We start from the raw sequence: 72,089 nt of genomic DNA, 5'->3' as shown, positions 1-72,089 counted from the left end.
CCATCAAAAGCAATACTTCTCACCCTCCTGAATATTGTCGTCTTTTGTGAAGGTTTAATATGAGAGAAATCCTTGACAATGGGAGCAGTGTAGATAGAAAGAACACCAGAATTCAGAGTTTGGAGCCCTTCATCTGTAAATGTGACCCTAATAAACCGGTCCGATATTTCTCTATAATTCCTAAGGACCCGGTTAGAGAGCTCGACCTGAGGAGGAAGACACTGAGCTCCAGTTGGGGTAATCATCAACCTCCTCACCTCTACACTCTCTTCGGGAATATGGGTTTCCTTCAGGAGCCTTGGATTCTTCAAGAGCCATTCATGGACAGTCTCCAACTTCCTATACGCATCAAAAACTGGGCGGCGACAAGAGTACATGTGCCTTAGGGCTGCAGTGTTAACTTCGGAAGATTGGCTCCTCAACAAGTCAAAAAATTCCTTGCACAACCTATGCTGATTTATAATGCCCTTGTGCACTAAGCAAGTAACCAAGTACACTATCTCGAAGCATAGTCCCTGCTGAATATTTACTGAAAAAAAATGATCACGCATCTGTTCCATGAATCCATGCTCAGTGGTAACTTTAGGAGGATAACCCAGAGATCCAAGGTCTTTTTGCAAAACTTCATGCTCCAAGATCCTACACTCCCTAAAGTAGTCCCTGGCCTTCTCCCTTATAAGTCCATGACGAGGAGAGAACGAGATTTTATAACAATGGCACCGACCCAACGCACCATTAACACTGAAATCAGTGGTCCTTATCCATGGGTCCTCATCATCCAACAAAGGGAAAGGAACAGTGACATGGGTGTCATCGTTATCTGTCCTGTAATAAATTAAAGGTGATGAACTCAACTGCATGAGCATCCCCAAAGAAGTTTGCTCTTCAAAAAAATGCACCCACTGAATATCTCGGACTGGGAACTCCAACTTCAAATCACATTTGATCACAGCTTTGTGGTTTGTGTCTTTGACCGAGAAAACGATGTCCCTAGGGAAACAAATCCCACAAGTTCCATCATACGGATCCACATGAAAGTTTACCCCTAAATCGGGCCCCTCCCAACCAACCAAAAACTCGGACTCACTAAACAAAGACCCAATTTGAACCTTGCAATTTTTGAATACATTAGGAGGAGTGGTCTTTCTCCTTGCCACGCGAAATGAGCTGTTCATCCCAACGTGAGCTTTCAAAGGGGATGAACCCAAAATTAGTGCACATTTACCTGACAAAGTTTGAGCCCTCTCTGCACACTTAGGTATTGCAAAATGCACGAATGCATGTGGAATGACCCTCGTAACCTCAATAGTTCTTCTGACTTGTGAAGCATCGATTTTATAATCGGGATAGGAATTGGGTGGTGTCAACGACCGCTTCAGTTTGCATCTAATTATTGACCCGACTGCGCCTTCTAAATACTCTACAAGCTGTTGTGCTGAAGTTCCCTCATCGAAACCCGCTATACTGATTTGTGTGATCACCAGCTTCTTCTTGTCATCTTTACTTCCATATATCACCATTTTCTCACTAAGATTTCTCAGTTCAAAACACGAAGCACTGGATACTTTTCGAATTCCAAGTCAAGTGTAACTGCACAAGAAGAGATACAAGATGAGTCCTCGGTAACATGCTTGTATTTATTGATGAATATATAAAAACTCATATACAATCAATTTTACATTTGATTTTTTCAATTGGAGCTTGAGTTTCTTAAAGATTCAGATATGAAACAAATTAAAAAGGGAACAATGCAGGATCATCCATTCTCCCATTTCTAACATAAATTCCGTCAAAATTCAAGTAGTCCACCCAGTAGTCCACCCAATACTCAATAAAAGTAGTCCACCCAGTAGTCCACCCTATACTCAATAAGTAGTCCACCCAGTAGTCCACCCTATACTCAATAAGTAGTCCACCCAGTAGTCCACCCTATACTCAATAAGTAGTCCACCCAGTAGTCCACCCTATACTCAATAAGTCGATGATGCCTATGCAAGAAGATAAGTAGGATGACCATGTAACTACCGAAGAAATTACAATGACAATTACAAAATGAACCTAGTGTTTCAAGTCTCATCAAACCAGAAAATGAAAAGTACTGCATAAAGAAAAGAAATCACAACCACGGTTCTATCTGCCCAGTCTTGATTCACTTCGCATCGAGATTTATGCATATCCTTAGAAAGACTGGAAGTAAAAAGCTTAACCAGTTCTTCAGAGCTCAAACAAGGAGGAACTAAAACTGTTTATACTCCAAAAGAAATCACCCATTCTCCAAATAAGTTTCAGTCCAAAATACGAGGCATTGGATGGTTATTCCGCAAGGTGCAAAACCAAACAGTAGTGTAAGCTCCTTATTACACCTATACTTTTTTTTTTTGAGAGAGCTTATTACACCTATATTTACCAATAAAACGATAATAACCCCCCAAAGATCAGTTTGGCCTCAGCATGCACATGAAACCAGAAATGTAACACACTAATAAAGAAGGGATCTACAGGGATCTACAATATCAGGCATCCTCTCATTTCAATAATCCATTGCTAAATCATTCCCATCAATATTCAAGCATATCGCCCAGTGTAACTAAAACACTTGCAATTTCCAATTAAAAAGGTGCTTTAGTCGAATTTCAACAATCAAAATGGAATTAAAAATACATCAATAAAAAAAAAACTTGTAATTTCCAATTAAAAAGGTACTTTGGTCAAATTTCAACAATCAAAATGGAATAAAAAATACATCAACCAAAATGGAACACAATAATAAGAGAGAAAAATCACAGAATCATCCATTCTAACGATCAACTCCTAACATAAATTCATAAAATTCAATTATATCTGCTAGGACTTCTCACTTGGGTAGGTGTCTTTTTGCTTAAATTTTTCATTAACAATTAATGAAACAAACAAATAAAGAGGGGAGGGGAGACCACAGTACCATCATTCTCCTATACTGTTCAACAATAAATGTAACAGACTAATAAAGAACGGAAACTACAGCCCCCCCCCCCCCACAACACACACACACACAAAAAAAAAAAAAAAAAAAATAAAGTAAAAAAGACCAGAAGTACGACTACTAGCAGCATAACTTCTATGATTACAATCAGTCAATTGGATAGACTTCTTGCTTGAATTTTCATCAATTAAAAGGTTCTCATTATAATGAAAAGGAAAAGGTTTATATAAGGTTGCAATCTTAAAATGTAGAATTAAAGGTGCAAAATCCATCATAAAAGGCTGTTTGGATGGTGGAAAACCCTCTAATCAATCATCTTGATATGGAGATGTATGAATATGGAAAAAAAAGTTTTTAGAGTCCGCGAAATAGTGTATCTTGTAACACATTATCCGGACAGTCCATTTCCAAGATTTTCATGTGTTCATAGATCTACTTGATTTGAACCATTTTTAGAGTTTAAAATTTTATAATTAGAGATGAAAATAGGTTCTCAAGCCAACCTACGAATTTTTTATATCAAAATTAAGTATATGATAAAATTTAGAGGTGAGCCTTAATAGGATTGTTTAAGGTTGCAACCATATGCAAACCACACCCAAATAAAAATAGAAAAAATCTAATAAAAAAAGAAAAATTCCAGTACCATCGTTTCCCCAATTCTAATTATCAAATCCTAACATAATTCCCATAAAAATTCAAGCACATACACTATCAAATAACCACAAGTTTCTACTTTTTTTCAATCTCATATTGTCCCCACAAATTTCAATCGATCAAAATTTTCTCTTATAGAATCAGAGCATCATCAATTCTGCTATACAGAGGATGAATTCCTAAAATATAGTTGCCATTAAAATTCAAGCATGTCATTCAGAAATGCAGGCACGAAAAAGCTTACCAACGCACAATAGCTCCAAGAAACAAAGCGCCAAAAGGATTCCTCAATCTTTCTCTATGTTCAGAGATTTACTCTGAAATCACCTAAAAACAACATCAAAAGACCATGTTTGATTGCTCTGATTCATGATTTTCTCTAAACTTTTCTCTAGCAAGATCGAAGGGAAAAGCCTTCACTTTCAGCGAACTTTCTGTCTCTTGCTTCTTTCCCGTTCAAAACTATCATACAAAGTCAAAACCACCAACCCCCTCTCACACTCTGTCATTTCTCAACAAAATCAAATGAATTTGGAGCTTTCTCGCTCTTGTCCCTAGCTCTTATCCCTGATTTCAGACAGAGTGTGGGAGAGAGATAAGAGAGAGGAAGAGAGAGAAATCAGGAATCAGTTTAAGGAGGGGGAGACAAATTCGCAGAGAAAGAGACAATTGCTCAGCCAGAGATAAAGAGAGACTCCTAGAAAGAGAAAGAGGCAGCAAAACCCGGATTTAACTTAAGAGAGAAAAAGTCGAGACCAAAACCAAAATAGTAATCTTTTAGCCGAAAGAGAGAGTCACAGAGAAAGAGATGATTACAGAGTTATTAGAGACCGAAATACGAATTTTTAGCTCAGAAAGAGAGAGTCAATTGCTAAGGCAGAGATACAAAGATTAGTAGACAGAGAAAGCAAGAGAGAACAAATTTAGGATCTTTAGCTTAGAGAGAGAAAAGTTGCGGAGAAAGGGAAAGGGATAAAGAAATAGTTAGCCAGAGACAGAGTGATTAGTAAATAGAGAAAGAGAGCTATCAAACTGGGATCTTTAGCTTATAGAGAGAGTTGCAGAGACAGGGGAAGAGAAAATTGCCCAGCCAGAAATACAGAGATTATTAGACGGGGAAAAGAGAGAGAGCAATAGGATATTCTCGGCTCGGCTCGGAGAGAGAGAGAGTTGCAGAGAAACGGAAAGAGATTACTGCTGAGCCAGAGATATCAGAGATTATTAGACAGAGGGAGGGAGAGAGCAAAATAGGATCTTTAGCTTAGAGAGAGAAAGTTGCAGAGAAAGGGAAAGATATTCTTACTCAGCCAGAAATACAGAGAAGAGATAGAGAGAGAGAGAGAGAGAGAGACTTAGCTTAGAGAGAGAAAGCAACACTTGATGAGGCAGACCTAGCTCAAAGTGAGTGAGAGAGATGAAGTTACAGTCGATCAGCCAAGCCACATTTAGCTTCTAGAGAGAGAGAGAGAGAGAGAGAGAGAGAGAGAGAGGAAGTAATACTTGCAAGGCAGAAATGTAGAGAGAGAGTTTGCATGCTCTTCCGAGAGTGTGGTGCGCACCTTTGCTGAGGAGGAGGCGTATTTATAGGTTTCTAAAAATGCGCGACTCTCTTCGGGCCTAAGTTTTCATTGCGTGACTGGCAAGGTAAGCGAAGGAGACACTTCTCGAAGGGAATCTCACATATTTCTAAACGCTGGAGACATTACAAATGTATCTTTCTCTCTACATGAGAGACGCCGCATTTGTATTTTTGCACCACGGGACCTCTTTTTTTTTTTTTTTTTTTTTTTTTTTTTTTTTTTTTTTTTTTTTTTTTTTTTTTTTTTAGCAACTTGATACTTAAATTTTCGAACGAAACATTGTCTTTGACAAGCCTATCTGCTTACATATTTGTTTGTCGACGATATACATGAACAAACCTAACACAGAAATCACAACATTCCACTCTCACTTCTCTCACCAATCCCATTTAATAACATTAAGTGAATCTCTTTCGATAATCATAGGTTTGCCAAATTGCTTATCTAATTTAACACCTTGAAGCAATAACTTCATCTCCGCTTTATTTATCGTTATGTTTCCTGCAATCCCAAAAAAAAAAAAAAATTAGACAGGACATTTCCAAAACCATCACGAATGATACCCCTAATCCCTGCGGGTCCAAAATTACTCGTAGAACTACCATCAAAATTCGTTTTTATCTATCCTTCATCTGGTTTCTTCGGAATACCTACTCTAAATCTCTTTGGAACACGTCTCTCACTTGCATTCTCACATAACCTTCCAAACTTTTTGATTTAAGGGGAGGTTTTTCATTTTTTTCCCTACTTTTTGAACTAAGCATCTAAAAAACCTGAGGTATTTTAAGTTTTAAATAAGGTATTGGATTATTTAATTAGGATTTATATAATATTAAGGATATAGAGCTTTAGGTTTTGTAAAAAGAAAAGCCTCAAGTCAAAATTTTGTTTGGAAAACATTTCACGCATAGAAAATCTTTTTGATGGCTTTAAAATCAAATTTTGCCACTGATTATGAATTTTTAGCTCAAAAAATGGTACAAATCATGTAGATATGTGAACACTTGAAAATGGACCGTCTAGATAATTTGTTCTAATATACATTAATTGTAGAGCTTAAATTTATATATTTTTCTTTACAAGCATAATAATAAATGTCTAGATGATTCATTTGACTGTTTTTAAACACCATAATTATAATATTTTGTGGGTTTTGAGGTGAAGCTCTATTTTTTACAAAGCGCTAGCCTTATTCGAACCTTTTCCATGTTTTAGTTGGAATTAAGATTTCTTATTTCTAAGATTGACCTTTCATTACAAATAATGGTGGTAAGTATGGTTTTGTATAGATTTTAGTTACTATTTAGAACTATTATTTTCTTGAATTATTGTGAATTCTACGTAACCATTGACGCAAGGCTTGTTAGCTTATTTTTAATTTCAAATCAATTTTATCAATTATTTAAAATATTTTATATATATTTTTTTTTCTTGTAGGAATCTATGCTAGTATAATAATTTGATAGCTTTTCAACGAAGTTTAGAACTTTAGGTACTATTTCTTAAAGAAAGGAGATTCATGAATACGCACCTAAAGAAAGTAAAAAATAAACAAGCCCTTCAAGGTATTTTCCAAAAGAAATAAATTTGTAGGGCCCACATGAGGCTAAACCCCCTTAACATAGAGAATGAGGAAGAAAGAGTGAATTTCCTTTGTGGGATAAACATATGGGGAAAAAAGTTTTGCACCAAAAATTAATGGAGATAACTCCCAATTTAAATTGTTATAATTATCATTAAAAATGAAGTGAAGTGAATATTGTTTAATCATACTTTGACATCTCGTCCATAAGAAAGAAGGAAAAAGTTTTATATAAGGGCGAGGAGGTTTGTTTCAATAGGCAAAAATTCTCAAATTAATCATCTCAACCTCAAGATATACGGACATAAAAAAAAAAGGATTTAAGTCTTGAAAAGAATGCATCTTGTAATGCATTTTTGGACCGTGAACTTTTAATATTTTCATGTGTTCATAGATTTCCTTAATCTACACTACGTTTTAAGCTTTAAGTTTTATAATTAGATATGAAAATAAAATTTCAGGCCATCACAACGATTTTCATTATTGAAACAACGTCTTTCGACACTATTTGAAGGTGCGCCTTACTTTGATGATTTAGTTCCTCGGCGTTGTACAAACCACACCCTACGAAGAATAGTATAACAAATTCTCATAGACTAAGCATAGGAAATTAGAACTATGGAAGTTTCACAAAATCCCTAGCATATTTTCTCAAAATATATATACACGGTTGAAGCCTGAAATCATCTATCTAGTTTTCCAAAGTCATGAGATGAGGCATGGTTAAAATGGAAAATGGCATGGGCATGGTGATTCAACTGAGATATTAGATAAGAATGGCTTTTAAATTTTTAATTACAAAAACAATGTTATCATTTTAATTAATTACATTTGAAATCATTCAAAATTAGTTTTAAAGCTATTTAATTTTCTAATATTTTTCTCTATCTTTTTTTTTTTTTTTTTTTTTGACTTTTCAAGTTTCTACTTTTCTAGTTTTCTAGTTCTCTCACTTTTTTTTTTTTGAATGGAAAAATAACATTGCTAAAATTCGAACCAACAACTAGTTTTCTAGTTCTCTCTCTATCCATCAGTCTATGATTTCCAAACACACGTACTCACCACAATTTGTAATATAAATAATATAGATATTTTTCTTGTAAAATTTTATAAATAGATAATCAGATCAAAATTGGTTTTAATTTAGACCATTGGGGTTCATTCCGCGAATTTTGAGTTAGCATTTAAGCAAGTACCTCATTGAAAGATCCAACCCCATGTATCATACATGGATTTTACTTTTAATAAGCCAAGTTAGCATATCATCATTCTAAGAAAGTGAAAATATCATTGTAATTAGATTTTTTATGTGAGCTTTTAATTAGTAAAATCTTTCATAGAAATTATAGTAGCTATGATTTTTAAATGTTTAGCTGCATGCTTTGGGTTAACCTATCCATGCATATTTGGAAATTATTTTTGAATATTTTTATTAGGTGCACTTATATTTCAAGAGTATAGACTCAAACTTTCAAGTAATTTGGATTTGTAATAAAAATAAAAAACTCAAATTAAAAAACAACACAATCTGATCGGCCCATATTGAATATGAGACATTGGGTGTATAGTATTGCATTAACCGTTAGACAGACAAAATCTTTTTCCTATATATATATATATATATAGAGAGAGCCAAGTATCTCAAAAGAGTTTTAAAAGCATATTAAAACTCTAGGTTTATTCATGTCTTTTTTTTAAAAAGATTTGTGCTTTTATTAAATCGAACAAATTCGTGTTATGCGAACTATTAGATAAACCGGTTTAATATGTTATGTTTCTAATAACATTAGTAATTTCTACTATTTTCAAAATCAACACCTTCAATGAGATATTCAATTCTTGTCAAATTGTATCTTCTCCCTCTTTCTTATCTACATCCAAACTAATATTTCCAAAATTGATTGTGAATTGGTTTTAAATGCATTCATTCATCATAAAAAAACAATGGAAATATAGAAAAAACAAAAAATAAAAATACATGCATACTTCACCGTAAAGTACTAGAGAAAGAATAAGTCAGAAAACCAAGAGAAAAACAACAATCTACATACTTGAATCAATTTAGCGAAGAGATGAATTCAACTCGAATACTTAGGAATTGCAGAAAACCTTGACTGCTATAATAAATAGGGTAACGTGCCTCCTTTAGAAAACCCCATTGCGAATATATACCCCTTCCAATAAAACCCTAATCTATTATAAAATCTTGATCGTTCATCTCATCTAATGTTTTTGCAAATATTATTTAAGAAAATAGAAGTTGTCCCCTACTGAAAAGTAATGAACCTAGAACTCAGTAAGAGTAGTAAACTTATGACTTTGAAAAAAAAAATGGAAAAATACATAATGAGACCATTTACTTTTGGTATAAGGTTGTCACAATTAATCTTGTTATTGGATGTGAAATTAGGTTTGTGCATGTAATTGGATGTGAAATTAGGTTGTAGGTAAGTATGACCACTTTGTGCAAAAGGTAAATGGTCTCATTGTATGAAATCCCAAAAAAAGTACCCTTCCAAAATCCTTAATCCCCTAGGATTTTGAGCATTCATCTTATCTTATAGCAAATATTAGAAAGAAAATATTGAAATTATCTACACTACACATACTAAACTTTTTAATGTATGTATAATATTCATCACCAAGCCATAAGGATCTTCCATTTTGTTTGATTTAATTAGAACCTAAAATCTAATGTATTTTATTATTGCAAGATTTTCCACATATAAAAGTTTCTCATGCTCCTATTTCAATCCATCATCTTTTCCTACTACTTACAAAAACATCTAAAGTACTTAGATGCATTATTGAGAACTGGTATCATCCTAAAAGTTATAAATTTCTTCTTGACAAGATGATGGGCAAACATTTCCTTCATCAAAGACTGACCTCTCTCTCTTCACAATTACCTCACTTTGGTGGATGTTCTTCTAAATCATTTGTCTTATTCTGTGACAAACAGAGAAAAATTAGGAATATGAAATCCAAATTTCTTTTTTAGCACCTTTTTTTCCTCCTATTTGCCAAAACCTCTCTTTCCTAAAGAATATAATTCATTAGACATCTAATCACATGATAAAATCTGCCAAAAAAAAGACCATATATATCTCCCCTTCAAAATATCTTTAATTTATTATTCACTTCTATTTTTAAATAAAAAAGAACTAGAGAGAAGAAATAGATAGTAAGAGTTTGTAGATATGGTATTACATTTATTTAGAAAAATATAAACTCAAAAAATAGAAAATAGCTTTTATGCTCAAACAGTCAATAATTAAATCTACAAAGTCAAAATAGGAATCCCTACAAAATAAAGAACTCATATTAAATCATTAAGATGCTCATCTCAATAAACTAGTTAATACAATGTAAAAGAATTAGAAAATAATTTGAATGAAATAAATTGAATATAATAAATAATAATGGATAAAACAATAAATAGCTGTAAAAGTAATTATTAAAAATTAAATATTAGAAAGCTTTCATTTACTTTCTTAATTGGAGAATCGTGTAACATGCATGGGCCATTAATTTGTAATGCACAATACAAAATATCTCTAATTGGAATGTAGACTTACTACATTTATACAACTCTACATTTTGAATGAATGGATTCTTTTCCTCGTAAATTTGCTCAATTCAATTCATACCTATATTAGATAGTAAAAAGGCTCATTGTCTTCTAGAGTCTAGTGGAGTTAAAGCTTAGCAGAGTGATTACGTTGAGAGCTGGTGATGTTTAACTTATTAAATAATCAAAATATTTGTAACAAATAAAAATATAAGAAATAATGATGATTCTTAAAGAAAAATCAAAACATCTTGCCTGCCCTTGGGCATATACATTTGTATGCCCCTGCCATTTTGAGGGACTTAGGGTCATCTATTTTGTCCCAAAGTTGGCAAATACGTCTTTTGTCCCCGATGAGAAAGTCTATAAAATAAAAATAAAAATTATAAAGTACTAAGTGCATGCCATCTATTTCATGGGGTGGATAGATCTAGGCCTTGAAGAATTCAAAATTCTTTTTTTTTAAAAAAAAATAGTTGTTCAACTAGTCGTAATGGCAATAATGAGACAATATCCGAATTTTGGGGTTAAAAAAAATACCTCTAGGACCTTGATCCAATACCATTTTTTCTTTTCTAAATTAGATAGCTTATGTTCAATAAATTTTCTTTCTCACGAAAAAGTTGTTCGAGATTCTTTATGATATTTATTTCCCTATCTTTTTCATACAACTAAGAGTGTGGCAAATTTGGGGCACAACAAATATCATTAGATCGGGAAAAAGGCGGGGTCGTGGTGGTAAGACCCCACAACCTCGTCACCATGTTATGGTTTTCATTCCCATTGACATCACCGTATTAACACTTATGGAAAAACTAACTCTTAAATTATCCGAACTGTTATGGTTTCCACTCCCACTAATACCAACCTATTAACACCTACAGAAAAACTAACTCTTTAACTATCCGAAATAAGAATGAAGTAAAAAAGGAAATCATGGATTGTTTGGCATTGCTCCCTATGGATTACACCCGTATGTGCTTCATTTGGAGTACTCATGTACTCTCGCCCATTACATCCACAGTTCATTTAGAATCAATGGTGATGTTTTTTAGGTTTTTAATCTCTATTTTCAAAAATATTTGAATAGTTAGCCATATTCAACTTCAATATTTCTCTCCAAACCAGGGCTATGAGTTCATGTAGAATAGCCGATTTGGAAATCTAACATAAACGATAAGACCTTCACAGAATCCACCATCAATTCTAAATCAACGGTAGAGGTGAATGGGAGACTGTAGTCATCGAAAGTAAGGGATAGAGCTTTTCACACACACAACATACACATACACACACGCACGTGTACACACATGTACGATCACTTGCTTTTAAGCTTTCTAATGTTGTATGTTACTTGTTATTAATGCGCTTTCCTAAGTGGAATACATGGTTCAAACTAACTAATTCAGTTATAATTAAGAGAAAATTTGGCGCCACTCACATGTAAATTATATGTGAGACTTTTTCATAGCCATATGAATGGACTGCTAAGATGATTTTAATCATAATGTCATGAGTTAGCTCTTGAGTATCATATCTTAACCTAATGTCTCAAAATATTTTGTTTATTCTATTAATAATTTTGCAATAAATTTTGGGCGTGCACACATCTAACAAGGCGCACATGATAAAAATAATATAAAAATATTTCAAATAAAGACAATGATCAGAGTATCCTAAAACTTTTAGAGGTTTTTGATCATTTATCTATAGAAATGTTTTTTTGCTAGGTGCGACATAATAAGGTGAGGGGACACCCCAAATTTTGATAAAAAAAAAATCACATAGTATTTTGACATGACATCATGCCAAAAGCAATCCCAGCAGTCCATTTAAACTACACAATTGGGAAGTGGCGTCACATATTCTTTTTTGACAATATCAATTACTTTTATTGATAATGTGCTTAAACAACATGGGATTACATAGTGGGAATTATGGTGTCAGAAATAAATAAGGAAGGCAAAGGAATGCCACATTTAGCTAGGCAATCGGTTGCTCCATTGGCCTCACGATTGACATGAGAGAAAGAGACCAGAAGGATCGGAGTTGAGCAACGATCGAATATTTTCAGCTCAAAGATATGAAAAGACCTGAGAATCCTTTGCTCCTGCTTGCACCATTTAATGACATTTAGGGAGTCACCTTCAATTAAAAGTGGACCTGAAATACATTTGCTGACAATAACTTCTAGCCCTTGTAAAAGTGAAGAAATTTCAGTCTAGTTAGCCATGTTATTGCCACAGGGTCCTGCATAAGAAAAGATTACCGACCTTCATGATCTCTTGAGCAAACCACCAACTCCAACAGAACCCATATTTCTCATGGAGCTACCATCGAAGTTGAGTTTGAAAGAGCCCGTAGGAGGAAGCTTCCAAGCAGAGTGAAGATGGCAGTAGGAGTGAACGAGAATATTAAATTCTTAAGATTAACAATGATATCTACCCGAGTAACTCCATGTCCATCTAGAAGTGTCAACACAGTGTCTAAATGTCAACATGCATTGACATATGATACTTCAAAATATGAAGTGTTTTGATATCTCTTGTGTCAATATTTGCTGCAATATCAATATCTACATACGATTGCTCATGTGCATTAAGACATTGCATTCACGTAGGAAGACTAAAAACATTTCAACTTGTTAATCCAAACTCCTATACTCAAATCTTCATTATAATCTCTTCGACTTGGATTCTTTTTCGCACTTCTTAAGGCACTGCCTTCTTTTACTCAAACGGAATTGTAAATCATTAACAAGATCAAGGAGGTTGCTTGAATTCAATTGTTATCACAACATGTATTGATATATGGGTCTAGTTTTTATAACGTGTTAACGTTAAACAATCCAACTAAGGTCCACTTCCAAAGCTTGTAATTTTGGTGTCAAAAAGTTGTAAGATGATCTGAAAATCTACTTTACATCTAATTATGAAATATAAAACTCACAAACGGGCATAGATCAAGCAGATCTACAAACACTTTAAATTCTTAAGAGCGGACGGTCCAAATAATGTTATAGAAGATATACCATTTTTTTGGGCTTGAGAAATTTTTTTTTTCTATATTTGTATTTCTCAAGGATAAGATAATCGATTAGACGGTTTTTTTAGCATTGTAACAACCTTCTTTTTGAGATGGATTTTTGAGGCGTGCCTTATTTCTATAGTGTAAGGTTGACCCCTTACATAAACTTTTTCTATTATGAAATAATAGCAAGCATTTTGTTGATGATTATTGATTCTGATTATAGTTTGGTTTACTGTAAGCTCCAAATAGTAAATTTTGATTTGCTTCATTTTGTGTGTGGACCTTTGTATATACGGACATCTAGGAAGGAAAATATGAGAACTCAATGTTAAAAACTTGTAGAAATATCCCACAGGGAGAAGTTTTGGTTGTGATATAAAGTGATGAAGATGGATGTTATGTAAATCGAAAATAATTAAACTATTGCAATAATAGTTATTCATTAATATTTTTTGAAATAACAGGTCTACAACAAATACATTGTGCAATATTTTAACTTATTTACGGTATGAAATAATATATTTGTGCTTGTGGAAAATATTTTGTTGAGCTGCTTGACTTATAAAACAGTATAGACCGAACGACCCAAATTCGATACCTAGATTTGGGGACGAACTACAAAACACGGAAGTATAAAAATTGGACAAAACATGGAGGTATAGAAATTGGATAATCCATAGAAGATGAGATTGGAGATAAGAGAAAATAGAAGAGGCAATGCGAGAGAAGAGAGAAGAAAGCGGGAGTCAGAGAGAAAGTACTTGCTTGATAAAAATATGTGCATTGTTTTAGTTAGAAAATGTCCATCAAACTCAATTTTTGCGAGAGAAGATTCTTTTTATCAGTCATGCGCCAGAGTCCTGGTTGGAAAAAAACAACATTGGAAATATATTTAAGAAACAAAAAAAGCCTTTCATTGCTCTTGTACTTGAATTTCTTTTCTATTCTTCTGCATGTGATTCTTAGAGCGAGAGACTGCAAAGATTCATGCCATATTTGGTTTTAGAGAGAGAGATGAGATATTCAATACCAGTATATGCAGAGTGAGAGAAGAGAAGAAATGAGAGGAGGAAGTTTCACCTTTGATTTTCTTGACAGGTTTGCCGACAACACCTCGATCTCACATTGAGATTTGAGATTGATCCAACAGCCTTCGCTGACAACACCTCGATCTCGCATTAAGATTTGAGATTGATCCAACAGCTAGGGGTCCCATGCCATTATTGGCAGGATCTCACAAGATCATTTCCCATCAATCTTATAGCAGATAAGCCATGTTACGCCGTACTTTCTCATTACTCTCGAGGCAATAAGAATAACTTCTCCCATATCATATAATAGTATTAATGGCCCAAAATAATAGCCTCTCTTGTCCATGTCCAGGTGCCACCTTAGATGCTAGATTTATATTTGAGAATATTATTGGGTTATTATTATTTTTTTGAAAATCCACTGAAATAATGAAATAGCAATAAAGTTATACCTTATGTAGAACATCTCCCTTACCATCTCAAATATTGTCATACAAAATCCTGAAGATGCCTCAGCTTTGATTTAGGGTCATGACCAAAAAGGGTATTTTAGTATTTTTATTTTATTTAAACGGACGATATAAATATCGTTATTTATTCTAGCTTTTCAATTTGAAAAATAATTTTCCATAAAATATGTTGTTTTGAGCATGGAGCTTGGAATATGTGCTAGTATTTATATAATTTGGCTCCACTTGAGTGGCTGGAGCCAAAAGATAAAGTCCTTGTTCTAGTATGGAAATCCAAGACAAATGGGTGCCATTTTAAAAATTACCCTCACTTATGTTGCAGGTCAGATTACCGAAATACTTTTATTTGTTCATAACTCCAAATTCTAATTATGGGCACTTTGGGCACCGTTTTGAAACCCGGTGATTTTTAATATGGATGAAAATTGGTCGGGGCCGAATTAATTCTATGATGGTATGGGTCCATTCTCCCCTAAAACTGCCTTATATTTTTATTTTTGAGTGATTTACATACAGACCTTCAAATTTTAGATAAAATACAAAATGCTCTGCTTATAAGCGGAAATTACAAAGAAGGTTAGTCACCCCTACTGACGCAAAAGCTAAAAAAAATAATTCAAAATTTGGGTTGACCAAGGGCTAACTTTGAAAAAAAAAAAAAAAAGTGAGTTGACCAACATTCTTTGTAATTTTTTCTTATAATTGGAGCATTTCATATTTTACTTAGTATCTGTACATAAATCACAATTTTTTTTAAAAAAAAATTATCTAATACTTTCTTATGCTTCTTTAAATCCCACCCCATAAATAAGTAGTTCAATTTTTACTAGGTTTCATATGTTTTTAATATTTTTCTAGATAAGTAATTCAGACCAATCCAGACCTGATTTGGATCACGATCCAATGATCTAATATGCTATGTGGGTGAAAGATCCACCCGACTGATCCGAGGTTTTGAATCACTAATTTTGGGTGTATTCTTAAACAAAATGCTTCAGTACTACTCTAGTGAGATTAGTTTATTAAATTAACTACTTTATTAATAAATTGGCCGATTTCATCACCTTCATTATTTTTAAAAAATAATTTAGTCATTTGAATGATAATTTCCTTATATCCTTTGGTAATCCAAGGACCTCAGCCCACAGCTCTTTATCAGCGATACGCGGATAGAAGGGGACATAACTTTGGACATTATATGGTGAGGTTCAAAATTTTAGACCCATGCTCGAAAGTTGGGTTGAAAGTATTTGACCAGTTCGAGGTGATCAATTGTAAAGTATTTTCGACATCGAAATAATATTTTCGAAATCGAAATGATAAATAGTAAAAACAATAAAATAAAATAAACAACAAAACAGTTTTTTCACAATTTATTAATTACACCTTATAGTACTTTTAAGATTGACAACTGTATAACTTTATCCTGTTCCCCAATCTTAGGTATTTTCGTCCCACGTAAATTTATGGACCCATGTGATGGGAGGGCGTAATATTGGAGATGAATGAATGGTGCAGGTTGTCCACCAACTTTCAAATGTATATAAAGGAAAAGGTTCATATAGAGTCGAGGCTCTAAACAGTCAAATTTATTGTTTTGATGCCCAAATATCTTTAAATCGATCATCTCGACAGATGCATAGTCATGAGAAAAGAATGGATTTCAAGTTTTGGAAATAATACATCTTATAACACATTGTTTGACTGTCAATATTTTAAGTTTTCATAGATCTACTCGATCTACACTATTATTGAAGCTTTCATTTTTATAATTAAAGTTGAAATATATTTTAAGGCTGTTAGAAAGATTTTGAGTATTGAAACTACATTTTTCGATATTATTTGAAGGTGAGCTTTACTTTGATTGTTTAGAGCCTTCTCTCTTGCTCTCTCTTACTATTCACTGTTATTCATGAACATTTATAAAAATTCACATAAAAATTTTAAAAGTCATATATCATAAACTTAATTAATTTTAATGAGAATCAGATCTGTTAGATCTATAAATTTATTAATATATAGGAGCACTCCACCTTCAACTGCTAACCATAATCCATTTTTCTTTATCAAACTAACCCACTAATACTTTCAAAAAAACTAATTCCTAATTTACATGAAAAAACGGGTAGGGCTTGTATTCCCCATTGAATTACCTCGAGTATTTTGCTAATTGTATTTCATTTAAGTGGATGATATAAATACCCTTATTTATTCGAGGTTTAAATTTGGACAATAGAATTCCATAAAATATCTTGTTTTGGGCATCGAGCTCGGAATATGTGCCACTATTTATATAATTTGGCTCGACTTAAGTAGCCGGAGCTAGAAGATAAAATATTTCTGATTATTATGTTTTCTAAACTCCAAACATGGATATTTTTATGGAGTCCCCTGTTCTAGTATGGAAATCCAAAACAAGTTGGGGCTTTTTAAAAATTTGCTTCACTTATGTTGCAAGTCAAATTACCAAAATACTTTTATTTATTCATAATTTCAAATCCTAAATATGAGCACTTTGGGCAAATTACCAAAATACTTTTATTTATTCATAATTTCAAATCCTAAATATGAGCACTTTGGGCAGTGTTTTAAAACCCGGTGATTTTCATTGTGGATGAATATCGGTTGGGACCAAACCAATTTCAGAATAGTATGGGTCTGAGCTCCATTCTCCCTAAAACTGCCCTACTTCTTCTTTTCTTTTTTTTTAAAGCTTAACTAATATATTTTTAGATCCCCTCTAAATCCCATTCCATAAACAACTATTTTTATTTGGTTTCATACATTTTTAATAGTTTTTAGATAAACAATTGGGACCAATCCATACCTGATTCGGATGCGATCCAATGATTCGATATAGGTCTGTGGGTGAAGGATCCACCCGACTGATATGAGGTTTTGAATTGATTTTGGGTATTTTTAAACAAAATGCTTCAGTAGTACCCTGGTGATTTTCTTTATTAAATTAACAAATTTTATTAAATTAACAACTTTATTAATAAATTGGCAGACTTCATCACCTTCATTAATTTTTAAAATAATATAGTCATTTGAATGAGTAATCCGAGGACCTCAACCCGCACCTCTGAATCAGCAATACACGGATGGAAGGGGAAATTTATGTATAGAGTCACAAGTTCTAGTAGTTTGGACATTATATGATGAGGTTCAAAATTTTAGAGGTTCTTCTTTATTTTTACTCATTTTACTCTATTTTCGAAAGTTCAACACTCCAACCACCCGACACACAAAATAAATAATTGCAGTATTTGAGCGGCTTGAAAGTATTTGAGCAGTTTGAAATGATCAAGGGTAAAATCTCTCCAACATCGAAAAAATATTCTTGAGCTCTAAATGATCAAATCATAAAATCTTTTCAAAATGGAAACATTTTTTTCACGAAGTACGCCTTATTTATACATTGTAAGGTTGAAAAAGAGTAATTTACGTATGAACACAAAAAAAAATCATGGTTTGAGGTCCCCATCTTCATAGAGATAAGTTTTGGAGGGATCCGAGGTCCCCATCCTTATACAGTTCTTTTTCCCCCAAAAAAAAAGAAAAAAAAAGATTAGTATGGGGATGGGGACCTTAGACAGTCTCGACCCATTTCATTTTATTATTATTATTATTATTATTACTCTTTTATGTTCCTCGATAAATTACTCCAAACTGTATAAACTTTTTCATGTGCCCAAACTTTAGGTTTTTGGTCCCACATAAACTTACCGATTGACCGTGGGCGTGCATAACAAATGAATGGTGGAGAGGTATAACCTTCATGCCTTCTTCCTACCATGAAATGCACATAAATACCTGCTCCCAGATTGCCTTAACACCCCACCTTTGCCACCTCTCTCTTATTATGGCTTAGTCCTCGTCTCTCTTATTGTCTCTTCAAGAAGCTCTCTCTCCCTTATTTTTCGGTCTAATTTGTGAATAATCTCTTTCTTATAGTCTTATTCTTATCTGTGTGAAGAAGCTCTATTCTCTTATTATTCAGTCTCATCTATAAAGAAGCATTAGAAGAATCTCACTCTCTCTTGTCTTCCTTCTTATTTTGATCTGTGAAGAAGCTCTCTTCAGTCTTAACTGTGAAGAAGTACTTGTGACGAGGGCTCTCTCTCTCTCTCTCTCTATTCAGTCTTACTGTTAAAAAATATTTACTCTCTCATGGAAGCAAGACATGGAAATGCGACAGGAGACGTGAGCTGCGGCGAGCCAAAACGCATTGTGATGCTGCCATTCCTAGCCCGGGGTCACCTCATCCACTTCGTCGCTCTAGCTGAGCTTCTTGCTGCCCGCACTCCGTTTGCCATCACCCTGGTCAGCACCCCGAAGAACGCCCAAATGATGCGCTCCATTCTCGACACTGCCACTGCGGCTGCCATCACCGTAGTGGAGCTCCCCTTTTGCAGCACTGACCATGGCCTGCCCGACGGCGTCGAGAGCAGCGATGCGGTTCCTCCGGCCCTCACCCTCCATGTCTTCCACGCCTCTGAGTCCCTACAGCCTGCCTTCGAGCGCCTCATCTCCGAAGGCCCGTCCCCTGTCTGCGTCATCGGCGACATCTTTACTGGCTGGACCATAGGCGTGGCTGAGAAGCTCGGTGTGAAACATGTCACCTTCTTGAAGAGCAGCGCATTCGGGGATCTGGCGGCAGGGACAATGTGGCATCACTTGCCGCACCGGAAGACAGACTCCAACGAGTTCGAGCTGCCCGGCTTGCCTGGCCTGAAGCTCCAACGCTCCCAATTGACAGCCGCCTTGAAAGCGGCGGATGGTACCGATCCTTTCTCAGCATTCGTGAGAAAGAATGTACTAACTTCCCTTCGATCGAAGATCATGATCTGCGACACAGTAGAGGAGCTGGAGCCGAAGGGCATCCAGCAACTGCGGGACGCATCGGTCGGGTCGGTTGTTTTTGCAATGGGCCCAATTATGAGGCGTCCCTCCTTGGCCCACTGGGGCAGAGATTTTGGAATCACTCCAGAGCGTTGCAGCGAGTGGCTAGACCTCCATGAGCCACGAGCCGTGCTGTTCGTGTGCTTTAGCGCGCATAACAAGGTTTCTGCGTGGCAGATGAAGGAGCTGGCGCTGGGGCTCGAGGCCAGCGGTCACGTCTTCATATGGGCGGTGACGCCCTCACGAGAGAATGCCGGCGCTGTGGAATTCAGCTCAGAGTCGCTGCCAGAAGGGTTTGAGGCGCGCGTCTCGGGCCGCAAGCAGGGGCTCGTGGTGCGGGGGTGGGTGCCCCAGCACACCATCCTGTCGCACCCAGCGACAGGAGCGTTCCTGAACCACTGCGGGTGGCACTCGGTGCTCGAGAGCCTGCGCCAAGGGGTCCCAATCATCGGATGGCCCATGGGGGCCGATCAGTTTTACATCTCGAAGGAGCTGGAGGAGGAGCTGGGGGTGGGCCTGGAGCTTACCCGAGGGCAAGAGGCCGGAGTGGGGAGGGAGGTGGTGGCACGAGTGGTTGGAGAGGTGATGGGTGGGAAGAAGGGAGAGGAGCTGAGGAAGCGAGCGGCCACGGCGAGTGAGGCATTGAGAACGGCGGCGGAGGATGGTGGCTCTTCGCTTAGAGCGGTGGAGGAATTTGCCAAGACTCTGGTTGAAGGTATGGCCTGTTGAACGCTCTACTATTGAATGTAATAGTGTTTCAAAACACGAATGTGGACCGGGTCTCTTCTCTACAAATCTATGTAATGTAAGATCCGGTCGAAATCGAGTTTGGATCAGTGACCTAGAAAATATTTATAAAATAAATAAAACATTAAAATTAAAATGTGGGTTTATGGATGGGAGTGAAATCTAAAAAAATATTAGATAAATATTTCACGGGATCCAGTTAGGACCCATACCATTTCATGAGTCCCGATTGATTCCCACGATCCGAATTAGAAATTATCGGATTTTAAATCGCTGATTATCATAGAAGAAACCCTATTTGTCAAAGAATAAAAAAAAAAAAGGTACGCAAACAATTATTGTACCGATCACAAAACTATTGCCATGTACTTGCACAAGCCCGGTTCATTGAGGTACAACTAGTTCATCATTGCTCAACAAACTGCTGCTACATGCGTAAATGCCGCAAACTCCATGCTATGCATAAGAGGGTGCAAGCTAGTGTTATTGTCATCATCATCCGAATCTTATCCCAATTATTTGAGGTTGACACGTTACACGTTAGTATGAATATACTATTTGTTTTTTCACTTTAAGGTTGTAAACATTTTGGATCAACCCCTATCTTGCAAGATTCAAAGCAGAACCTGACCAGACAATTGTGTGGAGTTAATATTCATTTTTTAGTGTCATGGCAGAAGGAAAATTTATTATTGTTATTTTTTTAGACCCAATTAAGTTTTTGAGCGTTTTTGTGACAATTTCTAAATTAACCAGGTTTCCTTCAAAAGGATTTATCGTCTTTCTTTTCTTTTCTTTTTTTGAATGTTTCATGTAAGAAAAATTATCTTAATAAATTGCAAGACAAAAGGATTCAAGAAACTTTGATAGCCACTTTGGAGAAAAACAACATTACTGAAATTCTTAGCATCCACTTAATGAACACAGCATATTGTCACAAAGATAAATCACAAGAATAGATCTCAAAAGTCACAAACTCTCTTCCCTAAATATGACAATTCTTGCTTCCTGGCTGATCTAATCTAGTTCGCTGATTCTGAAAAGAAGCTCATTGGCATAAGAGATTGACCTCCAAGAGACCTCAGAAATCTTAAGCCAAAATCTTAATTAGATCCCCTGTAATTGTGTTATTATCCATAACATTAGACATCCTTTTTCTAGGATCCACAACATCAAAAGACAGTAGGGTGATTGTTGCAGGTTCTCTGCCCTTGACTCGACGAGCCGAATTCGCTTGTTTTGTACCCGTAGCAGAACTAGCCCTCGAACTCGTCATGAAACCTGAAAAACTGTGTCGTTGTTTCGAAAGAAGTACGATCGATATTAGGTTATACCATAGAATTGAATACAAAACTGATGCAACAATGAAGACATGAGGAAAGTAAAAAAGAGTGTAGGGGAACGAAAATATATTATAGGTTGATTAACTTTTGAAGGCATTCATCTGGGCACTGATTAAGCAAATAAAACCTTCCAAGCTTTTCTAATGAATGCAATTTCCAGTTCAAAAGCTAACTAACTTACCTTCAAAAGAGTGAAAAAAAAGAGTAAAGGTTAAACGGGTCAATATTTTTAAGAGATGAATCATTCAAAATTGGACGTGGTTAGCATGCGGGCCGCGTTAATAAATTTATTTTTGAAATAAAATTTGATCTTAATTTTTAAAAAACATATAGTCTTTAACATAGAGATGATTAATCTATAAAAATAAATAAAATTAAAAAATTAGAAATAATAATTTTATTAAAAAAACATTTGAACGGTTAGTTTCAATTGTTTTAGATGGACCACCTATCTGCATCCATCTTTAAGATCGATGCTTTATAAGTTGGGACTCCATAATGTAGAAATGCGGTATAACCTGCATGAAACAATTTTCTTTTAATATTTTACCCATTTACAACTATTCCATTATATTTACGGATCTTCAATATCAATAAAGGAAAAGCATCTCCAAACTGGTTTTCACTCCAACATCGAATACAAACTGTCCATTCTTTTTTTTTTGTGGTAAGTTAGTGCGGGAGAAGGCCCTACCCATTTGTCATTAACACTTTTAAAAAAAAAAAACAATACGGCTTATTTCTTTACAACCTTGGAATAGGGCACTTGCAACAAACCATGACGTAAAGCAAAGGAAATAAAGTTGAAAGCAAAGGAAATAAAGTTGAATGGACGAGAAAGCCAAACAATGGCTTGTAAACTAGATGTGGTCCATTTTGCAAGAATATCAGGCACAATGTTCAATCCATAAAAAATATAGTTGATGGATCACCTACGATTAAAAATGTATTGTTTATAATTTATTGCAATCGTATGTAACTTCTACAAAGACCGATAGCGTTCATGAATAACATTAACAATTAATGATGAATCACTTTCAATCTGAAGAGAAGAACATTGGGGTTGATCATTCAACAATATGTAAAATCCAATTTCTCATAAGTTCAAAATCATTCATTTTTCATTGAGATTTACCACAAGGTGAATCAAATATGATTCAAAAGATTTCAAGTCATAAAAATCTCCGTAATCAGGTGTTTTCCCGAGACCATGTCTACAATTTGGTCCCTGTAGGATCACCACATATTCCCTTCTTTAATACCATTCTTGTACTATTTTGTTTCACATTGCCGACAAAGTGGCAAGTGATTGGCGATAAAAGGCGGCAGAGATAAGTACTACACACAAAGTGACATAATACTAACATTATTTAATTCTCAACTAAATCTACTTTGTTAAAAAGCTAACAGCTACTAATAAAAAAGGCAAATGGCTTTATAAGGCTTACGCGAGATCAAAATAAGTAAATCCTCACCTCCCAACTCACTTAATATTGCAATTCAAGTATTGGAAAACCTTTATATTGATTATCTCAGCTTAAACATTATGGTTTTAGAACAACAATAGGATTTCAAATTCTAAAAATAGTATATATCGTAACAAAATATCTAGACCATCTATTTCGCCCTAAAAATAAGTGTTCAATGATTCGCAAGATCTGTATCATTTTTTTAGTTTCAAATTTTATTTTCGATGTCGAAAATCAATTTTAGAGCCATCATGGGGATTTTTATTGCCGTAAGTGTTCTTTGAACGAGGATTTGATGTGAGGCTTTATTTTGTTTTCATAAATCCTAAGCCTTATAGAAACTTCATCCATAAAAAAACTGCCAGAAATGGGCATCTTAGGGAAACAATAGAGGATATTCTCATGTAGTTGATCTATCTCTAGTAAAAAATCTTATTTTACTATTTTTTAAGTTTACCTATGCACTTAAAACAAGAGATATACGACCGTTTACTATTGGCACGAGAATGTCACAATTTCACTAAATATGAAATTGCGGGGTTGGAAGTGTGATGTTGATTGTGCGCAAATATATACATAACTAAAATATATTTATTAAAATATATTGTTATATTTGTATAAATATTAATTAAATATTATTAAAATATTAAACATTATTAGTATAATAATACTATTTGCGTTAGGTTCACATGGCCCTGGACCCGGATCCAACCTATGAGGTCCAATTCTTGGACCCATACCTGGACCTAGGTCGACTCCGAACGTTGGGTCCCAGGTCAAGTCAGGATCCATTACCACCCCTATTGCTTTTTGGAAAAGGTTTCTATAGAGCTGAGGCTCTAAATAATTAAATTAGAGCCCACATCAAAAGTTTCACTAGAAGAGATTGTTTTGATGTCCAAATATCCAATCATCTCGACATCAAGATGCATGGACATGATAAAAACAATAGATTTCAAGTTTTGGATCGTCGATTTTCAAGTTTTCATAGATATGCTCGATCTACACTGTTTTTTAAGCTTCAAATTTTTTAATTAAAGTTTAAAAGTATATTTTAAGACTATCACAAAGATTTTCAGTAATAAAACCATATTTCTCGACACTATTTGAAGGTGCGTTTTATTTTGATTGTTTAGAGCCTCAACTCTATACAAACCGGACCCTCTTATACCAAATATAAAGAGTCTTGGAACATACAATCCCTTCTAAAACAACATCCATATACGTCGAGTCCTCTCACATGTTTGCGGCACTTTTTATATCTAGATGGGAGAATGGACGGCCTAGATCTTCTTTAAGGGGATCTTATTCATTCCCAACCCTTCATGGAGGAAAAGGTCGAGGTAAACATGAGAAACTGCCCCACTGCACACCCTCTTCTATTCTGCCCTGACTTTGAATAGCCACAAAAGATGGAGAAATACCAATTAAATGCCACCAATAAGATTGCAATATTAATATGTAGAACTACAGTAAAAAAATCTATCGAAAATAGTTATTTTAATGTTAAAAAAAAACCTTCTAATTGATCATCTCGACATTGAGATGTACGAATATATATAATAAAAAAAAGATTGAGTACCAAAAATAATACATCTTGCAACACATTATCTAGACCGTCCATTTTTAAGGTTTTTATATGCTTATAAATCTACTTGATTTTAACCCTTTTTGGAGTTTAGAATGTTATAATTAGATATAAAATACTCTTTGAGATAATCCTAAGAATTTTGTACACCAAAATTACATGTTATATTAAATTTGGAGATGTGCCTTAATTGAATTGTTTAAAGTTGCAACCTTATAGAAACCACGCCCATTAAAAAATACTAATGCATCCCTCTCGCTTCTCATCCACCCGGTATATACCTTTTTCTCATGCTCTTGTCTGCAAATCCTAAGGTTTAAATAATAACAAAACAGAAGTCAAGTGATAGAATTAACAAAGAACATTAGGCTCTCTCTCTCTCTCTCTCTCTCTCTATTCTATAAGTTTAGAATTCTCATGATTTGGGAAAGGCATCGAAATGATTTTGTTATGTTCAACTCTATAAAACTATAATAGGATTTTTTATATTTTTTTATAATAATTAAAGGAAGCAGTTTATATAAGAGCGAGGTCCGAAACAATCAAGTTAAGGCGCGTCTCAAAAGTTCATTAAAAGAAGTTTCGGTACCCAAGATGTAGACATGAGAATAAATGGATTTCAAGTCTTCGAAATAATGCATCTTGTAATGTATTTTCGAACAGTCAATTTTCAAAATTTTCGAGTGTTCATAGGTCTACTCGATCTACACTATTTTTTAAGCTTTAAATTTTATAATCAGAGATGAAAATAATTTTCAAGTCATCAAAAAGGTTTCCGGCATTGAAACAACATCTTTCAACACTATTTGAATGTGCGTCTTACTTTGATTATTTAGGGTCTTGGCTTTATGCAAACCACACCCATGTTTAAATAAAATATAAAGCGTTTATTCGATTTTGACTTAGTGAGTTATTCCATAACCTTAGCCTCGACTCGACTAAGTGAATTTTTAACCTTATCTTAGCCTCTCCCAAAATTAAATAGGGAAAATTACAAACCCCCAAATATACTATCTGTACAACTTACCCCCAACGAACTTTTGCTCTTACTTTTTTCCCCACAACCATCTTTTCTCGTAGAAACCCCCCAAGGTAAAAAGTTGTTATTTTTTGGACGAAAATATCATTTCCGTACAAAAAAAAGAAGTCCATTGGCGGTCCCAAGTAGCGTATTGCCGGAGCGACCAATTCAACCGCCGGAGCGATGTGGACTCAGAAAGTGTACTGCCGGAGTGCATCTTTGTACTGCAGAAACACTTGTCTTTATTGCCGGAGCGACCTATTCAACCACCGGAGAGTTGTGGCTCCATAAGGTGTACTCCCGAAGCGAGTCCTTGCATTGCTGTAGCACGTATCCTCATTGTCGGAGCGACCTATGTAACAAGCGCTTTGGCTCCAGAAGGTGTACTGTCGGAGCGAGTCTTTGTATGGTCGGAGCGCATTGTCCTCATTGCCAGAGTATTTAAATGGATCGTCGGAGCATTTGAAACGCACGAGGAGAGAGTCATGGGTAAAAGCCATGAGGAGAGAGCGGGGGTAGTTTAGTCTCTTTTTCTTTTTTTTGGGATTGGGGGGAAGGGTATTTGCGAAGAAATGTAGTTGTGGAAAAAAAAATGAAAGAAAAAATTTGCTGGAGAATAAGTTGCATAAATAGTATATTTAGGAGGTTTTTGTAATTTTCCCAATTAAATATCTAGAGGCTCAAAGTAAGTTTAGGCGGAAACCCAATCCGGCAACAACCCGAAATTGTCCCTCCAACTCCCATACATTCAAACAAAAAAGCAATATATGAAGAGGGACTGTCGGGTCGATTGTTGAAACATAACTTCCATGACAAAGATATCCCATTCCAAAATCTAAAACCTTTTATGTTTGGATGAGGTTTCTATAAGGCCTAGGCCTTATGAAATCAAAATAAAGCCACCGCAAATCTTTATTCGAAAAGTACTTTCATCAATGGAAATCTCTATAATCGCTCTAAAATCAATTTTTAAAAAATTTGAAACTAAAAAAAAGTGTAGATCTTGCAGATCTATCAACACTTATTTTTAAAACAAAATGAACGGCTTAGATAATTTGTTACAATATATACTATTTTTAAAAGATGAAATCCTTTTTCTTTTCCCTAGCGATAATGTTCAAGTCGAGATAATCGATATAAAAGTTTTTCAATGCTTGACTTGTGATTTTCAATGAGTTATAAGATGAGTATTTTGCTTATTGTGATTGAGCTGCAGCCCTATCCAACTAATTTTTTAGTTGTTTTGTCTTAAAAACTCTTTTTTTTTAATGTATATTTTCATTGGATTAGAAAAAGCAACGGCATATTCTTGGTCTCTAGAATTATACCAACCGTGCTAAATGCGTGAAACAGAATAAAATTTGGAAAAAAAAAAAAAAGTTTGCCACGTGTCAATGGATAATTGATCAAGAGGTACAGAGAATAAAACCATGAGATATACCCTTTCCTCTCTCAGAATAATAAGATATTCTGTTTTCTCTGTCTAATCTTATCTTGCTTAAGCAATCTCCCTCTATAAACTTTCTCTCTCTAAAACTATGAGAGATTCCTTTTTCTCTCTCTAGGACTTTCTCTCTCTTAAACTATGAGATATTCCTTTTTCTCTCACTAGGACTTTCTCTCTCTAAAACTATGAGATATTCCTTTTTCTCTCTCTAGGACTTTCTCTCTCTCTCTCTATTTTATCTCGTTCGAGCCGCACACCTTTTCTCAACACTCTCTCTCTAGGCCCCTTAAATATGGATATTCTTTTTACCGTATTCGCATATTCCAACAGGTATAAAATTCCCCTTCATTTCTCTTCCTTCGATTTCATTGCTATCCCTTCGTTTTCGTTATCTTATTGCGTCAGATTCCGGCAAAATTTCACTTGCGTTCCGGCGGTAGACCAAAATCCCGGCGACTTTCAGGCACGTGGGGAGATTTCATCGACATTTGAGCGAATTTGCGCTGAATTACGGCGAATTTGTGTTGGACATTTTGGGGTTGCATTTTTTTTGTAGGATTTACAGGTACCAATTCTCAGGCGAGTTTCTGGCCATCATACGTCCGTTTCCGGCGATTTTCTGGCCATCATACGTTGGTTTCCGGCGAGTTTCCTTGGTTCCAGCTTTACTTGATTCCAATTTCCCTCGAATTTCTGGAGCGTAAGTTGTGTTCCGGCGAGTTTGTGCCAAAATTCTGGCCACTTTACAGCGAATTTGTGGTGAAGATTTCTTTGATTCCGGCGAGTTTTCTCGGATCCTAGGGCTAGTCTCTCTCTCAAATTCCTCCGAGAAGGGCTTTTCTCTCTCGCTCTTCAAATTCCTCAAGGGGCCGATCTCTCTCTCCCCACTCTCTCACTCTGAAGTTCTTCCTGAAAGGGCATAATTCTCCGTCTTGTACAAATCCTCCCTCTCTTGCAACGATGAAGTTTGGGAAGAGCTTGAGCAATCAGATCGAGGAGACTTTACCAGAATGGAGGGACAAGTTCCTCTCTTATAAGGAATTGAAGAAGAAGCTCAAATTGATCGAGCCAAAGGCCAACAGTAATGGAAATGGAGATGAAAACTGCAAAAATAAGCGTGTTAAATACAGTAGTAACGATGAGAAGGAGGGTGTCACTGCGTCTATGACCAAGGAAGAGGAGGACTTCATTCGATTATTGGAAGATGAGCTCGAGAAATTCAATGCCTTCTTTGTTGAGAAAGAGGAAGAATACATCATCAGGCAAAAGGTTCTCCCCCCTTTCCCTCTCTCTCTAGAATGCATCATCAGATGAACTCTCTCTCATACATCATCATGCAAATGCTCTCTCTCTCTCTAGAACACATCATCAGACAATTGCTCTGCTACTAAAACACATCATCAGACAATTTCTCTCTCTCTCTCTCTCTCTCTCTCTCTCTCTCTAAAACACATCATCAGAGATATTCTCTCGCTTTCTCTCTCCATTGACTCTTTCTTAGCATTTTTTTAATATTTATGTGTAGCTATTACTTCTTTTGGCAAGTTTCTGTTGAACTTTGCTTTATGAATAAATTTGATGTATCCTAATAGCATATGTTTAATTTTTTCTTGATGAATAGCTCCCTCTCTAGTCTTTTGTTTTGTATATTAGGAGTTGAGGCCTTTTGGGCTCTGTTTTCTTGTTCCCTTTGAAAGGTCAAAGGGAAGAAGATCTTTCGATGGGGCAAAAGCATTGGTGAGTTCCTCCCTCTACCTAGCTTTGGAAACAGAATTGGGGGTGTTTTTTGTGGTTGGGATTCACTTAACATGGAGTCATTGAGAATTTTCTTCTCTCTTTGGTTCAATTCACATAAATTTGGGAAATTTTGAAGAACCCAAATTTGATATCCTCAAGCTTAAGAAGTCAAACTTAAGAAGTCCTTAATCATCAAAAGACTTTGATTCTGGGAAATTTAGAAGAACCCCATTTTTATATCCTCAGAGGTAAAGGTCAAAGGACTTTGATTTTGGGGATCTTTGAGTCCTCACACTTTAGAAAGGATTAATCATCAAAAGACATGGTATATTCCATAGGAGTATTATGTTAAAAACTCACAAATCAAGTTTTTTATCAATTAACTGAACTAGGAGAATGGAAACTTAACATTTAATCAACCGAATGCTACAAGATACAAGATACGGAATCCGAGGTCCTTCTACTTAGGGGTCATTGGTCTTTCGCGGACTAAATGGAAAAGCTTGGTGAAATGGAGAGTCCATTGTACTTTTTAGGCACTAAATTGAAGTATGAATCATCATCATTGTCAAAACTCTTTCCCAACTATTTGGGGTCGCTTTTTCCCAACTAATTGGAGTCGGCTACATGAATCCTGATTCGCTCAATTAGGGGTCGTGCCTTTTATTCTTTATTGTACTATTGATTCATAAATTGGAGTATGAATCAATAGCATAATAAAAAATAAAAGGCATGGTTCCTATATGTCGTCATACCGATATAACTTGTGTCTGGGATTGGGACCAACCACTCTTGAATAAGATGGCTGCAAGTGAGATGAGAAAAATTCGTACATCGGTTACAACTTGACTAGAACACTTGACCACTAGTTTGTGAAAGTGTTATCTGCTCACTCCTAGCCGTCAAATCAGACTTTCAGTCATGAGACATATTTGAGATACATCTGTATGGAGACACATATGAAGGTTTCTTGTAAATTGGAGTTTGGAGCGCTACTAGCTTTCAACCCAAAGTAGTAAAAACCAGAACAAACTAGCAAGTATGGATCAGATTTGATAGAAAAATCGAGAGCCAGTTTCCAGTCCAATCGTCACTAAACCATGTTTCTTTTATTGCGAGGATTCAAACCTGCGAACTAATGTTCTCTTTTTTTTTTTGAGAAAGCTGTCAGATGGAAATCCATTTGGTTCTAGTTCGTCTATTTCTTTGTTTTGTTCCTAAACCTTTCTTTCCATTTGGTTCTAGTTCGTCTATTTCTTTGTTTTGTTCCTAAACCTTTCTTTCAACTCTTCGTTCTTTCTCCTTTATATGCATATGATTTGATTTATTTTATCTGATCTGTTTATTCATTCAATCCACAGTCATAGCAAGAGCTTATATTGGAATCTATTTAATTTGGTTTGGAGAAAGGTTAACTTTATATTAATAAAATGGAAAAAATGTACAAAGACCACAAGATGTGGTAAAAGGCAGCCCACAAGATGGGTGCTCAGAGAAAAAGAGAGGTAGGGAAGCAGAAAATCCAGAAACAAAACCAAAAACAGAGAGCTAAAACCCAAATTTACAACAGACAGGGGGAGGAAAGAGGTCTTCTAGTGAAGCATGCCCTCCGGGGTGAATAAGTACAGGGGGTGGAGTGAGAGAAGTGAACACAAAAGAGAGAAAGAGATAACAAAATGAAAAAGAGAGTCTATGAATCCTTGAACATAACAGTGTTGTGAAGAATGATGAGGAATCCTGAAAAGGCTGTGCCCAAGACGAAAAAAGGCAACATGGCCCTCTCTATCTATACGAGAGGTCGAAAATGTCATGCGTTGGATCCTCAGCCGAGGGTTTGCGATCTAATGTTGTAGCCCTCATGCCATGACCGCTAATAAAAAAGGCTGACCATGAATTTTGGGCTCTAAACTTGAGTTTTGAAAACCAGATCCGACTAGCCAGTAGGATCAGAGTCAACAAAATACTAGAGCCATATTTGGGTTTAAGTCCACAATAGCCAGCTTTCTCTTAGGGCTGGGATTCAACCCTTAGATTCTTAATCTTGGTGGCCCTTAAGCAATAACCACATAGCCAAGAGGGAGCCCCATGAATTCAGTTTATGTTTTGTAATCTATGGATAACAGAGACTGGATTATTGTTTTGTTCTTTTTGGGGGCTAAGTTTCTTTTGTAATGCTCATTTTGGTTGAAAGACCGGGAACCACTGTACTAATACTGAGACTAATACTGAGAAACATGTTAGATTCATTAGCACAAAAAACCATGGATTAAATTGAACTGAGCATTCTCTTCATTATATAAAATTATCTGTATAAGCAAATGTGGATGGAGCCTGGTGATAACTAATTTTGTGGTTGGACTAATGCAGGAGTTGCAGGATGCAATAGCAAGGGCCAAGGTCTTTCCTGAAGAGATGATAAGAATCAAGAAGGAAATTGTGAACTTTCATGGGGAAATGGTTCTTCTGGAAAATTACAGTGCTCTCAATTACACAGGTAGTCCACCATTCAGCTATGTTTTATCTTTTGTTAATGTTCCTCCTGTTATGCTTACTTTGAAACTTCACCACCATTCAGCTATGTTTTCTCTTTTGTTGACGTTCCTCCTGTTATGCTTTCTTTGACGCATCTTAAACAGAGATTGAATTATGAAGTAAAAGTGATGAGCTTTTGTTTATGTTTCCTCTTTTCTTATGCCTTCTTAAACAGTGCTTGAAATATAGAATAAGAATTTGGACTGATCATAACTTGCACTAAAAAGAAAAACACTGCCTCCTTTGTTTTAAATGAGTCTGGATCATCAAAGCAAGAACCAGGGTTTCAAGAAATTGCCCCCCATCTCTCTCTCCCTAATCTTAGTTGTGGGTTTGCAGGCCTTGTGAAGATACTGAAGAAATATGACAAAAGGACCGGTGCTTTGATCCGCCTACCCTTCATTCAAAAGGTTCTAAGGCAGCCATTCTTCACTACGGATCTCCTCTTCCAGCTCGTGAAGGAATGTGAGCTTATGCTCGATCGTCTTTTTCCAGCTGATGATCCGTCTATTTCAGGTGACCAAACTGAAAACACCGAACCCAACTCATCAAATTCTAATGTTTCATCGATGCCGAGAGCTTCACAAGATTTAGAAGACATAGAATACATGGAAAGCCTATACATGAAGAGTGCCATGGCTGCTCTTCGCGTCTTGAAAGAGATTAGGAGTGGGAGTTCAACTGTTAGTGTTTTCTCCTTGCCTCCCCTGCAAAACACTGGACTGGAGGAGCCTTGGAGTAAGATTCCCACTTTAGAACAGATTCAAGTAACAAAATAGTGAAAGTTACACAGAGAGAGAGAGAGAGAGAGAGAGAGAGAGAGAGGTATGTGTGGTGGCCTCCCTTCAGTGTCAGGCTTGAGGCCTTCTTATACTATGGATGTTTTTGTTCTTTGGGGCTTATAGATTCTAAACAGTCTTTTTTCTAACTATTTGGGGTTGGCAAAGCTTGTGGATTCTAAACACACTTTGTATAATTACAATCGAAAGTTTTACTATTGAGACTGTATTCACCTTGAGAAAACTTGCAGGTTCTTCGAAAATTTGGGAGCGTTTTTATCACATTCGTGTGTGTAAATAGAGGTGGATTGAGACTTTATTCACGAAGTGGATTGAGACTATATTGAGACTTACATTTGTGAAAGGAAATTATATATTGTCTACTAATGAGACCATATTGAGAGTTACATTTGTGAAAGAAAGTATATATTGTCTAGGCTAGGCTGATATGGAAGGTATATATTGTAGTCTTTCTATATGGAAAGGGTAGGTACAACACTTTTTATTTTATGGTAAGTCTGGGTTAGAGTATATGTGTTTATGATTTATTTCTATTTTTGTCATCTTGTATTTGTCTAGACAATCTCGTATGTTATGATTAATTGACACTGAGTCTCTTCAGAGAAACCTGAGACTCTTCATATGGTATCAGAGCCAGATTCATTTTCGTTATGTCTATTCTTCGTCCGTAAAGTATTGTCATCGATTTTCAATGGTATCAGAGCGAGATTCATCTTTGCTATGTTTATTCTTCGTCCGTGAAGTATTGTTGTGGATTTCAAGAAGAGTTTGTTGCTCACTCTGTCCATGCAACTACTGTCGAGCCGTGTTTCAACTCTTCGCAATTCGAACCGCTAGTCTGATATGTCCATGGTCGTGCTCCATGTCTTAGCATGGATGTCCTTCAATCCTGAGGTCCTCTCTCTCTAGATCCGTATACCCTGTCGATAAGAGTTGTGGGTTTTGTTTTTAGCTGAGCGTGAGACAGTGTTAGGGCTTGGCTTTTGTTTGGGTGAAGGCCCAACTATTTTTCTATTGAAGGCCCACTCCGTCTCATCCCATGATGGCATCTCCTTCTATTTTATCTCCCTTTGTAAGCTTTATACAAACAGGGATTATGTTGCAGGCCAAATTTTAAATCTTGCGGAAAAGGTGGAACAAGCAAAGAATCACCTTTCTCATTCACACATGGGTTCTTTCCTTGTGCCTGCACTACAAAAGAAAGAGGAAGATTCTCAAGTTGCAAAGATAACCCGTGAAAACTCGGAAATAACGGTCAAGCAGGTACATGGGCTCATGGCACAGGTTATGAAGGACACCCACTTCAATTTAGTTCATCAAGCTTCTAGGATACTACCAATCTTGACTGATCTGTTGCGTCCCGAGCCCATCGTTGAGACGATGAGAAATTAAGAGTTTATTATTATTATTATTTTTTGTGCCTTAAAAATTAAGATTTTATTATTATTATTATTTACTACTCCTGTTACTTGCTATACTATTACTATCTACTACTATTACTATTAGTATTATTATTATTATTTTGTTAACTGGTATTTTTTAATTTTTTTGTTTTTCTAAGACCTACGGCCTGATCTGATACCCGTCTCTAAACCCATCTCTAAAAGATGGCCCCCGAAAGTTTTTGTTTTTCTATGACCTACAGCTAGATCTGATATCAGCCTCTAAACCCACATTTGAAAGGGCCTCAGAAAACTGTCAATCTGCCCTCCCTAAGAAGGTATATATTATATTGAAGCCTTTATCTGAAGCCTTTGGACGCTATATATTGTAGTCAATCTATATGATTGTAGTCCTTCTATATGGGTAGGGTAGGTCAATATCTTGAAGGTACATATTGTAGTCAATCTATATGATTGTAGTCCTTTTATATGGGAAGAGTAAGAATAATATCTTGTATTTTATGGTAAGTTTGAGTAGGGTATGTGATTATGATTTATTTTTATTTTTGTCAAAGACAATCTCATTCACCCATATGATTTATGGACACTAAGTCTCTTCAGAGTAACTTGAAACTCGTCGCAACATTTATAGGAACCGATGAAGATATGTGCCTATGATTTGCAACCACTAGTAAAAATGCACATTATCATTATCATCGTTAGTCTTTTTCCATGTTAGAGCCCACCAGTCAAGATGCGTATTATCATCATCATTGTTAGAGCCATAATCGTCATTGGAGCTTTTTCCACATTAGAGCTTATTGGTACATATGCATACTGTTATCATCATCATCAGAGTTTTTCTCTACGTTAGAGCAAACTGTATTATCGTCATCATTATTGTTAGAGCATCATTCGTCATCATTATTGTTAGAGCATATTATCATTAGGAAAAAGTTTCTATACTTTCCCTATAGCATAGAAGATCTATGCTTCTCTTACCATCCAGCCATCCAATTTTGATCAAGAGAACTATTCACCGTTTGATCTTAGATCCGAGATCCGACATCTCAAAGTATTTTTTTTTTAGTTTTTTTTTAATACAAATTGTATAAATATGAAATTAGTATGCGCCATCTTCTCATTGGGGCACACCTATAAAAAAATATTAAAAATAATTTTTCAATAAAATATAATGACCAAAATACCTCTTGAAACTTTCAGAGGTATTTTGATAATTTTATTTTATTGGAAATATTTGTCGCTAGTGTGAGTTTAATAGAGGATTGGATATCTAAAATTTGGTATCAAAATAATTTATAAAAAATAAATTAAAAGATGTAAAGATATGACATTGTAATTGAGATAATCTTAATCGTCCATTAAAAATTCAGAATTGATGGTTGGATTAGGAGAAATATATAAATTTTATAGTGTCTGGAAAGCACATACAGCCTGCCTTTATCACTATTATCATCAAGTTTTTTCCACCTTAAAGCATCTGTCGTCAATGTTTCTTCCACGTTAAAGCGTACGGTATTATCGTTACAGTTATCCGTACCACGTTAAAGCGTACGGTTATTATCATCCGCATTGTTGTTAGAGTGTAACGGTATTATTACCATTGCCATTTTCTACATTAGAGCCTACAGACTCGTATCGTCATCGTCGGAGGAATGTGCATTATTATCAATAGAGATCATTGTTCACAAACTCGTCTGATCTCACCACTAACGGTCCAGTTAAATTACAAGCGGTCACTAGTTTCAAAATTCAGAAAAAATTAAAAAAATATATATAAATGCTAAAAAATTAAAAATTTGATTTGTAATGTATTTTTAAATATTTTTTACTTTACGGTAAAGATTAAAAATTGTTGTGATCATTAATAATATTTTCTCATCTTTTTTAAACAATTTAAAACATAGCCCTTAAAAATATAAAGTGGTTTAAAATCCATTTTTTTTAATTAATTTTCAACTTCATTTGAATACATTTTGTTTTAATCGTTCTTTATATGTTTTTCATATTTTAGTAGATTTTTTTTATTTTTTTCAACATTTTTTTTACCGTCCGGGTCTTGTCCAACTAGAGCGGTTCGATTGACCGATTTGCCGGTTAGGCCGGTTAAACCACTTCGAGATCCATGGCCAGTTAACTATTTTGATTCGATTTTATGAACACTAGATACATACTATCATCATTATGATAGAAATCAAAAGTCTTTTTCTTTCCAACTGCTTAGTGGAGATACGTATTATCATCATCATCGTCATCATTATTAGTTTCTTTTGCGATTAATTAGGAAGCAAAGACGAGCGTGTAAAGTAAATTAACGTAATTTATCATCATCATCGGTTTCTTTTGCAACTAATTAGGCAGCAGAGACGCGCGTGTAAGTAAATTAACGTAACTTAAATTTAAAATCATAACTTTTTTTCCATCTAATTAGGCAGCAGAGACGCGCGTGTAAGTAAATTAACGTAACTTAAATTTAAAATCATAACTTTTTTTTTATAACTTTACTTATACTTAAATTTAAAATCATAATTATAGCCTTTTTCTTCGTCAGAGGCTTCACGAATGTGTAAGTAAATTAATTCAAATTTAAGATGAAATACCTTAAACTTATCCCTAATTTTTCTCTCACAAATATAAAATAGTATAAACTAATTATATTTCGTATAATCCAAATCCCTAAAACTGGCTAAGATCACTATCCGGTTAGAAAGGATTTTCATTGCAAATGAAAGTCCTGTTCAATTAGCTTTGGAAAAAAAATCATAATTATTATTCATTCGTCTTAATTAATATATGTCTTGTTCTCTTGTTGGATGGCTAAAATGCAATTATTAAATGTAGAATTCCTAATTAAAAAACAGATGTCTCCCTTCCTATCTCTTTCTCTCACTCTCTTAATTTTTTTATGTGACCCAGTTGGGAATATTAGGACTTAAAGCCCCTTAAAAAGCCTCTTTGATGTTTTTTCCTCTTTATTTTTATTATCTAATTAAACCTTAAACTCCCTTACTGAGAGTAAAGTTCTTTTTCCTTTTTCCTCTCTTTCTTTTTGGTAAATATGCCAGATAATTATCTATCTTTATATCTTTTTTGACAAGTATTATCAGATTTTGTTGAGAGAGGGAAACTATCTTTATCTCTTGTACTGTAAATTTTGTATTAGTGGTAATTATCTCTTCATCTAAACTGAATCCCTATATAATAGAGTGAACCCTTGCATGCTTTTTTTTCTACCGTAAAAGTCCAAACTACCTCAACGATTCAACACCATGTGCTGTCAAGAATTTGGCCCTGGAAATGGTTTTAGAGAGAGAGAGCTTCATGTTTCTAGGCCTACTTATGGGACAGACACATTGTGTTTTAGAGAGAGAAAATTTCATGGTCCTACTAGCCCTACTTATGGGACAGATACAGATTGTTTTAGAGAGAGAGAACTTCATGGTCCTACTCCTGTCGCTCTAGAAAAACATGGTCCTAGTCCCGGCCGACCACGTCCCAAATGTCGCCCATCACCTCTCAAAACTAAGCAAAATTCTGATTCCATCCAGAAGTTTCCGGCAGTACCTCACCGGATTCCGGTCATCATTCATGTGCTCTCTCCGAAGGTGATCCATTGCACCGTCTCAGAATTCATGATACTAGTGCAAAAACTCACTGGATATTCTCCTGAATCTTTGAAGTCTCCTACTAAGCCAAGCCATCGGTTTTTTGCAGTATGGACAAGAAAGTCGCTTTCACGGCGATATCGAGTTTAAGTTTGGCATTACTGTTAGTTCGTAATCCTGGTTTGTTAATTCGTAATCCTAGGATTTATTATTAGTTCGTAATACGGGGTTGCGAGATTTATTGACTGTTTATGGGTTCTTTTTGGTTTGGTTTTTTTTTCAGTTAGTATCGTTTAATCAATTTCTCTTATTTCTCTTTTTTATTTCTCTCTCTGATTTCTTTTTCTCTTTTTTCTTCTCTTATTTCTCTTTCGCATGTAAAGAGAAAAAGCGAGATGACACAAATTATGGAGAGAAGAATGAGAAAAAGAGAGATAACACAAATAATGGAGAGAAGAATGGAGAGAAGAATGAGAAAAAGAGAGATAACACAATATTATGGAGAGAAGAATGAGAAAAAGAGAGATAACACAAGATTATGGAGAGAAGAGAAGAATGAGAAAAAAAGAGAATACAAGATTATAGAGAGAAGAAGAAGAGCACAATCACAATGAATCTCGGAGATATAGAAAAATAATATAAGTCTTATCACCATAAGCAACGTGACCCAACAATTTGAACACAATCATAATGACTCTCGGAGATACAGAAAAATAATGTAAGGCTTATCACCATAAGCAAAGTGACCCAACAATTTGACTTGGTTTATTTTCAACCCTGTCCCTTAAACTAAGTAATCTCAACTTACTCAAGTTGCATCATCACTCACTCTGTGGTGCACTCTTCAATCACAATGAATCTTGGAGATAGAAAAAAATAATATAAGGCTTATCACTAATAACCAACTTGACCAAACAAACTAAGTAATCTCAACTTACTCAATCACAATGAATCTTGGAGATAGAAAAAAATAATATAAGGCTTATCACTAATAACCAACTTGACCAAACAAACTAAGTAATCTCAACTTACTCAGTCACAATGAATCTTGGAGATAGAAAAAAATAATATAAGGCTTATCACTAATAATCAACTTAACCAAACAATTTGAATCTTGGTGCACTCTTCAATCACAATGAATATGAAAAAAATAATATAAGGCTTATCACCAATAACCAACTTGACCTAAGGCTTATCACCAATAACCAACTTGACCAAACAATTTGAATCTTGGAGATAGAAAAATCACAATGAATCTTGGAGATAGAAAAAAATAATATAACGCTTATCACTAATAAGCGACTTGACCAAACAATTTTAATCAATTTAACCAAACAATTTTAATCAACTTGACCAAACAATTTGAATCACAATTTTAATCAACTTGACCAAACAATTTAATCTTGAATCACAATTTTAATCAACTTGACCAAACAATTTGAATCTTGGAGATAGAAAAAAATAAATATAAGGCTTATCACCAATAACCAACTTGACTTGGTCTATTTTCAACATTCTTGACCAAACAATTTTAATCAACTTGACCAAACAATTTGAATCTTGGAGATAGAAACAAATAATATGAGGCTTATCACCAATAACCAACTTGACTAGGTCTATTTTCAACATTCTCTCTCAAACTCAAGTTGAGTTGCATCATGGAGGGGTATACTCAAGTTGCATCATAGAGTGGTGCACTCTGTATAGGACAATCACAATGAATCTTGAAGATAGAGAAAAATAATATAAAGCTTATCACCAATTACCATTTCGTATAGGACAATCACAATGAATCTTGAAGATAGAGAAAAATAATATAAAGCTTATCACCGATCACCATTTCGTATAGGACTAGAAAAAAATAAATATAAAGCTTATCACCAATAACCAACTTGATTTAGTCTATTTTCAACGTTCTTGACCAAACAATTTTAATCAACTTGACCAAACAATTTGAATCTTGGAGAGAGAAACAAATAATATAAGGCCTATCACTAATAACCAATTTGACTTGGTCTATTTTCAACATTCTCCCTCAAACTCAAGTTGCATCATGGAGTAGTGCACCTCTCAAACTCAAGTTGCATCATGGAGTCTCAAACTCAAGTTGCATCATGGAGTGGTGCAATGAATCTTGAAGATAGAGAAAAGTAATATAAAGCTTATCACCAATCACCATTTCGTATAGGACAATCACAATGAATCTTGGAGATAGAGAAAAATAATATAAAACTTATCACTAATCACCATTTCGTATATGACAATCACACTGAATCTTGGAGATAGAGAAAAATAATATAAAGCTTATCACCAATAACCAACTTGATCAAACAATTTGACTTGGTCTATTTTCAACACTCTCCCTCAAACTCACTTCACAGAGTGAAGTTGTATAGGATAATCACAATAAATATTGGACATAGAGAAAAATAATATAAAGCTTGTCACCAATAACCAACTTGATCAAACAATTTTACTTGGTCTATTTTCAACACTCTCCCACAAACTCACTTCACGGAGTGAAGTTGTATAGGACAATCACAATAAATCTTAGAGATAGAGAAAAATAATATAGGACAATCACAATAAATCTTGGAGATAGAGAAAAATAATATAAAGCTTATCACCCATAACCAACTTGATCAAACAATTTTACTTGGTCTATTTTCAACACTCTCTGTGAAGTGAAGTTGGTGCATGGAGTAAAGTGTTTTCAACACTCTCCCTAAAACAAGTGACAGAGTGAAGTTGGTGCTCTCTCCCTCAAACTCAAGTCACGGACTGAAGTTGGTGCACGGAGTAAAGTGTTTTCAACACTCTCCCTCAAACTCACTCAAGTCACGGACTGAAGTTGGTGCATGGAGTAAAGTGTTTTCAACACTCTCCCTCAAACTCAAGTCACGGAGTGAAGTGCAAGTGTTTTCAACACTCTCCCAACTCAAGTCACGGAGTGAAGTGCAATTGTTTTCAACACTCTCCCTCAAACTCAAGTCACGGAGTAGTCACGGATTGAAGTGCAAGTGTTTTCAACACTCTTCCTCAAACTCAAGTCACGGACTGGTCACATAGTGAAGTGCAAGTGTTTTCAACACTCTCCCTCAAACTCAAGTCACGGAGTGTCACACCCCAAGAATTTACAATACTGATATTCCTGAGATGTGACAGTTAAAACATATATACATTGCTTGATATGATAAATTTACAGTGGCGAATTCTTACAAGGTAACAAAAGAAAGTTTAAGCACAACTACAAATATCTTTCACAGTTGATCCTGACGAGCACTCAAAATGAAACCGCAGTTATCCTGAAAAAAAATGTTTACCCTAGTTTGATGAGTTTGGCAACGCAATAAGTGATCATCATAATCCTAAAAATAATCATGATTGAAAGATATCAATATTTTCAAAAAGGAGATCTACTAACAGAAATGCATTAACAGTTTCACTTTTAAAAATGCATAATTAAGTATAATCCGAATAATTGAAATGCATATAACATTTTAACGACAGTGCATAATTCAAAAGATTTCACAAATTACCCTACTGAAGTCCCAAGTAGGTCACCTATATACCTCATCAGCGTCCTGATGGGTCCACTTAATCCTTATTGACGTCCTAGATAGGTCCACTTAATCCCTGCAGGTCCACTTATACCTCACTGGCGTACCGAATGAGTCCACTTAATCCCTATCGGCGTACCGGATAGGTCCACTTATACCTCACCGACGAACCGGATGAGTCCACTTGCATACTTAAAGTATTTCTAAATCTCTTTAAACATTCGAAAGCAGCAATATCATGTACTCAGCATATCACTGAAATTATTAATATGAGTTTCACTGAAACCATTAATAACAGTCACTTTCAATAACATTTGTAAAATAACCAGTCAAATATTTTGGGCTCAAATGAAGAAAGGTAGCAGTTCGTAAAGACATTCTAACATAATTGCCAATCTAATATGTATAGAAAAACTCTTATAAAAATTCAAGAATATAGAATTATCACAATTTATGGGATGTCAATTTGCAAATAAACATTGCATAGATAATGCTATAATCAAATGCAAAAATATCCGTTTTCAAATAATAAGGCAGTCATTTACACATGAATTTTACAATGTCTAAATATTCAAAAACAGTAGAAAGAAATCTCACAATTTTACTAAAAGCAGAAATATCACATTTATTTATAATAATTTTACAGTATCTAAAATTTTCTAACAATAGACAAGAAAAATAAATAAATTTATTTTTCTAAGAATTTACAGCATTTAAAATTTCTAACATAGATAAAATATCACAATTTTATAAAACGATTATTTTTCAAAATAATGAGGGCGCTTGCGCATAAAATTTATCGCGCCTAAAATTCATGATAATAAGCAGAAGTAATTATTTCATTTTATTTTTAAAAAGAATGGATTATTTTTCAAGACAATGAGGTCACTTTATGTTAACTCCGAAATTGGGGGAGCATCAGTTCCATCCCACACAAAAACATCGATACTTTCTTCAGAGACTCGATGTGACTGAAGAATCTTTTCCAAAAAAAGAAAGCATATAAAATCAACTTAACAGGGATTGTGACCTTATACAAATCGTCTGTTTGTAATAGGCTCTTGTGGCCCAACAGCCTTATAGGCTCAAAAGCAAAAGGTAGATTTTAAGGGATGCAAAACGAAATTCGCAAAGGAACGAAATTTGAAAGAGAAACTTGGACGATATGCAAATTTTGATGTGCTAGAATCAATGAGATGGGTAATGATTCGTGCAAATTTGGAGGACAAACTTGCGAAGAGGATTTTTGCTACACATCATGCAACCTTTGCTGTGTGGGACGGAGATACAAATTCGGAAGAGAAACTTGGACGGGATCAATGAAAAGGGAATTTGCAAAGGGGATTTTGCAAATGGAACGGAGAGTTTAGTGTTTCCGGAGAGAGAGAGAGAGATTGGCAAATGAAGTGGAAACACCTGAGATGTAAGGTGTTGTACAAGGAGTGTTAACATAAAGTTTTAAGATGGTGGACCTAAGGGCCACCCAAATAAAATTGAACCCTCAAGTATATTAACAATAATATCGTTTATTTATTGTTAAAATAAAAGTAGCAATATCTTAACGGTATAAAATTATTATTATTATTATTATCATTACTAATATATAATTATTATTTTATTTATTTATTTATTTATTTCTATTAACACCATTAATATATTTTTTTTTTTTTTTTTTTTTTGCTCCAAAAGTTTTAGGTCGTCACATGGAGTGAAGTGCGTACTGGTGTAGAGCAGCTATATGTACAATGCTGCTTCCTGCAATCAAAAAAGGTAAAAGGTAATGCAAGCTATTAAATTGATTAAGAGTGGCATTGTCTACTGAGAAACCTCCCCATAACCATGTCACAATGCTATCTCCTACTATAGGTATAGCACTAGCTAAACTAGTAATAACGGTAGCGCCCCAGAAGCTCATTTGCTTTTCTTTCATAACACAAACTGACATTCTTTATACGTAATGTACACTTAGTTTGTATATCCTGTACCTTTGAGACAAAACTGGCTAGCAAAGCTAGCATATTCTCTTTTTGCACCATCCGCAAAGCGATCCAGCCTCGCTTGCCAAGCTCATTCAGCTTAGCGAACGTTATACAGCGTAGCTAGTTTGCAAGCACCAAAACACCTTTCATAAGAAACAGAGTTTAAGCGAAGCTAAAGCTGCTCTAGCTACGCCGAAGTGTTTTCAACACTCTCCCTCAAACCCAAGTCACGGAGTGAAGTGAAGTTGGTGCACGGAGTAAAGTGAAGTTGGTGCACGAAGTGAAGCTTCACGGAGTGAAGTGAAGTTGGTGCACGAAGTAAAGTGAAGTTGCTTCACAGAGTGAAGCTGCATTGAGTGGTGCAAGGAGTGAAGCTGCACTCAAGTTGGTGCACGGAGTGGTGCACTTTATATATAGAGGACAATCACAATGAATCTTGGAGATAGAGAAAAATATTATAAGGCTTATCACCAATAACCAACTTGACCAAACAGTTTGACTTGGTATATTTTAACACTCTCCCTCAAACTCAAGTTGGTGTATAGAGGACAATCACAATGAATCTTGGAGACAGAGAAAAATAATATAAAGCTTATCACCAATAACCAACTTGACCAAACAGTTTGACTTGGTCTATTTTCAACACTCTCCCTCAAACTCAAGTTGGTGCATAGAGTGGTGCACGAAGTGAAGCAAAGTTCCGTGCACCAAAGTTGGTGCATGGAGTGAAGGAGTGAAGTGAAGTTGGTGCATGGAGTAAAGTGAAGTTGGTGCACAGAGTGAAGTGAAGCTACACGGATTGAAGCTGCACGGAGTGAAGTGAATTTGGTGCACGGAGTGAAGCTGCATGGAGTGAAGTTGCACGGAGTGATGCACGGAGTGAAGGGAAGTTGGTGCACGAAGTGAAGCTAAAGTTGGTGCACGGAGTGAAGCTGCACAGAGTGGTGCACGGAGTGAAGTGAAGTTGGTGCACGGAGTGAAGCTGGTGCACGGAGTGAAATGAAGTTGGTGCACGGAGTGAAATGAAGTTGGTGCATAGAGTGGGGCACGGAGTGAAGCGAAGTTGGTGCACGGAGTGGGGCACGAAATGAAGTGAAGTTGGTGCACGGAGTGAAGCGAAGAGTGAAATGAAGTGCCCAATTTGCCAATCTGAAATTGGAATTGGAAGGCAACTTGCCAAGTTTTTTTGCTTGGCCCTTTTGAGCCGATGTTTTCTTTTGCGCAAGAGCTGATGTTTTCTTTTGTGCGGCACTGGGGCAGAGGTTTTCTTGCGTGAAGGATTTCATTTCTTGCGCAAGAGCCAATGTTTTCTTTTGCGCGGTACTGGGGCGGATTTCATTTCTTTTGTATAGCACTGGAGCTGGAGGTTTTCTTTTGCACGACACTTGGGGCCAGTGGCTTAATGCCATGCCGGAGGTTTTTTTTTGCACCGGCACTTGGGGCCGAAGGTTTTAACTTGGCTCTGATACCATGTTAAAGTTCGAGAGAGTATATACATTGAATGTAAAGAGAAAAAGAGAGATAACACAAGATTATAGAGAGGAGAAGAAGAGAGATAACACAATATTATATAGAGAGAGAAGAAGAGAGATAACACAAGATTTACGCCGTTCAAGCTCAGGCCGAAGCCTTACATCTACGGATCCAAAGCCCAATACCTATATCTTCACTATTTGGATAAAAGATTATACATGCCTCTATATAGAGAGGACAATCACAATGAATGTTGGAGATAGAGGAAAATAATATGAGGCTTATCACCAATAACCAACTTGACCAAACAATTTGACTTTGTCTATTTTCAAGAGTTACTGTGTTCAATTAATTTTTCTTATTTCTTTTTCATTATGTTCTTTCATTCTCTTTCAAATGGGTTACTGTGTGTTCAATCAATTTCTTTCAATGAATTGTATGTTCAATCAATTTCTTTCAATTAATTGTGTGTTCAATCAATTTCACACTTGTGTGTTCAATACTTCAATCAATTCTCTCATCCAGGTTGGATTCAAATGAAGTTTTCCGGAAGGCAAGGCAATGTTGGGTTTGGTGATAACTAAATCACCATACCATATTTTCTTTTAAAGATTACGGTATTATGGGAAATAAAAAATATTTTCTTCTAAAGATGAGGGTATTATAGGAAATAGAATATTGAGTTTTTTTTTGGAGCAAGAGGTGATATCTCATATTAGATATTATGGAAAATAAAAAATTGATTTAAAACAAGAAGTGATATCTTTATAAGAGAGTGAAGAAAGACATAATACTCATCCTTTCCTTTGAGGGTCATCCCATTGGGGGTTATAGGATATGGAGATCTCCCCCAAAAGAGACATGCCATTTGAGAGAGTGGTTAACTTCCACGTCTAGAGAGAAAAATATAAAAATATTTATGTTGCTGTCGAAGTTATCTTTTTAGTAGCGGTATTGATCTTTTCAATAGCGTTATTGCTGTGGGTAAGATGAAATCTCTATGTTGCTCTCGAGGTTATCTTTCCAGTAATGGTCTTGCTATGGGAAAGATGATGTTGATCAATGGTGTTGTTCGATTGGGAGAGCAGGTTTAGAAAGGATGTTGATCAATGATGTTGTTCGGTTGGGAGAGCAAGTTTAGAAGGGAAAGAGGATGTTGATCAATGATGTTGTTCGATTGGGAGAGTAGGTTTAGAAGGGAAAGAGGATGCTAATCAATGATGTTGTTCGATTGGGAGAGCAGGTTTAGAAGGGAAAGAGAATGTTGATCAATGATGTCTCTCGGTTGGGAGAGCAGGTTTAGAAGGGAAGAAAATATCTGTGAAGGTATTTGTTTAGAGATAGGTATTACTGTAAACTTCACTTCATTGTCGTAGTAGATATAGGTATTATCTCTTGTAACTCAAAACTGTAAACTTCACTTGTGGATTTTTAGTTGTCGAGGCCGTGGATGTAGCCCTACGGGGTGAACTACGTAAATGGTGTGTTATTTTGGTGTGCTTTTTATGTTTGCTTTATTTCTCGCACTCAATTTATAGTTGCATTCATCTACTTCAGATTTAACCAATTGAATACACAATCTTGAGTGGGATCCCAGTATTTGAGATTTCTGGTTTTACAAGTTAAGGGGTCGACGAGAACCCTATAGGCAAATATGAATATATATGTCTCATGCTATAAATAAACATGTGCACTCTCTCATCTCTCTTCTCTCCCATTTTCTTAACGAGCTTGGACCTGCAGCCACAGGTCGGGTTTGACTCCATTTTCTCTCACATTTCTCATGCACTTTCGTTTCTCTCTTTCTCGCTATTCACACGACTACATGGCTTGGCCATGAGCTCGCAACACTCACTCCTTCATTTTCTTTCAAATTGGTTACAATCAATTTTTCAATTGTGTTCAATCAATTTCTCTCATGCGGGTTGGATTCAAAGGAAGTTTTCGCGAAGGCAAATATTCAGATAATTATTCAGAATATATATATATATATATCCCATGCTATAAATAAACAGGTACACTCTCTCATCTCTTCTCCCCCTTTTTCTTAACGAGCTTGGACCTGCAGCCACGGGGCGGGTCTGACTCCATTTTTCTCTCACCTCCCTCATCGTTTCTCTCTTTCTCGCTATTCACACGAGTCCATGGCTTGGCTATGAGCTCGCCACACACTCTCACTCTTTTCACAGAGAGTACACATGAGCTCACCGCACACTCTCTTGCCCTTTCACAGAGAGTACAAAGGGCTCATGCCCTTTAAACTCACTTGCACACACTAACCCTCAGTGGGTGACCCTGTGAACCCCAGCTCTGAGCCCTTCAACCCCATTCAAACCCTTTAAACTCAAAACTTTGAGCCCATTGGCCCCCTCAAACCCTATAAACCTCAAACTCTGAGCCCATCACCCCATTCCAACCCTTTAAACTAACAAAAAAAAAGAGCCAGGCTTTGGCTAACCGGTGGGGGCTCAAAAGCTCCAATGGACAGATACTATCTGTCCAGAATCCATTCAAAAACTACTAAACCTTGGGAATCCACCTCTCAGAGTTCATTGAAGCCTTCCTAATCCCTTGGCTCTGCAAATCCTGGCTCGCACGTTTCTAAACAGGCTCAATCCCTATTGGAGGCACACCCTTGCATAAGCTTTAGATATTCAGTCAAGCCCATCAGTTGTTCGAGATATGATTTCTATCATGAACCCCGGTGGCTCACAAAAACCATGGAAGCTTCAATCACCACACCGGCCTGACCCATCACCTCGGTGAGTCAGGTAGAAACCTCCCACCTGTAATTACCTCTTCCTTTAAACTTTACCCATCAATTCAAACATACGGAATATCCTACTCACCTAAACCTCCATAATACCCCGTGAATCAGCCCATGGATAAAGCCGTCAAGAGTCGTATGACTCATTATCCCCAGATTTTGTCATGTTTGGTGCATGAAGCATGCTATCACTTCATCACCAAAGAAGCTCCTCAATCCCCAGAATTGCAGCCATCCTTTTACCTTTACATGTCACCCCCAATGAGCTCATACACTAGTTATGTCACGGCTCATCTGAGTCCCAGTTTCCGAGTACGTGTGAGTCATTCATCACCTTGTAACCCTTTCAAAATATAAAATATCCGTGTTTTCACCTTTCTAATAATCTCACCCATGGTATCCAGTACCCTAGAACCATAACCCCTCCATCATCTTCACCATCAAGGAGGAGGTTTTTTCTTTCATAAAGGCGGGCACAACAATGAAGTTGTGGGTAAAATAGTCTAAAAAGAAATAAGTTAGGCATAATGAGCATCCGAAAAGTGAGAGCTTCAGACGGACATAGTCATGAAGCTATGGGTAAGATTGCCAAAATGGAAAATTGGGCATGGTAAAAACCTGAAAGGGCGCCATGAAAAAAATTAAAAGATGGGCGTGGCCTCAGTAAAAGTGTTTAAAAATAAAAAATCGGACATGGGGAAAACCTGAAAGAGCACCATGAGTAAAAATAGAAATAAAATGGGCATGGCGAAAACCTAAGTAAAAATAGAAATAAATAAAAGGGAGATGACCTCGAAGCCACAAGTAAAATAAACGAGCCTAATAATAAATAAATAGATAAGAGTTGGTGAAAACTGTTATGCGGGGCTACTTCTACTTAGTTCAGGTGAAAATTCGAATTGCGCCTTGACTAATAAACAAGTTGATGCAACGCTCGCCCTCAAAGGCGACTTCAGCCCATCCAAAGATAGTGAAAGCTCGGTGGTTTAGGAATCAATACCCCTCATAAGGGTACTTTACCACAATCAATACCCCTCCCAAGGGTACTTTACCACTTAAACCAAAAAGAGCTAAAGAAAATCCAATGACTCAGGTGCCCATGGCCTAGGTAATAGTTTACAATGATTTATATAAGAAACTCTATACAATTATATCATTTACATTTGTATAATGAAAACCTATACAATTAGATCATTTACATTTGGCACAAGAAGTCACAACTTGAAATCAAGTAGTTGAGGCTGTCATTGTTTAGATACATAAGTCTAAAATAAAATTTCTTGAATATTGTAACACTATTATGTATTAGATCTCGTATCCAATGACTAAAAGTGATTGTGACATTCTTGTACAAAATAAATAAATGGTCTCATAAGCTCAAAAGTTAAATATAGTCTATAGTAGTTTGCAGTTTAGTAACATAGTGCCAAAGTTGAATGCTTTGTGTCCATGGTTTTGTTATATAATATAGTTAGCAGCTTCACATATTATAAGATGGATTGATGGCGTGGACATGGATCGATGGGGTGGATTGCCCACCCCAAAAACAATATTATATAGTTGCAAGCTGTACGATGGATTGACGGGGTGGATGATCCATCCCAAATACCATGTTGGGAATGGCTTAATTTTGATTATTGTATTTATTGAAAATTATAGATACCTTTAAAATCAACTTATTAAGCATCCTACTTCAATATTTTTTTTAGTATCACACCTTAGACATTACATTGTTTTTTTTTTTTATGTATTAACTCCTTATTTTTTAGTATCACACCCTAGTATCACACTCCAGACCCAACACTGTGTTTTTTATATTTAACTCCTTATTTTTTAGTATCATGCCCTAGACCCAACAATTTTTTTTTTATATTTAACGCCTTATTTTTTAGTATTATGAGACCCCACACTGTTTTTTTTGTATTTAACTCTACAATCAAAAAGTCAATTAAATTGGATTTAAAATGAGCTTTGTTTTTCCATCTCTCTATGCAGCTTCCGTGACAAATGCATTTTTTCTTCTCTCTCCACCCACCCTCTCTATCACTCTTTTTCTCTCTCTACCCCCACTCTCTTTCTCTCTCTACCCTCCATGTCTCTATCTCACTTACTCTCTCTACCCCATCTCTCTCTCTATAATTCGAGGTTAGTATAGCAAAAGTACATTGTGAGCCTTTCTTTCCTAGTAAAAATACGATGTGGGCTCTCTCTCTCCAATGTGGGTGGTATGGGGTTAGTTTTGGCAAAATACTATGTTCCTCTCTCTCCCTCTCTCTCTCTCTCTAAGTGGTATGAGGTTGGTTTAAGAAAATACGGCTCTCTCTCTCTCTATCTCAGTAGATCATTGGCTGTTGAATGGGGAAACCCCAATAGTATGGTTGGGTGTTGGGAAATATGTGCCACTCTTAAACGCATCTGCATTTTACAGCATTCTATATCTCATATCTTTATTTCATGAAAAGAGACACCAATCTACATCTCTCATATCTTTATCTCATGAAAACAGAAGAGAGAAGGAAAGAGGGAGGGCGGGTAGTTAGAATCCTAACAATAACACGCAATAATAGCATTTTACACGAATCTATATCTCTCATATATTTAGAATCTATATCTCTCATATATTTATCTTATGAAAATAGAAATATTAAGAAAGAGAAGGCAGAGGAGATGGCGTTAGAGAGAATGAGAGAGGGAGTGTAGAGAGAGAAAGAGAGGACGGGCACTGAGAGAAAGAGAGGGTTGGGGGTAGAGAGAGGACGGGGTAGAGAGAGAGTTGGGGGTAGAGAGAGGGCGGAGTAGAGAGAGTTGGGGGTTTGAGGAATAATAAAATATCGGTAGATCAAAACATCAATAACAAATCAGTTCTATTTCAAAAAATTGGAGGAAACAATCGGGTAAAAAATACGGATCGTCGTAAAATAAAGTAAGCTATAAAATCTTGAATATTTCGAATTTGTTTTAAAAAAACATAGTGAAAAAATTGGATGTACAAAGATGACACAATATAGGATAATGATTATTAAAGCTATTAAACAATAATTTTATAGCCTTATTAGTATCATTAGAGTAATACTTAATATTTTTTGGTTAAAACTTTTACTAAATCTAGCAATAAAGCTTATTATGTTGTCACATCACAAAACATATCTTAAATTTATTGGAAGCACAAAATGAAATAACAACAACAATATTAAATACAAGAACCAATTAGCAAATAAAAGAACTGTGAACCAAGGTATATGATTATTTTTCGGGTGCAGTTCGCATAAGGATGTAGCCGTAGCTGTAGAGGTAAAGTGCACCTTCAAATTTTATCATGGTATATAATTTTGGTGTAAAACGTTTTTAGGATTATCTCAAAATCTATTTTTATATCTAATTATAAAATTTTAAATTTAAAAAATAGTTAAAATCAAGTAGATCTATAAAGTATAAACAAATGAAAATCTTGAAAATGGACGATGTAGATAATATGTTGTAAAATGCACTATTTCTGAGACTTAAAATCTTTTTATTTTTCATGGTCATAAGTCGAGATTATCGATCAAAGGGTTTTTCAACATTAAAACTACCTTTTCCGATGGATTTTTGAGGTGCATATGTAGTTCTACATGTTAAGGTTGCAACCTTCTATAAATGTTTTCCTTAATTTTCAAAGAAAAATAAACAAAAAATGCCCTCAATATAGGATTGTAGCTAATTAAAAGAAAACATAAAAACCCAAATATATAAAATAGTGGTCCATCCAAAATATTGTGTTGTATACCCCAATAAAATTCAAAAATAAAAAATAAAATATGAAATTAATCAAACTTCTCCATGCATAAAAAAAAAAAAAAAAAACAATATGCTCTTAAGAAAATTTGAATCTCACACTGAATCTCTAGCTACATAAATCTTTAATATCATTGAATCTCTCTCTTACTCTTTATAAGGACGCTATGGGTTTAAAGAAAAAAAAATACTCTTCTTCTAATTCTGGGATTGAAATGTATTTCTGTATCATTGTTTTTACACTCCGAAATTTATTTCTTGTTAGATTTCCCTGTTATAGAGACATTAAATGCCTTACGAGAAAGAAAGTAAAGAAAGAAATTGTTGGGTGAATGTGGTCATTAAATGACTTATGAGTGCTTGTAAAGTGATTATAAATAGTGAAACATGAACTCAGTGAGAGTGTGGTCTCTTGTGGATCATACTAAGCAAACTATGTTTGCTGATACCGGACTGTTTTCAACATGCTAGGTTAGTCTGGTTGGAATATAAAACTAAACCAATGAGGGTTATGATGGATCATCCCTTGATGAGGTCGGAGTATGCCCAGATGAGTAAATCGATGGATTGTGTGACCCTTTTGTGCTATGGAGACCTTTAATGATGAGCCAAAGCCTCATCCATATGTTATCACATGGCATGCACATTGATAGTGATTTTCAAGAAAGTGAGTCACCTTCTAAGGTGAAGCGTATACATGTGTGAGATATTCCCTTATGCACCATTGAGCTATGGATTGCATCAAGGGAGAACCTAAAATCCATAAACTGAGATTGTGACCCCTTGCCCATTGGCTAGAGTTTAGTGACCCACTAATGATTAGGCAATGCCGGGTCGGTTTGAGAAAGCATGTGTGGTCCATAGTCCACAGTTGAAGGTGAAGTGCACATTTATTCTTATATCATATGGATATTTTTCCCATCAAAATATTTAATTTTGCTTATTTTAATAATATATAATTTTTAGAATTGTTATTTGAATTTTTCTAAATCTCTGGATATTTTATTTATCAAATTTGGATTTATGAAAATAGAGATATTGATTTTTATATTTATTTAAATATTCAAATAATAACTTTGTAAAATTATAAAAATATTATAATTTTATGAGAGGCCCATTAGGACCTTTGGGCCCACCACAACAAATTAGGTGGGGCCCATTATGTGCCACAAAGGGTGGCACGTCCCACCTAGGTAATTTGCCATTTCTAAATAGCACAAGCTCTTGTCTTGTAGGATAAGAAATATGTATTTGGTAAGTTTGAGCATTGTAGAGATTTTGAATCATATTTTTAGTATGTGTGAGAAGGCTTGAACATAAAATAAGAAAAAATAATATTATCATATATTAATTTGTTATTTGAACTAATTGATGGGAAAATAGCATATGAAGTAGGGGATAATGGTTCTAGCACATTCCATATATCATTGATGGCCCATCTATGAAATGGACGGTTCACATCTCTCACCCCACAAGTTACCCAATATCAATGGTGCATATTCAATCTCACATGAGATGTAAGCCAAGGAAAACCTTAATCTTGTTCAAGCACTGTAAAAATGGATTAATCCCTACTCAAATCTCTATACCTTATTACTTACCAAAAATTTCTATCTCTCTCTCATCCATCTAAGGGGGTGGCACACCCCACTCTAGGGAAAATCTCTCTCTCTCACTTGAGAAAGTTTCCATGTCTTTCTCAAGAGACCAAAAGGGGCACGCCCCACTCTCTCATCTCATGGTGGTTCTCTCTACTCTGTCATGGTGTCTCTCATTGGGGTTTTAGACTATAGATTTGTAGTAGAAATGAGAAACACATTTCTCTCAAACTAAATTGCTGAGGGGATTCACCTAGAGTTCGAGTTTGTGATCAAAGTGGTTCATGTTCTATTGGTGTGGCTTGCCCAAACTTGCTTTCTCAGTTGATCATTAGATCCCACGCCATTGGAAGGTGGTGACTCAGAGTGGGATGTAAGAAACCCGATTAATGTAATCTCCGCCACTTTCTTTTGTTTCTTCCATATTTATTTATTATATCTTTTAGTTCCAAGCATAGGTTGTGTTTCTTCTTTTGTTAATGAAAAGTGTAGTTTTGAATGGCTTCAAATTCTTGAGATCCTATCGTATTATTTGAAGTTATTATATTCTAAAATGAGTACTTGTAGGTGATCTAGGCCATGAAGAAAAGAAAAAAAAAAAATTTATTATTATATACTCCAACTAGATCACATGAGTCATTCTTTCAAAAACTATATGAAATTTTATGTTTTAGAGAAGGAAACTATTGGAAAATAAAAAATTAGAGAGAAATCATCTCAAAATTTTTAGAGTGAAACTATATCAAATTTAAGTTTTAGAGATAAAATAACTTAGAATTTTAGAAAGAGAAACTATATCAAATTTTAGAGAGACAAATATCTAAAAATATTTTAAAGAGAGATACTATCTAAAAATTTTTAGAGAGAAAAACTATCTCAAGTTTTTAGTTTTAGAGAGAGAATACTTCACAATTTTTAGAGAGAGAAACTTTCTCAAATTTTAAGTTTTATAAAGAGAAATTACCCGAAAATTCTTAGAGAGATGAACAATCTCAAATTTTAAGTTTTAGAGAGAAAATTCTCCCTCCCAAATTTTAAGTCTCAAGTTTTAAGTTTTGGATGGCTTCGCTAAGTGGCTGCCCCAGGGTAGCGTGACCTGGCTAAACATGAGCATGGGCCAGTAGCCCATATGGTCGCCCATTGACGAGCTGAGCTAGCCAATTGCCTCTCACACACAAATCTCATAAGATTTTCATTTGTTTATAGATCTGCTTGATTAATTTTGGAGTTTAAAATTCATAATTAAACAAAAATAGATTTTCACACCATCTTAAGAATTTTTTACACCAAGATTGCATCTCATGCCAAAATTTAGAGGTACACCTTATTTTGATTATTTAAGGTTGCAACCTTATGCAAACCACACCCATTTGATTTGATAGTGATAGAAATATATAAAAAAAAAAAAAAATTGTTTCATGCAGGCTTGACAGCATTTCCACATATGTGGTTCAGAAAGTGTAAAGCATCCACTTTAAAGATGGAAGCAAGTAGGTGTTCCATACGATCCAAATGTTTTTTTACTATAATTATTATTTCCAATTTTAAAAATTTATTTATTTTTTCATATTCATAATCTCCGTATTAGAGATTACATGTCCTTTAAAATTAAGGCTTAAAATCCATCTCAAAAATAGATTTATTAAGAGGGTTGGCCCCACAAAAATTAGGTCCAAGAAATAATGTGACTAGAGAATATGACTACCTCTCTCAATAATGGTCATAAATGGATTATTCTTCTATTCTTTGACAATAGATTATTTGTTTATAATTTATATATTATATTAATAATATAAATACATAATAATTAAAATATTAATAATATTGTATTTATCATTCGTAATGTAAGTATACTCCTTATACTATTATTGAGAAAATTACATACACATTCATTATATTTTGCGTTATTACGAATGTACCAAATAGTTTCATTATTACATGTATGTCCGTTTTTTACCTTAGGCCATTTTTTAAAAAAGACGAGTTTACCCTTTTTCGGATGTTGAATAATCGAATTGGAGGGTTTTCGGATATTCAACATCTGAAAATAGGCCAAAAGTTTAACGTTCACATTCCCATTTTCGAGTATTGAACATCCGAATTGAAAGGTTTTTCAGATGTTCAACATCCGAAAATATGACTTTGAATTTCCATAAAGTCTCTGGAATTTCGCAGCCATTTTCGGATGATGAACATCCGAAAATGTCATATTTTCGGATGTCCAACATCCGAAACCATTTTCGGATGTTCAACATCTGAAAATATGACACTTTTGGACATCCAACATCCAAAACCATTTTCACAAGGAATACAATGTATCGACATAACCCTTCAATTCGGATGTTCAACACCGGAAAATGGGAATGTGAATGTTAAACTTTCCGCCTATTTTCGGATGTTCAACATCCGAAAACTCCAATTCGATTGTTCAACATTCGAAAAAGGATAAAGTTGCCTTTTTTAAATAATTGCATTATAAAAAGTAAAAAACGGACATGCACGTAATAACGGAAACTATTTGATAAATCTGTAATAATGCAAAGTATAATAGATATTTATGTAATTTTCTCTAATTATAATTATAACATTATTTACATTATTGTAATTAGATTATTGTTATATTATTAATAATATATTATAATCATAACATTTATATTATACAATAATATTATATGGAAAATTTTATAAATATAATTTGTAACATAGGTCAAATTTATTACAATGATAGTTTATTGGTAATGTTAGTTTTTATATATGGGTGGAATTTGTATAAGGCCGAAGCTCTAAACAATCAAAGTACATCATACCTTCAAATAGTGTCTAGAAATGTGGTTTCAATATTGGAAAGCTTTGTGAAAACCTTAAAATATATGTTTCATCTTGAATTATAAAATTTAATGCTTAAAAAATAGTGTAGATCGAGCATAACTCTGAAATCTTGAAAATCTTGAAAATAGACGATCCAAAAATGCATTACAAGACGCACTACTTCCAGAACTTGAAATCCATTTTTTTCTCATCTTTATGCATCTTGAGGTCGGGATGATCAATTTGAGGATTTTTGGGCATCAAAACAACATCTTCTATTGAAATTTTGATGTGCGCCTTAATTTGATTGTTTAGAGCCTCGCACTTATATAAACTTATTCCTTTATATTGGATGGAATATAACGATTATCATAATTACTTTGTAAATTTGCTAATAATTATAAGAAAATATAACAACGATATCATTTATATATGATTCATATACGAAATTTATCACAACATTAAAATTATTTAGGGGGTAGGATTACCCCCCTACTAAGTGATAAACATCAGTGATCAATAACAAGTTTCCAAGGCGAATTGCTGTTTAGTATTTTATGTGGATTTAAAACAATTCCAATCGAACATTGGGAGGGCGTTTGGTCTAGTGGTATGATTCTCGCTTAGGGTGCGAGAGGTCCCGAGTTCAATTCTCGGAACGCCCCACTTTTTTTTTTCAACATATTAAATGCCTTTGTGAAATTGGTTTTTTTAATATTATGAAAAATTGTTTCATGCGGGCTGGACCGCATTTCTACATATGCGGTCAAGAAAGTGTCAAAATATTATTATGCCTATGTGAAATTGGTTTTTATATTATGGAAAATTGTTTCATGCGGGTTGGACCGCATTTCTACATATGCGGTCAAGAAAGTGTAAAGATGCTAAGTTTTTATATTATGGAAAATTGTTTCATGCAGGTTGGACCGCATTTCTACATATGCGGTCAAGAAAGTATAAAGATACAAGTAGGTGGTCCATCTAAAAACAGGAAAGTGTAAAGCATCCATGGATGCAAGTAGGTGTTCCATCTAAAAACAATGAAAACTAACGATCCAAATGTTTTTTTACTAGAATTATTATTTTTAGTTTTTAAAATTATAGTCCCTATATAGGGAAAACCTCAAATTTCTTATCAATGTGAAAAAATAAGGACTGTAAACTATAAAAAGAGTGTATATTACCACACATTATTTAGAACGTCTGTTTTCAAGTGTCCACATATTTGCGAGATCTATATCACTTTTTATATAACAATTTTGTAACCAATAGTGGAAATAGATTTTAGGTTATTAATCATTTTTCTCCCATGCTCGAAGTGTTTTCTAGACATGGTTCTAAGGTGAGGCTTTACCTTTTTTAAAAAAGGCCAAGGCTTTATATAAACTACATCCTTAATCTTTTTGGATAAAGAAAATGTTGATAGGTCGGCAGCTCTATCAAAGTAAGTAAACCCTCACCTCAAAACTCATTGAAAATTACACTGCTTGCATTGAAAAAACTTCAAATTGATCATCTCGGCCTTAGTTATTATGGTTGTTAAAAAAAAAAAATTTCAACTCCTAAAAATATTATATATTCTGACGCATTATCTAAACCACCCATTTCACCATAAACATAAGTGTTCACGGATCTACAAGATTTGTGCATCTCTTTAGCTTCAAATTTTATAACCAGTGTTTGTTTAAAGCCACCATGAAGATTTCCAATGCTGAACGTACTTTCCGGACAATGATGTGGTGAAGCTTTACTTTGTTTTCATTAAGCCTATGCTTTATGAAAAAGACACCCTTTGATAATATCTGTGTTCAAAATTTTATTTTATGTTATTTTATTTATTATTATTTGAAAAGTTAATGCCTACACCGATATGTACCTACCTTCTCAAATTGAATGTTCAATTTTAGCATTGGCAGGAAACATTGAAAGCTTGTAGGGCTTGCAGTAAGTTCTACACACCTGACATCCTTGCAAACCAAGACACACCGTTTCTCTCACTAGAATTTCTTTCACCAGAGAAAATCAATTAAACTCACTACGTTTTCTCTAAAACTGACTTACCCCAAGAGACAGAGCCCCTCCAAGAAGCCAAAAGAACCATATTCTTACTCAAATAAGAAGAAAATCTGAAGTCCCATTATGAAACCAGATTCCCTTCTTTTAATAAACACATGAATCCATAACATACTCAAATTACCCATCAGATAGCACCTTCTGATATCATCACCGCTGATGTTATGGTTCTGAGTTCCAATTTTTCTGGCAAAAGCTTACGGCTGCTTCATGTGCAGCTTCAATGGGGCGGATTTTGGAGTGGATGTGTTTTCTCCGTCGTCATGGGTTTTGAACAGAGGGCAAAAGTAGAAAATGCCCTCCATATTTGGCTAGTGATGATCTCCTGATTATGCCTTTCAGAAACCATATAAAATAAGAAAAAGATGGGAGAATGTTAAACAGTTTGATCCCGCGATTTGATAAATTTCCCATGCAACAATTTAGAGACGTGGTCAAATTTCATCATCTTGTAGTGTCATTCTTGCAAGATCGTTTCAATTTGAGTCATTTGTTTACCATATCACCAACTTTTACATATTTCATGCATTTAGCTTCCTTTTCGTAACTTAAATCTGATATTTTAGGGTCGAATATCCAAAATTTAGCAAGCTTGTTATATTTCATTAAGTGAAAAAACACAGAAATAGGAATCAAAATCTAACCACTAAAATTTCTTAACCCAGATGAAGCTTAAAAATGGCAAGAAGATTTCCAGTTTAAAAGCGGTACAAAAAACAGAAGTACAAAGTAAATCCCCCCCAAAAAAGACCATCAATGGCAATCGACATGGTGACTAATCCGACTAGTTGGTTCCCCTATCACCACTACAGCAAAAGAAATGTGGTAGCTTAACACGCCCGCAACTCCTGCAACACAATTTCAGAGAAACAACACATGCCAAAGAATAAGTTACAGACCTCACAGGTATCTATCAAATTAAACACGCACATTGGTGAGACATATAAACCAACAATCAATTATCAGATTTGGTTTGGAGGGCACCTCGTTTCAGCCAAGACAGCCGAGAAGGGCAGCCCTTCCGCTCTTCAGCTGATATGAGAGAAGCCCTTATGCATATTTTACGAAAACAAAATTTAAAAAAAAAAAAAAAGTGACACTGGGCATTTTTATAATATATGTACACAAGGTATATTTTCCAAATATCGGATATCCTAGAGGTCGCTCCACATAATTTTTGTTATTGTTGAGGTACTTCTACCATACTATGAAAATGTTTGGGGCATATTTGGAATCAATATTTAACATATTGAAATATCGGGGAGTGATTCATTTCGCTCCTGCTCGGATGTAGAACACACAAGACTTCAGCGGAAGTGAAGCGTATCTGATAACACTGATATAAACTCCAATTTATATTTCTTGCGTGTTGCAAGCTACAGTTGATTACCATGGCTTCTAGGTGGACCAGTGTAGAAATGAAATGGTGCGGCAAAAATGATACATTTGAGGGGCCTTTTTATTGGGGGGTGTGGTAGATTCAATTGATGTAGCACCCCCATAAGTTCGTACTGGATTTAAGACACTTAATAGTGGGGTCACCCAACAAACACTGGGCTTCACATATAAAAGTTCACCATCTACAGCTATTCTCCAATCTATCAAATCAAGAATAAAGAAATCACAGGTTAATGAATTTCCTTGTTTCAGACTCCCCGGTATTATCATAGTCATTAGGTACCCTTTTAAACAGTTTGACATTTGATCTGTTACCTCAAAAAGAGGGTTCAATGGTGCATTCTACTGAGATTGCCTTGTAGAATTTTTTTCAGAAATTTGAAAGAAGCAGACTAAAGAACATGCATGGTCCAAGGCCCAATATGGAGCCTAAGGAAATAACCGAAGCACAATTTTAGCAGTATGGCACCCAGGTAGATAACGGAAGACAAGAAAGTGCTATCTCTAGCAAGATAAACAACCAACTCCAAATCATACTTCTTGTGGAATTCCACTTCTCTGATACCCTTGACCCTTCGAGCTGTCTAAGATTCAAATTATATCGTAAACCAACCTTTATATAAAGCAAAATTGTTCCTTTTTTATATTTATTTAAACTCATATTTCCTTAGAACCATTTAGAACCATCATGTTTTGTCCAAAGTCATAAACTTTAAAGTGTTCAAGTCCTATATGAGTGCCTTGCTTGGCCAAGCTTTGGGAAGGAATGTTCACTTTGTTCCTCGAGAGCATGAGAAGCATGAATGTCACAGCAGTAAGGTGAAGTGCCAAACTGGAATCGCTTGAACTCCTTCACAACAGGGCTCAAGATCTGTTAACCATTTGTTCAACGAAACCATTTGGAAATAAGATAAGCTTTCTACTGCTCCACTATGTCATCAGGCTCAAACTTTAGAAACAATCTTCACCCCACAGTAATTTTACTGTGGAGAAATAGACAACATCAAAGTTTTTGGAAGTGGAGAATCATCTTATACATGATAGACTGTCACAAAGGATTGCCCTTTGATTACAAGGTCAGGCTCAACAAAATTATGAACTATGTTCAACAAAAGCGCAACATAAGATATGAGGACTTAAGGCCTCACTGAGGATATGGCCCTTGATAGAGCAGAATGGTGGACCAAGATTCGTGTAGCCAACCCCAAATAATTGGAAAAAGGCTCTGATGATGTTTAAGAAAAGCCGTCATAATCTAAAGCAAATCACAAATGAGAAACAATATATTCACCAGGGGATAACTGTCACAGGACCAAAGCTGGATGTCATGCTGAGGGAAAGTCAAGCAAGGTGAGCTAGCAAGAGAATGTGTCTTCACATCCACAACAAGAGACTGAAGGAACAATTTCTAAGAGAGATCACACGGGGATGAACTTGAAAAGGGCATGAGAATCCTGAATAAACCATTTACTCGGAATGCAGCAATAGGTGAAGAGCATCTGTCAAGTATGGTAAAAGGAGAGGGCAGCGAAGGTAATGAAGAAGATGGCACATAGTACAACTTGGTATTGTGACAAAAGCATCAGTAATCCTTTGCATAATAACATGAAGATATCTAAAACCTCGAATAAAAGAATGTTAAAAAGCACCAGTTTCTGTTAAGGTGATTAGCCAAAAAACACATAATGACAGCTTTTTATTAATTTTATCACAGGAAGAAGAAGAATCTATATGAACCAAGTATACACCTTTCGAGGAGCTACGTCTCCTTAGTCAACATGGCCACATTTAAAACCTCAAAAGAAGCAGCAAGTACTAAATGGGTAGAGCAATCACAGATACCATAGTGACATTATGAGCGTATAGTATGATTGTATTTACTTTCAGCCACACTATATTGCTTTGGTATAAGGGCAGAGAACAGGTGAAAAACAGGTACCTACACGTCTGGAAAATCAAGCTTGAGAGCAAGGACAGTTTTGTTATTGTGGATGCACTTGCTTTGTTGATGGCTCCTACATAATTTCTAAGGTGCTTAATGAAGTTCTCCACCCCCGCCTCCCCAACCCCACAAAAAAAAAAAAAGAAACCCAGAAAACAACAAAAAAAGGAATGTGTGATAAAGCTTTGCAACATGAAAAGATTTCTAATATCAAAAACTATAACAGCAAAGTAAATAGGTTGCAAGGAATACAGGCACTAGGTTCATGAGCCCTCAGAAATTACTGCCCAGATCTGGCAGTCCTTAACAAACACAAATGTGGGTGGATACATTAAGCAGTCAATATTTTTGAAACATTCCTATTCAGAAGAATATGCCTGGTTATTTCGAGCACTAAGAGGGAAAAAACATATCTAGGAGAATCTCCCATAAGAAAGAAAGCATGTACAGCCAAACTGTAAAATTGTGAGAATCCTTTCCAAGTACATTTTGGCAATATAATGAGAAGGAATACAGTGAATAAAACACGTACAGATATCTTGGCAACCAGATGTGACGCAAGATTTGGAACATCATTTTGGAGTTGAAAGAGAAAGCAGCAAATCAGCCAAGTAATGTGTGAGTCTAATATTAGAAGAATTTGTTTATTTATTGGTGCATTGAAATAATGGATACCATGGCTTCCTGCAAATCTAACATTCAGATATTGACAATAAGTATAATCCAAAATGTAACCACTGAAATCCAACAGTGGCACCCAATTATGACCATGTCCCAACAAAATGAAAGCATACGAGACTTTGCTGAAGAATATCTAAAGTAGGAAGGCCAGTAGGCCAAAATAGATGTTGGTTAAAAGCACAATTTGTATTCAAAAGAGAGGCAAAAGAATAGTAGAGGGAAAATAAGGCCATCAAATAATAACAGTGACAATACATCGTATGTTAATTAATGAATCAAGGAAGGTGTACAAGGCCTAAATTTTTTCTTCAAAGATAAAATGGTAGAACTTAGAAGCCTACACCTAATCGCATGGAGTGCAGAGAAACAAAGATGTACATTGGGATAGGTGGTGTGGGGAGACAGAGAGGACGGGATAGAGGTGGGAGTACATTTGCAAAAAAGGAAAGAAAAAAAAGAAAGGTTGAAATTTTTTTGTGGATGGTGGGGGTAGGGGGGGGTTGAGGGAGAATCAGCCACGGTACGAAAATCCATGTCCTTCCACAACAAAATGAACAGGGTATTAGCTTCTAAATTAGCCTCACAAAGACTGCTAAAATGATATCATTCAACAACCGACTGGATCTCCAATCTCATCAGTGATAAACTTATTTGATATTTAAGTAGTTGCCGGACTCGGACACAATATATGAAATGCAATTTTAGTAATAATAGAAGTAGAGACGAGGAAGTAGTTAAAATTGACGACCAATAAATACCAAAAAGAGTACAATTTCGATATCTTGAGTCGATAATACAAGAAAATAGAAAAATTAAAGAAGATATCGCACATAAAATTAGAGCTCGGGGGCCGAAGTGGAAATGTGCAACAAGAGTTTTGTGTGATCGCCACATGCCAATGAAGCTAAAGGAGAAGTTCTATAGGACAGCTGTGAAAAGGGGTAAAATGTTGGGCGGTCATGAAACAACATATCCATAAGATGAGTGTAGCTGAGATGAGGATGTTGAGATGGATAAGTGGCAAGAGAAGAAGGGATAGAATTTGAAATAAATACATTAGGGAGAACTTAGGTGTGGCTCCAATAGGCAATAAGATGAGAGAAAATAGACTTAGATGGGCTGGCCATGTGCAACGCAGACCCAGTACAGCACCTATTAGGAGGTGCGAGTTGGTTCCAGTAGAAGGCTCAAAAAAAGCAAGGTATAAGCCCAAAAGGACATGGTTGGAAGTAAGGAGAAAAGATATAGGGACTTATGGCCTCACTAAGGGTATGGCCCTTGGTAGAGTAAAATGGTGGATCAAGATTCCTGTACCCGACACTAAAAAGTTGGGAAAACACTATGATAATGATGATGATAAAGTACTTGCTAGGCCATAGCAAGTTGATCAAGCAATCCTTTTAGACCAATATAAATAATCGATGAAAGTTGAGTACTATTCTTTACATTATTAAATATCAAGCTGAAGTAGAAATAAACCCACAAGAGATGAATGAGGGGAAAAAAATGCATGAAGACATACCAAACATTGGTTTCCAATAGATACACCATATTTCAGTAAGAAAGGCTCAAGAATTTGGCACCCGCTTCAAATATTTGGGAATTGATAGCAATTTGGCAATATCCCTCTTAATTTCAACAACCAAGTAGCATCTAAAAAGCATGCTTGGAGTGCCTTAGAAACCAATAGTGGTTATGAATCATATACTTAATGTACCCTTTCCAAAAGAGACATGTTGGTGTCCCAACTATTTAGGGTTGGCTACACAAATCGTGTTCCGCTTTCAAGACTCATGAAAAGATATGGCAAAGTTCTATGTTGGCTGCCTACCTAACATAACCCTCCTCCTTTGCCCAGGCTTGAGACTGACATGAACAACATGGGGCCAGCCAAGGCAGAATTAAGATGCAAACAATATATATAAGAAATATAAATTAAAAACAATAGGATTTTAAGACGTGAAGCCATGGTGAGCACAATCCAAAGTTACGACTCAAACAAACCACCAAAGATCCCGAAAAGGAGTAACCAATTTCAAATTTTATTATAAGCTTAGATATTCAACCAACATTTTTGGGTGATATTTACATGAATATTTGCCTGATTATTCCTTCTATTTCTTCTTCACAGATAGAGAAAGAGAGAGAGAGAGAGAGAGAGAGAGAGAGTAAAGTGAGACACCCTAGCCATTCATAGGGAGAAGACAAATCAATGTCAAGCTACGCATTTATAGGGAAGACATTTAAAGGGAAGATATGCTTAGATCAGTGCCGCCCTGGTATCATGGATATCATTGAATCTAAGTTGAATGAAATAAGTATCTCAATAAATTACTGACTTACATAATGTACATGAAGTGAACAACTTTGGTTAATCTTGAGATAAAGTTGTATAAGAATGGAGACATGCATAAATTCTACAAAACAACAGAAACGTGTTAAAGACTCTTCATCACATCGATGGGTTCGCTGATCTAGAATCTGGATTCTATAACAAAGTAATGGGAGATACCCACTAGCAAGCTATTGATATTGGGTCTCGGCAGTGTTTCTCAGTCATGGTTCCTCATTTTGATTTGATATCCTCTCTTTCATAATCTTCAATTTTTGTCTAAGAGTCATAAGAAATAAGATAACCTCAATAACAGTTGACAGAGACAAAGAACCCACATCTGAGAAATAGGAGTAATTCATTCCTAGATGAACCCTAGTTTACTTAATGCAAGAACATCCCCCATAGCTCAGAGGTGAAGCAATTGCGTTATCTGGATCTGAAATAGCCACTTCAACATATAGGTGCACGATATCTAATCCAAGCAACCACGAGTTTGTGATCTTGTTGCTCTCCAAAAACTTTTGCGACAAGTCAATTGGCTTGGCAAATTTCATCCTCACACTTGAAGCTATGAATCCACTCTCAAACCAAGGTTTCAAAAAATGCTAGGCGGCCTGCCTGGCGCTCAGAACCTCAGGCGCCCTACAGTGCAAATTCTTAGTTTTTTTTATATATTTGCTATCCAAATGCACATATATGCATATATTTGTGTCAAATTTTGTAATTTATTCCATTTGAAATTGAAAATATCACAAGTTCGCAACATACGTTCTTATATACAAACATATCACATGTCTCAGCCTCTCAGGTAATCATGTTGAGAATAAACTTATTCAAAATTTCGAACCATACAAAACATTTAAACGTCTAATAGGCTATTGTAATGTCTCCAACTCTCATATTCTCCATATTCCATATCCATAAAATAAACCATAATAACATCCAAGTCTCTAACTCTCCAAGTCATCAACAAACTGACTTCTAAAACTATAAAAAAACTAGTAAACCACACAACAAAATAGTCCAAAAAGGCAAAAAAATTGCAAACCACATAACTAAATAAAAATCGTCCAAACTCCAAATGTCTAAAGGCCAAACCAAAATTGTGCAATAAAGTATTAAAGTTACTTCAAAAGAAGATAGAAGACAATCAAGACATCAATAAGAATCAGAATCATCATCTTGATTGCTTTCATCTGCATCAGAATTGAGGCCTTCGTCATCAGAATCATCACCCTCATCAGCATATTCCTTTTCTTCCATAGATTCTTTTGAATCTACCTCCTCTTCCTCTATCTCCCTCCGTGAAGTACCAGCAGAAGAAGTTGCTCGAGTGGCCATCCTAAGATCAGAAGCTTGCCTCGAAGCCTCCTCGACCATTTCCCATGTCAAACCCTCCCCAGGGAAGACCTCCTCAGTACCAGGGTCACTAACTAGCCAATCTGAAGTATTCTCCATGTCTTTCAAAGAGATAGGGTCCTTCTTTGGCTGGTTTTTCTTCTCCTTGAGCCTTTGATTCTCTCTAACAAGCACCAAGTCATTGAGCTTCCTTTGTTCAAGCCTATTTCTTCTCTTTGTATGCACCTATAAGGAAAAATAATGCGTAAATAACTACTATGGGTCTATGATCTTCTTACCTTTTATGAATCTATATTACAAACTGAACTTATAAACAAAAAAAGCATATAAAATTGTAAAATTGTAAAATAGTAAAATAGTTAAATACCATTTCAAACGAACTCCAATTGCGCTCACAACCAGAAGAGGTAGTTGTCAAACACAAGATCCGCATAGCCATCTTCTGGAGGTTTGGAGCACTACTCCCATATTGTCTCCACCATTGAGCTGCAATATGTGGACAACCTTTATAATTAATTTAGGTATTTAACATTATCATAACTTGAAAGAAAATTATAAATTTATACTTTATAAAACAAAATTACATAAGTCAAATAATATTACCTGGTTCGTCTTTGTTTCTATGCCTTAATGCCATATCTTTCCTAAATGACATCAAAGAATACTCGTACAAAATTAGCTCTTCTGTTGATATCTTATCTTAGATATTTGGATCAGGAACTAATTTCTCAAGGCACTCATTAAAACCATCCATAATTACCCCTTTTAACTCGATATCTGTATCTGCATAAGAGAATTTGGGGTTCAAATAGTACCCCGCTGCTTGCAATGGTCTATGGAGCTGCCTATCCCATTTGTCATCTATCTCCCAAATTGGGGCATAATTCGCTGCATCATTGCCCAATTCTCTGCAATCTCATTATTAGCCCTTTCCATTACATCATATATAAAGCCCATGGAGGGCTTATCAGTATCAACCAAGCGCAAGACCTTCACCAAAGGAAGAAATACTAATATCGCATGCTTCACCCCATGCCAAAAATATTTCGAAAGAATAATATCTCATGTCTTCTTTCCCTTGGCATCTCTAGACCACTTACACCCACTCCACTCCTCTGAAGTAACCATAGACCTTAATACGATCCTCCTCTTATACATGCTTTGTAGACTAAGGTAGGCAGTGGCAAATCTAGTGACCCCAGGCCTCACAAGCTCTCTCTTTTTTGTAAACTTGCGCATCATGCTAAGGGTATGTATGTGACTGTATATGAAGATTGTAACCTCCTTAACCTTAAAAATAATTCCTTTAATAGAAGGCAATTCACTAATTGCCTCAAGCATAAGATCTACGCAATGTATAGCGCAAGGAGTCCAAAATATGCGAGGCCTCTTTTGTCGAAGCAAATGACCTGCAGCTAGATTGAGAGCAGCATTATCTGTGACCAATTGAATTACAAGTTCCTCCCCAACCTCCTCAATGCCCTTATCAATGAAAGAAAATATATAAAGTGCATCATGAACATCATTGGAAGCATCGATTGAGCACAAAAAAACTGTACCTATGGGATAATTTACTAATAAAATCATGTTACTCCTCCTATCACTCCACATATCTGTCATCAAAGAAACCCCAAATTTAGCCCATCCCTCCTTATGAGTCTTGAGATATTCGTTAGTGAACTCGACTTCTTTCTTCAGTAGTGGCTGTCCAATCTCATAAGGAGTTGGAGCTTTCAAACCTGGCCCAAATTGCCCAAGTGCGTCCAACATTGTATGGCAGCTATTCAAGCAAGCAGTGTTAAAAGAAATGCCCGCATGGTAAAACCACCGAGCAATATACTAAATCACCCTTACTCTATCTTCCTTTTTAAAACTCTTTTCAATTGTCACTTGTTTTTTCCCCCATGCCTTTCTCAATTACTATCTCAGGGCTAGGTGTAAAAAAACTATCTATAGGCCCACTTGTACGAGCTTTCTTAGACCCAAAAGCCCTATTGATCTTAGAGCTCTGAGTACCAACCATGGCTACCTCTTCTTCCCCCTCTTCATCATCATCTTCTTCAGTTTCAATATTATCATAAAAAATATGAACCCCTGACTTTAATTCTGCTATATCCTTTTTTTTTGCAACTTTTTTACTCTTTTCAGCTTCAATGTACTCCAAAATTTCTTTCTTTACAAAATCTGGGACTTTCTTACATGGGACAACATCATCTCTAATACCTGCAAGATGTTTCTTAAATCTATTTACGCTGGCATTAGAAACATGCCTGCAGAAATTGCACATAATTTTATTTTTTTCATGCTTATCAGGGTTAACACAATATTTCCATCCCGGATCTCCACCCCTAGTAGACCTCGTAGAAGACATCTCAAATTGACAAAAAAAAACTCAAATAAAGATTATAGACTGACCTTTTCTACCTAATCTCTGATCTTCAATGTTGGTTATCCCAATCGAGCTACGAATCAGCTCAAAAATCTTCTAATATACTACCAATAGCACCCTAAAAATAATTTCAATCAGAAAAACAAACTTTTTCAATCCACAAGAAGTACTTTTTCAGCAATTGCTTTAGATTCTCCTAAATAAGTTTAAGATTGAGGGTCTCTTGTTTTTTTTTAGTTTGGGGTTGAAAAATAAACCCCTAAACTTCTTTTATACAAACTTGGGGGTCAAAATGACCCTCTTTGCCCTTTTGGGCGAAGTTTAAAATAAAAAAGAAAGTAAATTGTGCTGGGCCACCCGCCCAGATATAGCCGCCCGTGTTGGGGCCCCAGGTCGAGGCGTGCAGAAATTTTTTCTGGGCGCCGGGCGGATTGTTTTTTTAAACATTGACTTTAACTAAGTGATATATCTTAATGATGCCATGAAGTCCAAAACCAGAAACGATCCAATATGTAGGGAACAAGGAACCAAGGAAATGAGGCAAAAGCACTCCCTACTGGACCAAGAGTATTCTTTATGCATTCTTATGTCCCCTCATGACCAAGGGCCATTCGTTGAACATCATCAGCAATGCCAAAGAGGAAAGCAAATTTTTTGATATCATTGAAATTATTGATTCATGGATAATCCTTTCCACTTGTGTCCCTAGAGATGCTAATAAGATCACTGACTCTCATTTCTCAAGTGGGAACTTTGATAAATAAAAAATTCAAAAGGGCACCCACCTCCTTTCGTCAAAAAAAAAAGGAAGAAGAAGAGAGAGAGGGGGGGGGGTGCACCACCTCAACGACTTGAGCTGTAAGCCTTGTACACAGCATATATTGATGCAATCTAGTGTATTATGTTTGCATAAGAAAAAGAATTAGCCTTCCAAAAGAAAACCTAAACAAAGTGCATGTCTATGTTAAATTTACAACCACGCTAAAGAGTGACAATTTAAGTTATTTGACCACAATCCACATCTCTAGGTTTGCTGCAATCCTCTTCTTACTTTGTCCCACATATTCCTCTACTTCCAAACAGCTCATAAGAACATGTATATGAAAAAAATACACAAATAAATATAAATTATAATAACAACTCATAATAGTAGGTAATCATCATTATAATCCTAGCCTTAACTCAACTATTTGGGGTTCCGCATAATAGCACGTAATGTGAGAAATAAAAAAGACCTCGTTGCAAAAGTCCATGAGAGCATATAAAAACAGCAGTTAAGGAGTAAAACAGCTAACAAGTGCATGAAGTAAATCTATAAATGATTTTCTAAGGTTTATGGGAGAAAGAAAAGAATACAAACACATCAGATATATGTCCGAACTCCATGGAGAGAGAGAGAGAGAGAGCTAGAGAAAGAGAGAGAGAGAGAGAGAGAGAGAGAGAGAGAGAGCTTACTTGCATCTCATAATAACCGGCACAGGCTTCAATGCCTTCGGGCCATTGCGTATCCTTTTCTTATGTGGTGTTACCTGCACATTGGTCATCCCCATTATAAGGGCCTTACGAAAGAAAGATCGACATACAAATAACAATTGTAGTTCCACTGCAAATTGGTTATAGTAATGCATATCCAATTTATAGTTTACAATCGCATGCAGACGCATGCACACCCAATTTATTGAACACATTTATTATGTTTCTTTTGGGTTAAATCAGCATGTTTGCCCAAAATTAATCCAATGATGCGAGTTCATAAAATCTTATTTAAAAAAAAAAAAAAAACAACGAAAGCCCAAATTTTCTAAATGCACAAAAAGCAGTTGCAAATCGATGAGACCACCCAAATCAGACACTATTACACTTAGAACTTATCATTCTTTCATGTGATTGTTAAAAATTAAAAATGAATAATTCATTGCCTTCGTGAAAGAGAAAACACAAAGTAGAAATCATCATTATCATCATCAAAACCGTTTTCCAACTAATTGGAGTCGGCTGCATGAGTCTTGATCCGTCATTCTACTCTATTAAAAGAAAAATACCCTTAATGAGGCTATAAGCCCCATATCTTTTTTCTCAGTACTTTTAACCATGTCTTTTTAAGTTTACCCTTGCCCTTCATGAGCCTTCCACTTTAACTAACTTATACTTCCTAAGGTATTGTACTGAGTATGCACCACACATACTTCCTAAGGTATTGTACTGAATATGCACCACACATGGCAAGTTTACCTAAGTCTACTTTCTCTCATTTTATCGCCTGTTGGTGCCACACCTAAATTCTCCTTAATGTATTCAAAACACATACATGGCAAGCTTATCTAAGTCTACTTTCTCTCATCTTATCACCTGTCCACGCCGCACCTAATTTCTCTTAAATGTAATCGAAACACAGTAAAAAATAACCCTTAAAAAATTCCGAATTGATGTAATCTTTCTCAAAAAAAAAGAAAAAAAAAAATTTTCTGAAATACCGGATGTTGATTACATCATTTGCAGGGGAAAAAGAAACTAAAAACACAATGTTCCTTTTTAATTGTGGGTCCCAGGTCTTCTCCAAAACTGAAACAACTAAGAAACTACACCATAGTAAAGCAGTAATAGCCACCTTTCAGGATCGTATGGAAACCACGGGAAATGTTCTGATAAAAAAAATTTACAAAAAAATGATGCACAAGAATGAAAATTCTGAGAAATATTGAAATAAATGATCGTTAGTACCTTTTTCTTGGGAACAGCCATGAGCTGAATCGACCCAAATGGAGATATATTGGGTGCTTCAGTTTTGGGGCATAAATCTTTATAATGTGAATTTCCTTCTGATAAAAATGGGGTTTTTCTCACATTAAACCGACCCAAATCCTCTGGAATATTATCAAATGGAAGATCGACTGCCCTAGATAAGGGCGCAGAGATGGAGAAATGATTCCATCTCTTCTGCGTAAATTCATGACCCAGAAAAACCATGGCTCTTTTCATTGAAACGAAAGCCATTTGGTTTCGATTTCTCCAATTTCTTTAATGCTAAACCCTAATGCTTTAACTCTAGCCTGCTAAACCCTAATCCCTAAAGCTGCTTTGATAAACCCTATATCCCAAATCCTAAATATCTCTCTCTATCTCAAAGTCTCGTTTGAATACTCTGTCTCTCTCCACCCCACCTCTCTAAAGTAGTACCAGTTCAAGATACTCTCCCTACAGTAGTATTGGTCACTGTAGTTAGCAGTTGACGTCTAAACAATGCTGCATATCGAGTTCGATTCGAAATAGACTCCAAGGAAAAGGGCAAGCTTTCTATGCTTACCCTACGGCATCGAAGTTCTATCCTCTGTCGTATGCAACCCTCCATTCAAAATGGAGGGTTAACATTATCCGAATTATAATATCACGTTTCTATAGTATTTTTTTGTTAAAAAAAAATTTATAAACTATTTTGACACCAAACTTTAAACGTCCATTCCTATATTAAACTCACACCAGCAAAAAATATAAACAAATATTTTCAATCAAATAAAATAACCAAAATACTTTTGAAAAGTTCAAAGAATATTTTGATCATTATATTTTTTCAAAAAATTATTTTTAATATTTTTTATAAGTGCGTCCCAATGAGAAGATGACACAAACCAAATTTCATTTCATACAATTTGTATAAAAAAAACTAAAAATAAAATACTTTGAGATGTCGGATCTAAGATCAATCGCTAAGTAGCTCTCTTGATCAAAATTGGACAGCTGGATGGTAAGGGGAGGATAGAACTTTTATGTTGTAGGGCAGACATAGAAACCTTTCCCAAAACAAAAGGCAAGACAAAATAAAAAAAAACACTTCTTCTAAGTGAAAGGAGTCTCTCTCTATAAAGTAGTTCTCGTTCATTTGAGTAGGGGAGGCAATAGACCTGACAGGGGATCTGAGGGGTAGACCCAATCTAAGCCCAAGTTATAGATCTAAAAATTGGACCTAGTAGGTCAATTTTTGGTCCACATTTTGGACCCGAATACTATTAGGGTCCAAGTTCTGATCCGTTAATATTTTTAGGTCCCGACATATGAAATATATTTAAATATAGTTAAATACATAGATATTTTAATTTTTTAATTGTGTCTAGGTTTGAGTCGAGTCCCACACTGTATTTTCAAGTTCGGATCTGGATCCGGTAAATTCAAGTCCAATTGGGTCCTGATCTGGATACGGATCCCATATAATTTTTTGGGTCTAGGTCACGGACCGACCCGACCCGACCCGACCCATTGCCACCCTTATACTAGAATGACAAATCTACCTTCATTCTCTAGCTCTTACAAAGTCATTTGGATCCTGGGATATATAAAGTTGTGTTTTGTATACTTGAGGTATTATGCACAACAATATGTTTGGCACTTTTTTCATGCACATAATCATGTTTTGTAAAACCAAAACTATGTTGTCCCAAAGTATTAAAACAATGATTGTATACAATAAGATCACTTACT

At 35.5% G+C, this 72,089-nt stretch overlaps 5 protein-coding genes and 1 non-coding gene across 6 annotated transcripts in view; 3 read left to right on the top strand and 3 right to left on the bottom strand.

Moving 5' to 3' along the window:
• Positions 1 to 5,197, bottom strand: part of LOC18431896 (RNA-dependent RNA polymerase 6) — a 9,308-nt gene extending 4,111 nt beyond the window's left edge. The window contains exons 1-3 of the mRNA XM_088868375.1: positions 5,120 to 5,197; positions 3,864 to 4,186; positions 1 to 1,590 (exon numbers count right to left, since the gene is read on the bottom strand). The exon at positions 1 to 1,590 is cut by the window's left edge and continues 1,222 nt beyond it. Coding sequence (XP_088724501.1) covers positions 1 to 1,520 — 1,520 coding nt within the window. The 5' untranslated portion in view covers positions 1,521 to 1,590; positions 3,864 to 4,186; positions 5,120 to 5,197. The remainder of the gene's footprint in view (positions 1,591 to 3,863; positions 4,187 to 5,119) is intronic.
• Positions 5,198 to 18,695: 13,498 nt separating this feature from the next.
• LOC18431897 (UDP-glycosyltransferase 92A1) lies at positions 18,696 to 20,671 on the top strand. The gene has a single exon (XM_020665868.2). The coding sequence runs from the start codon at positions 19,057 to 19,059 to the stop codon at positions 20,515 to 20,517; it is 1,461 nt and encodes a 486-aa protein (XP_020521527.1). The 5' UTR covers positions 18,696 to 19,056; the 3' UTR covers positions 20,518 to 20,671.
• Positions 20,672 to 28,224: 7,553 nt separating this feature from the next.
• LOC18431898 (SPX domain-containing protein 1) lies at positions 28,225 to 32,695 on the top strand. The gene is made up of 3 exons (XM_006842012.4): positions 28,225 to 28,672; positions 31,508 to 31,634; positions 32,012 to 32,695. The coding sequence occupies exons 1-3, from the start codon at positions 28,364 to 28,366 to the stop codon at positions 32,449 to 32,451; spliced, it is 876 nt and encodes a 291-aa protein (XP_006842075.1). The 5' UTR covers positions 28,225 to 28,363; the 3' UTR covers positions 32,452 to 32,695.
• A 23,337-nt stretch (positions 32,696 to 56,032) lies between these two features.
• On the top strand, positions 56,033 to 56,104 carry TRNAP-AGG (transfer RNA proline (anticodon AGG)). The gene has a single exon. It is a non-coding gene; the product is annotated as a tRNA-Pro (tRNA).
• A 1,990-nt stretch (positions 56,105 to 58,094) lies between these two features.
• Positions 58,095 to 70,742, bottom strand: LOC105420470 (uncharacterized). The gene is made up of 3 exons (XM_011624177.3): positions 70,338 to 70,742; positions 69,072 to 69,145; positions 58,095 to 58,360 (listed from the first exon to the last, which is right to left on the bottom strand). The coding sequence occupies exons 1-3, from the start codon at positions 70,608 to 70,610 to the stop codon at positions 58,297 to 58,299; spliced, it is 411 nt and encodes a 136-aa protein (XP_011622479.1). The 5' UTR covers positions 70,611 to 70,742; the 3' UTR covers positions 58,095 to 58,296.
• Positions 64,750 to 67,101, bottom strand: LOC148782156 (uncharacterized). Its single transcript, XM_088868374.1, has 3 exons — positions 65,831 to 67,101; positions 65,595 to 65,713; positions 64,750 to 65,452 (listed from the first exon to the last, which is right to left on the bottom strand). The coding sequence occupies exons 1-3, from the start codon at positions 65,880 to 65,882 to the stop codon at positions 65,027 to 65,029; spliced, it is 597 nt and encodes a 198-aa protein (XP_088724500.1). The 5' UTR covers positions 65,883 to 67,101; the 3' UTR covers positions 64,750 to 65,026.
• Positions 70,743 to 72,089: the final 1,347 nt, after the last annotated feature.

Source organism: Amborella trichopoda, chromosome 5 (genome assembly GCF_054954075.1).
Source record: "Amborella trichopoda isolate Santa Cruz 75 chromosome 5, AtrichopodaSantaCruz75HAP2 v2.0, whole genome shotgun sequence".
NCBI lineage: Eukaryota > Viridiplantae > Streptophyta > Magnoliopsida > Amborellales > Amborellaceae > Amborella > Amborella trichopoda.
This window is presented reverse-complemented; position numbering and strand designations above follow the sequence as displayed.

What these genes read in the sequence shown, in the direction of transcription:
- LOC18431897 (XM_020665868.2), top strand. Translation starts at nt 19,057, where the DNA reads ATGGAAGCAAGACATGGAAATGCGACAGGAGACGTGAGCTGCGGCGAG.
- LOC18431898 (XM_006842012.4), top strand. Translation starts at nt 28,364, where the DNA reads ATGAAGTTTGGGAAGAGCTTGAGCAATCAGATCGAGGAGACTTTACCA. An exon ending in AATACATCATCAGGCAAAAG is followed by an intron (nt 28,673 to 31,507) that starts GTTCTCCCCCCT and finishes GGACTAATGCAG; the next exon opens with GAGTTGCAGGATGCAATAGC. An exon ending in CAGTGCTCTCAATTACACAG is followed by an intron (nt 31,635 to 32,011) that starts GTAGTCCACCAT and finishes GTGGGTTTGCAG; the next exon opens with GCCTTGTGAAGATACTGAAG.
- LOC148782156 (XM_088868374.1), bottom strand. Translation starts at nt 65,882, where the DNA reads ATGTCATTTAGGAAAGATATGGCATTAAGGCATAGAAACAAAGACGAA. An exon ending in TAGAAACAAAGACGAACCAG is followed by an intron (nt 65,714 to 65,830) that starts GTAATATTATTT and finishes CACATATTGCAG; the next exon opens with CTCAATGGTGGAGACAATAT. An exon ending in ATTGGAGTTCGTTTGAAATG is followed by an intron (nt 65,453 to 65,594) that starts GTATTTAACTAT and finishes TTTTCCTTATAG; the next exon opens with GTGCATACAAAGAGAAGAAA.
- LOC105420470 (XM_011624177.3), bottom strand. Translation starts at nt 70,610, where the DNA reads ATGGCTTTCGTTTCAATGAAAAGAGCCATGGTTTTTCTGGGTCATGAA. An exon ending in TGGCTGTTCCCAAGAAAAAG is followed by an intron (nt 69,146 to 70,337) that starts GTACTAACGATC and finishes ACCAATGTGCAG; the next exon opens with GTAACACCACATAAGAAAAG. An exon ending in CCGGTTATTATGAGATGCAA is followed by an intron (nt 58,361 to 69,071) that starts GTAAGCTCTCTC and finishes ATTGTGTTGCAG; the next exon opens with GAGTTGCGGGCGTGTTAAGC.